The sequence below is a fragment of the Triticum aestivum genome, chromosome 7B, assembly GCF_018294505.1.
Source record: "Triticum aestivum cultivar Chinese Spring chromosome 7B, IWGSC CS RefSeq v2.1, whole genome shotgun sequence".
NCBI lineage: Eukaryota > Viridiplantae > Streptophyta > Magnoliopsida > Poales > Poaceae > Triticum > Triticum aestivum.
In genome coordinates, this window is record NC_057813.1 from 17252779 (window position 1) to 17324867 (window position 72089).

Sequence of the window (72089 nt, forward strand, 5' to 3'; positions counted from 1 at the left end):
TCTCACATCAACTAGGCGTATCAACGGGCTATGGAGATGCCCATTAATAGATATAAATGTGAGTGAGTAGGGATTGCCATGCAACGGATGCACTAGAGCTATAAATGTATGAAAGCTCAACAAAAGAAACTAAGTGGGTGTGCATCCAACTCGCTTGCTCACGAAGACCTAGGGCATTTTGAGGAAGCCCATCATTGGAATATACAAGCCAAGTTCTATAATGAAAAATTCCCACTAGTATATGAAAGTGAAAATCATAGGAGACTCTCTATCATGAAGATCATGGTGCTATTTTGAAGCATAAGTGTGGTAAAAGGATAGTAGCATTGTCCCTTCTCTCTTTTTCTCTCATCATTTTTTTCTTTTCTTTTTCTCTTTTTTTCTTTGGCCTTTTTTTGGCCTTTCTCCCTTTTTTTTCTTTTTTTTTCTTTTTTGTAAAGTCCGAAGTCTCATCCCGACTTGTGGGGGAATCATAGTCTCCATCATTCTTTCCTCACTGGGACAATGCTCTAATAATGAAGATCATCACACTTTTATTTAATTATAACTCAAGAATTACAACTCAAAACTTAGAACAAGATATGACTCTATATGAATGCCTCCGGTGGTGTACCGGGATATGCAATGAATCAAGAGCGACATGTATGAAAATTATGAAGGTGGCCTTGCCACAAATACGATGTCAACTACATGATCATGCAAAGAGCAATATGACAATGATGATGCGTGTCATATAAACGGAAGATGGAAAGTTACATGGCAATATATCTTGGAATGGATATGGAAATGCCATAATAGGTAGGTATGGTGGCTGTTTTGAGGAAGGTATATGGTGGGTGTATGGTACCGGCGAAAGTTGTGCGGTACAAGAGAGGCTAACAATGGTGGAAGGGTGAGAGTGCGTATAATCCATGCACTCAACATTAGTCAAAAGAACTCATATACTTATTGCAAAAATCTACAAGTCATCAAAAACAAAGTATTACGCGCATGCTCCTAGGGGGATAGATTGGTAGGAAAAGACCATCGCTTGTCCCCGACCTCCACTCATAAGGAAGACAATCAATAAATAAAATTGTGCTCCAACTTCATCACAAAGCGGTTCACCAAATGTGCATGCTACGGGAATCACAAACTTCAACACAAGCATTCTTTAAATTCATAATCACCCAACTAGCATGACTTTAATATCACTACCTCCATATCTCAAAACAATTATCAAGTATCAAATTGATCATAGCATCCAATTCACTTCCTATGATAGTTTTTATTATACCAAACTTGGATGCCTACCATTCTAGGACCAATTTTATAACCATAGCAAATACCATGCTGTTCTAAGAGACTCCCAAAATAATATAAGTGAAGCATGAGAGACTAGAAATTTCTACAAAATTAAGCCACCGCCGTGCTCTAAAAGATATAAGTGAAGCACTAGAGCAAAAACTATCAAGCTCAAAAGATATAAGTGAAGCACATAGCATATTTTAATAAATTCTAATCAAGTAGGCTTCTCCCAAAAGGTGTGTACAGCAAGGATTATTGTGATAAACTAAAAATCAAAGACTAATATCATACACGACGCTCCAAGCAAAACACATATCATGTGGTGAATAAAAATATAGCTCCAAGTAAAGTTACCAATGAACGAAGATGAAAGAGGGGATGCCTTCCCGGGGCATCCCCAAGCTTAGGCTTTTGGATATTCTTGAATATCTTGGGGTGCCTTGGTAATCCCCAAGCTTAGGCTTTTGCCACTCCTTATTCCATAGTCCATCAAATCTTTACCAAAAACTTGAAAACTTCACAACACAAAACTCAACAGGAAATCTTATAAGCTAGTGAAAGAAAGCAAAACCACCACATAAGGTACTGTAATTAACTCATTCTTTATTTATATTGGTGTTAAACCTACTGTATTCCAACTTCTCTATGGTTTATAAACTATTTTACTAGCCATAGATGCATCAAAATAAGCAAACAACACACGAAAAACAGAATCTGTCAAAAACAGAACAGTCTCTAGAAATCTTTAACTGACGCAAACTTATGTAACTCTAAAAATCCTACCAAAATAGGAAGTCCTGGAATTTTTTTCTATTGATCATCAGAAAAAAGAATCAACGCAAAATCACGTTTCTGTGATTTAACAAAACTAATTTAGTGCACCCAAAGTTTTTGTTTTTCAGCAGAATCAAATTAACTATCACCATAGGTTATCCTATAGGTTCTACTTGGCACAAACACTAATTAAAACATAAAAACACATGGTAGAAGAAAAAAAAACAAAAAACACAAATGAAATTGGGTTGCCTCCCAACTAGCACTATCGTTTAACGCCCCTAGCTAGGCATCAAAGCGAAGATAGATCTAAGTAGTGCCATCTTTGTCACTAAATTCATAAGTAGCCCACATGATAGATTCATAAGGTTATTTGACTTTATTTCTTGGAAAGTGCTCCATGCCTTTCCTTAATGGAAATTGGAATCTAATATTCCCTTCCTTCATATCAATAATCGCGCCAATCGTTCTATGGAAAGGTCTACCAAGAATGATAGGGCAAGAAAGATTGCAATCTATATCAAGAATGATAAAATCTACGGGCACCAAATTTCTATTTGCAACAATGAGAACATCATTGATCCTTCCCATTGGCTTTTTAATGGTGGAATTCGCAAGGTGCAAATTTAAAGAGCAATCATCAAGATCATGGAAACCTAGAATATCACATAAAGTTTTCGGAATCGTGGAAACACTAGCACCCAAATCACACAAAGCAAAACACGCATGATCTTTAATTTTAATCTTTATAGTAGGTTCCCACCCATCATTAAGTTTTCTAGGTATAGAAACTTCCAAATTAAGTTTTTCATCATAAGATTGAATCAAGGCATCAACGATATGTTTGGTAAAAGCTTTATTTTGACTATAAGCATGAGGAGAATTCACAACGGATTGCAACAAGGAAATACAACCTTCTAAAGAACAATTATCATAATCAAATTCCTTGAAATCCGAGATAGTGGGTTCAATGCTATTTAAAGTCATGACCTCTCCAATCCCACTTTTACCAAATTTAGCATCAATAACTAAAAACTCCGAATTATTGGGACGCCTTCTAACTAAAGTTGACTCATCTTCAGTCCCATCATTATCAAGATTCATATTGCAAAACAAAGATCTAATAGGAGACACATCAATAACTTTAAGATCTTCATCATTATTTTCATGGAAACGAAAAGAACATGCCTTTACAAAGCAATCTTTTTTAGCACGCAATCTAGCGGTTCTTTCCTTGCACTCATCAATGGAAATTATCGTGGCTTTGAGAGACTCATTGATATCATGCTTAGGAGGAGTAGATCTAAGTCTAAGAGAATCAACATCAAGCGAAAGTCTATCAACGTTCCTAGCCAAATCATTAACTTTGAGCAATTTTTCTTCAAGCAAGGCATTAAAATTCTTTTGAGAGATCATAAATTCTTTCACACTATTCTCAAAATCAGAGGGCATCTTATTAAAATTACCATAAGAATTATTGTAGGGATTTCCATAATTATTAGAGGAATTACTAGGGAACGATCTAGAATTAAAGTTTCCTCTATAAGCATTGTTTCCAAAACTATTCCTACCAACAAAATTCACATCCATAGATTCATTATTATTCTCAATCAAAGTAGACAAAGGCATATCATTGGAATCAAGAGGAGTATTTTTAGTAGCAAACAACTTCATAAGTTCATCCATCTTTCCACTCAAAACATTGATTTCTTCTATAGCATGCACTTTTTTACTAGAAGATATTTCGGTGTGCCATTGAGAATAATTAGCCATAATATTATCAAGAAGTTTTGTAGCCTCTCCTAACGTGATTTCCATAAACATGCCTCCCGCGGCCAAATCTAAAAGATTTCTAGAAGCAAAGTTCAAACCGGCATAAATTTTTTGTATGATCATCCATAAATTCAAACCATGAGTAGGACAATTGTGAATCATCAATTTCATTCTTTCCAAAGATTGGGCAACATGCTCATGATCTAGTTGTTTAAAATTCATAATATCGTTCCTAAGAGTGATGATCTTAGCGGGAGGAAAATACTTAGAGATAAAAGCATATTTGCACTTGTTCCAAGAATCAATACTATTTTTAGGCAAAGACGAAAACCAAATTTTAGCACGGTCTCTAAGTGAAAACGGAAATAACTTCAATTTGACAATATCATTATCGGCATCTTTCTTCTTTTGCATATCACACAAATCAACAAAGTTGTTTAGATGGGTAGCGGCATCTTCACTAGGAAGGCCGGCGAATTGATCTTTCGTAACAAGATTGAGCAAAGCAGTATTGATTTCATAAGACTCAACATCATTAAGAGGAGCAATCGGAGTACTAAGGAAATCATTATTATTGGTACTGGAGAAATCACACAATTTGGTATTATCTTGCGCCATGGCAACAAGTAATCCGACACACAAGCAAACAGAAAAAGGCAAGCGAAAGAGAGAGGAGAAGATTGGGAATGAGAGGGCAAATAAAACGGCAAGGGTGAAGTGGGGGAGAGGAAAACGACAGGCAAATGGCAAACAATGTAAGTGGGAGGGAGATGAGTTTGTGATGGGTACTTGGTATGTCTTGGCTTGAGTGAAGACCTCCCCGGCAACAGCGCCAAAAATCCTTCTTGCTACGTCTTGAGCTTGCGTTGGTTTTCCTTGAAGAGGAAAGGGTGATGCAGCAATAGTAGTGTAAGTATTTCCCTCAGTTTTTAAGAACCAAGGTATCAATCGAGTAGGAGGCTCCTCAAAGGTCCAACGCACCTACACAAACAAACAAAGAACTCGCAACCAACGCAATAAAGGGGTTGTCAATCCCTTCACGACCACTTGCGAAAGTGAGATCTGATAGAGATAGTATGATAAGATAAATATATTTTTGGTATTTTATAATATAGATGCAAAAAGTAAAGATGCAAATAAAAGTAGATTGAAAGTTTATATGATAAAAGATAGACCCGGGGGCCATAGGTTTCACTAGTGGCTTCTCTCAAGATAGCATAAGTATTACCGTGGATGAACAAATTACTGTCGAGTAATTGATAGAAAAGCGAATTATTATGAGATTATCTAGGCATGATCATGTATATAGGCATCACGTCCGCGACAAGTAGACCGACTCCTGCCTGCATCTACTACTATTACTCCACAAATCGACCGCTATCCAGCATGCATCTAGAGTATTAAGTTCATAAGAACAGAGTAACGCATTAAGAAAGATGACATGATGTAGAGGGATAAACTCAAGCAATATGATATAAACCCCATCTTTTTATCCGCGATGGCAACAATACAATACGTGCCTTGCAACCCTTTCTGTCACTGGGTAAGGACACCGCAAGATTGAACCCAAAGCTAAGCACTTCTCCCATGGAAAGAAATATCAATCTAGTAGGCCAAACCAAACTGATAATTCGAAGAGACTTGCAAAGATAACTCAATCATACATAAAAGAATTCAGAGGAGATTCAAATATTTCTCATAGATAAACTTGATCATAAACCCACAATTCGTCGGATCTCGACAAACACACCGCAAAAAGAGTTTACATCGAATAGATCTCCACAAGAGAGGGGGAGAACATGGTATTGAGATCCAAAAAGAGAAAAGAAGCCATCTAGCTAATAACTATGGACCCGAAGGTCTATGGTAAACTACTCACAACTCATCGGAGGGGCCATGGTGTTGATGTAGAAGCCCCCCATGGTCGATTCCCCCTCCGGCGGAGCGCCGGCAAAGGCTCCAAGATGGGATCTCGCGGATACAGAAGGTTATAGTGGTGGAAATTGTTTTTCGTTGGCTCCCTGGATGTTTTCGGGGTACGTGGGTATATATAGGAGGAAGAAGTACGTCGGTGTCCGCTCGAGGGGCCCAGGAGACAGGGACGCGCCCAGGAGGGGTGGGCGCGCCCTCCTATCTCCTGGCTGCCTCGATTGCTTCTTGAATTGCACTTCAAGTCCTCTGGATCACGTTCGTTCCAAAAATCACGCTCCCGAAGGTTTCATTCCGTTTGGACTCCGTTTGATATTCCTTTTCTTCGAAATACTGAAATAGGCAAAAAAAACAGCAATACGGGCTGGGCCTCCGGTTAGTAGGTTTGTCCCAAAAATGATATAAATGTGTAAAATAGAGCCCATAAACATCCAAAAGGGGTAATATAATAGCATGGAACAATCAAAAATTATAGATACGTTGGAGATGTATCATGTCTCAGCACGAAGAACTTTCGCAATGGTGCATACTCGTGGAGAACACTTATACCTTGAAATTTAGTGAGAGATCATCTTATAATGCTACAGTCATACTATCAAAATAAGATGCATAAAAGATAAACATCACATGCAATCAAAAAAGTGACATGATATGGCCATCATCATCTTGTGCTCATGATCTCCATCACCGAAGCAACGTCATGATCTCCATCGTCATCGACTTGACACCTTGATCTCCATCGTAGCTTTGTGGTCGTCTCGCCAACCATTGCTTCTACGACTATCGCTACCGCTTAGTGATAAAGTAAAGCAATTACATAGCGCTTGTACTTCATACAATAAAGCGACAACCATATGGCTCCTGCCAGTTGCCGACAACTTTTACAAAACATGATCATCTCATACAACAATCTTTATATCACATCATGTCTTAACCATATCACATCACAACATGCCCTGCAAAAACAAGTTAGACGTCCTCTACTTTGTTTGTTCCAAGTTTTATGTGGCTGCTACGGGCTGCTAGCATGAACCGTGCAAACCTACGACACAAAAACCACAACGGTGATTTATCAAGTTTGCTGTTTTAACCTTCACAAGGACCGGCTGCAGTCAAATTTGATTCAACTAAAGTTGGAGAAACAGACACCTGCCAGTCACCTTTATGGAAAACTAATTGCATGTCTGTCGGTGGAACCGGTCTCATGAACGTAGTCATGTAAGGTTGGTCCGGGCCGCTTCATCCAACAATACCGCCAAATCAAAATAAGACATTGGTGGTAAGCAGTATGACGATCGCCACCCACAACTCTTTGTGTTCTACTCGTGAATATCATCTACGCATAAACCTGGCTCGGATGCCACTCTTGGGAAACGTAGCATGCAATTTCAAAAAAGTTCCTACGCTCACGCAAGATCTATCTAGGAGATGCATAGCAACGAGAGGGGAGAGTGTGTCCACGTACCCTCATAGACCGAAAGTGGAAGCGTTAAGTTAACGCGGTTGATGTAGTCGAACGTCTTCTCGAATCAACCGATCAAGTACCGAACGTACGGCACCTCCGAGTTCTGCACACGTTCAGCTCGATGACGTCCCTCGAAATCTTGATCCAGTAGAGGTATCAAGGAGTCGATGAGTTCCGTCAGCACGACGGCGTGATGACGGTGTTGGTGAAGTGATCCGCGCAGGGCTCCGCCTAAGCACTACAACGATATGACTGGAGGGGGGCACCGCACGTGGCTAAACTGAAGGAAATATGCCCTAGAGGCAATAATAAAGTTATTATTTATTTCCTTATATCATGATAAATGTTTATTATTCATGCTAGAATTGTATTAACCGGAAACATAATACATGTGTGAATACATAGACAAACAAGAGTGTCACGAGTATGCCTCTACTTGAATAGCTCATTAATCGAAGATGGTTATGTTTCCTAACCATAGACATGAGTTGTCATTTGATTAACGGATCACATCATTAGGAGAATGATGTGATTGACTTGACCCATTCCGTTAGCTTAGCACTTGATCGTTTAGTATATTGCTATTGCTTTCTTCATGACTTATACATGTTCCTGTAACTATGAGATTATGCAACTCCCGTTTACCGGAGGAACACTTTGGGTGCTACCAAACGTCACAACGTAACTGGGTGATTATAAAGGAGTACTACAGGTGTCTCCAAAGGTACATGTTGGGTTGGCGTATTTCAAGATTAGGTTTTGTCACTCCGATTGTCGGAGAGGTATCTCTGGGCCCTCTCGGTAATGCACATCACTATAAGCCTTGCAAGCAATGTAGCTAATGAGTTAGTTACGGAATGATGCATTACGTAACGAGTAAAGAGACTTGCCGGTAATGAGATTGAACTAGGTATTGGATACCGACGATCAAATCTCGGGCAAGTAACATACTGATGACAAAGGGAACAACGTATGTTGTTATGCGGTTTGACCGGTAAAGATCTTCGTAGAATATGTGGGAGCCAATATGGGCATCCAGGTCCCGCTATTGGTTATTGACCGGAAACAAGTTCTAGGTCATGTCTACATAGTTCTCGAACCCGTAGGGTCCGCACGCTTAACGTTTCGTTGACGATATAGTATTATATGAGTTATGTATGTTGGTAACCGAATGTTGTTCGGAGTCCCGGATGAGATCATGGACATGACGAGGAACTCCGGAATGGTCCGGAGATAAAGTTTGATATATGGGATAATAGTGTTTGATCTCCGGAAGAGTTCCGGAATTCACTAGAAGGGGTTCTGGATGTTTCCCGAAATGTTTGGGTACGTGAACACGTTATTCGGGCCAAAGGGGAAAGCCCACAAGGTTTTTGGAAAGCGCAAAAGGAAATTTTGCGGAGTCCAGGGGCCAGACGCTAGGGTCCCTAGCGTCTGGGTCCAGACGCCGGGAACCCTGGCGTCTGGCCCTGGAGTCCGAGAAGGACTCTTGCCTTTCGGGTGAAACCGACTTTGTGGAGGCTTTTACTCCAAGTTTCGACCCCAAGGCTCAACATATAAATAGAGGGGCAGGGCTAGCACCAAAGACACATCAAGAAACACCAAGCCGTGTGCCGGCAACCCCGTCCCCTCTAGTTTATCCTTCGTCATAGTTTCCGTGGTGCTTAGGCAAAGCCCTGCAGAGATTGTTCTTCACCAACACCGTCACCACGCTGTCGTGCTGCCGGAACTCATCTACTACTTCGCCCGTCTTGCTGGATCGAGAAGGCGAGGACGTCATCGAGCTGAACGTGTGCAGAACTCGGAGGTGCCGTGTGTTCGGTACTTGGATCGGTCGGATCGTGAAGACGTACGACTACATCAACCGCGTTGATAAACGCTTCCACTTAGCGATCTTCAAGGGTATGAAGATACACTCCCCCTCTCGTTGCTATGCATCACCATGATCTTGTGTGTGCGTAGGAAGTTTTTTGAAATTACTACGTTCCCCAACAGTGGCATCCGAGCCAGGTTTTTTGTGTAGATGTTATATGCACGAGTAGAACACAAGTGAGTTGTGGGCGATACAAGTTATACTGCTTACCAGCATGTCATACTTTGGTTCGGCGGTATTGGTGGATGAAGCGGCCCGGACCGACATTACACGTACACTTACGCGAGACTGGTTTTACCGCCGTGCTTTGCACACAGGTGACTAGCGGGTGTCAGTTTCTCCAATTTTAGTTGAACCGAGTGTGGCTACGCCCGGTCCTTGCGAAGGTTAAAACAACACTAACTTGACGAACTATCATTGTGGTTTTGATGCGTAGGTAAGAACGGTTCTTGCTAAGCCCGTAGCAGCCACGTAAAATTTGCAAAAACAAAGTAGAGGACGTCTAACTTGTTTTTGCAGGGCATGTTGTGATGAGATATGGTCAAGACGTGATACTATATTTTATTGTATGAGATGATCATGTTTTATAACCGAAGTTATCGGCAACTGGCAGGAGCCATATGGTTGTCGCTTTATTGTATGAAATGCAAATGCCCTGTAATTGCTTTACTTTATCACTAAGCGGTAGCGATAGTCGTAGAAGCAATAGAGGGCGTAACGACAACGATGCTACAATGGAGATCAAGGTGTCGCGCTGATGACGATGGTGATCACGACGGTGCTTCGAAGATGGAGATCACAAGCACAAGATGATGATTTTGCCATATCATATCACTTATATTGATTGCATGTGATGTTTATCCTTTATGAATCTTATCTTGCTTTGAGTGACGGTAGCATTTTAAGATGATCTCTCACTAAATTATCAAGAAGTGTTCTCCCTGAGTATGCACCGTTGCGAAAGTTCTTCGTGCTGAGACACCACGTGATGATCGGGTGTGATAGGCTCTACGTTCAAATACAATGGGTGCAAAACAGTTGCACACGCGGAATACTCAGGTTAAACTTGATGAGCCTAGCATATAACAGATATGGCCTCGGAACACGGAGACCGAAAGGTCGAGCGTGAATCATATAGTAGATATGACCAACATATTGATGTTCACCGTTGAAACTACTCCATCTCATGTGACGATCGGACATGGTGTAGTTGATATGGATCACGTAATCACTTAGAGGATTAGAGGGATGTCTTTCTAAGTGGGAGTTCTTAAGTAATATGATTAATTGAACTTTAATTTATCATGAACTTAGTCCTGGTAGTATTTTGCAAATTATGTTGTAGATCAACAGCTTGAGTTGTTGCTTTCATATGTTTATTTTGATATGTTCCTAGAGAAAATTGTGTTGAAAGATGTTAGTAGCAATGATGCGGATTGGATCCGTGATCTGAGGTTTATCCTCATTGCTGCACAGAAGAATTATGTCCTTGATGCACCGCTATGTGATAGACCTATTGCAGGAGCAGATGCAGACATTATGAACGTTTGGCTAGCTCAATATGATGACTACTTGATAGTTTTGTGCACCATGCTTTATGGCTTAGAATCGGGACTTCAAAGACGTTTTGAACGTCATGGACCATATGAGATGTTCCAGGAGTTGAAGTTAATATTTCAAGCAAATACCCGAGTTGAGAGATATGAAGTCTCCAACAAGTTCTATAGCTAAAAGATGGAGGAGAATCGCTCAACTAGTGAGCATGTGCTCAGATTGTCTGGGTGCTACAATCACTTGAATCAAGTGGGAGTTAATCTTCCAGATAAGATAGTGATTGACAGAATTCTCTAGTCACCACCACCAAGTTAGTAGAACTTCGTGATGAACTATAATGCAAGGGATGACGAAAACGATTCCCGAGCTCTTCGTGATGCTGAAATCGACGAAGGTAGAAATCAAGAAAGAGCATCAAGTGTTGATGATTGACAAGACCACTAGTTTCAAGAAAAGGGCAAAGGGAAAGAAAGGGAACTTCAAGCAGAATGACAAGCAAGTTGTCACTCCCACGAAGAAGCCCAAAGCTGGACCAAAGCCTGAAACTGAGTGATTATACTGCAAAAGAAATGGTCACTAGAAGCGGAAATGCCTTGAATATTTGGTGGATAAGAAGGATGGCAAAGTGAACAAGGGTATATTTGATATACATGTTATTGATGTGTACTTTACTAGTGTTTATAGTAGCCCCTGAGTATTTGATACTTGTTCAGTTGCTAAAAATTAGTAACTCGAAATAGGAGTTACAGAATAAACAGAGACTAGTTGAGGGTGAAGTGACGATGTGTGTTGGAAGTAGTTCCAAGATTGATATGATCATCATCACACTATCCCTACACTTTCGAGATTAGTGTTGAACCTAAATAAATTTGGCGTTTGCGTTGAGCATGAATATGATTTGATCAATTTTATTGCAATACGGTTATTCATTTAAAGTCAGAGAATAATTGTTATTCTGTCTACATGAATAAAGCCTTCGATGGACATACACCTAATGAAAATAGTTTGTTGGATCTCGATCGTAGTGATACGCATATTCATAATATTGATGCCAAAAGATGCAAAGTTGATAATGATAGTGCAACTTATTTGTGGCACTGTCGTTTGGGTCATATCGGTGTAAAGCGCGTGAAGAAACTCCATAAAGATGGATTTTTGGAATCTCTTGGTTATGAATCATTTGATGCTTGCGAACCGTGCCTTTTGGGCAAGATGACTAAAACTCCGTTCTCCGGAACAATGGAACGAGCTAGTGACTTATTGGAAATAATACATACTGATGAATGTGGTCCAATGAGTGTTGATGCTCGTGGCGGGTATCGTTATTTTCTGACCTTCACAAGATGAATTGAGCAGATATGAGTATATCTACTTAATGAAGCACAAGTCTGAAACATTTGAAAAGTTCAAAGAATTTCAGAGTGAAGTGGAGAATCATCGTAACAAGAAAATAAAGTTTCTACAATTTGATCGCGGAGACAAATATTTGAGTTACGAGTTTGGTTTTCAATTAAAACAATGTGGAGTAGTTTCACAAACTCATGCCACCTGGAACACCACAATGTAATGGTGTGTCCGAACGTCGTAATTGTACTTTACTAGATATGGTGCGATCTATGATGTCTCTTATCGGTTTACCACTATCGTTTTGGGGTTATGCATTAGAGACAGCTGCATTCACATTTAATAGGGCACCATCTAAATCCGTTGAGATGACACCGTATGAACTATGGTTTAGCAGTAAACCTAAGCTGTCGTTTCTTAAAGTTTGGAGTTGCGATGTTTATATGAAAAAGGTTTTCAACCTGATAAGCTCGAACCCAAATCGGAGAAGTGCGTCTTCATAGAATACCCAAAGGAAACTGTTGGGTACACCTTCTATCATAGATCCAAAGGCAAAACATTCGTTGCTAAGATGGATCCTTTCTAGAGAAGGAGTTTCTCTCGAAAGAAGTGAATGGGAGGAAAGTAGAACTTGATGAGGTAGTTGTACCTTCTCCCTTATTGGAAAGTAGTTCATCACAGAAATCAGTTCCAGTGATTCCTACACCAATTAGTGAGGAAGCTAATGATGATGATCATGAAACTTCAGATTAAGTTACTACAAAACCTCGTAGGTCTTCCAGAGTACGGTTCGCACCAGAGTGGTACGGTAATCCTATTCTGGAAGTCATGTTACTAGACCATGATGAACCTACGAACTATGAGGAAGCGATGATGAGCCCAGATTCCGCAAAAATGGCTTGAGGCCATGAAATCTGAGATGGGATCCATATATGAGAACAAAGTGTGGACTTTGGTGGAGTTGCCCGATGATCGGCAAGCCATATTATATAAATGGATCTTCAAGAGGAAGACAGACACTGATAGTAGTGTTACTATCTACAAAGCTCGACTTGTCGCAAAAAGGTTTTTGACAAGTTCAAGGTGTTGACTACAATGAGATTTTCTCAACTGTAGCGATGCTTAAGTCTGTCCGAATCATGTTAGAAATTGCCACATTTTATGAAATCTGGCAAATGGATGTCAAAACTGCATTCCTTAATGGTTTTCTTAAAGAAGAGTTGTATATGATGCAACCAGAAGGTTTTTTCAATCCTAAAGGTGCTAACAAAATGTGCAAGCTCCAGCAATCCATCTATGGACTGGTGCAAGCATCTCGGAGTTGGAATATACGCTTTGAAAAGTTGATCAAAGCATATAGTTTTATGCAGACTTGCGGTGAAGCCTGTATTGACAAAGAGGTGAGTGGGAGCATTACAACATTTCTGATAAGTATATGTGAATGACATATTGTTGATCAGAAATAATGTAGAATTATTCTGCAAAGCATAAAGGAGTGTTTGAAAGGAGTTTTTTTTAAAGAAAGACCTCGGCAAAGCTACTTACATATTGAGCATCAAGATCTATTGAGATAGATCAAGACGCTTGATAAGATTTTCAATGAGTACATACCTTGACAAGATTTTGAAGTAGTTCAAAATGAAACAGTCAAAGAAAGAGTTCTTGCCTGTGTTGCAAAGGTGTGAAACTGAGTAAGACTCAAATCTCGACCACGGCAGAAAATAGAAAAGAGAATGAAAGTCATTCCCCATGCCTCAGTCATAGGTTCTATAAAGTATGCTATGCAATGTACCAGACCTATTGTATACCTTGCTCTGAATTTGGGAAGGGAGTACAATAGTGATCTAGGAGTAGATCACTGGACATTGGTCAAGAATATCCTTAGTGAGGACTAAGGAAATATTTCTCGATTATGGAGGTGATAAAAGAGCCCGTCGTAAAATGTTACATCGGTGCAAGCTTTTACACCGATCCAGATGACTCTAAGTCTCAATCTGGATGCATATTGAAAGTGGGAGCAATTAGCTAGAGTAGCTCCGTGCAGAGCATTGTAGACATAGAATATTTGCAAAACACATACGGCTCTGAATGTGACAGACCCGTTGACTAAGCTTCTCTCACGAGCAAAACATGATCACACCTTAGTACTCTTTTGGGTGTTAATCACATAGCGATGTGAACTAGATTATTGACTCTAGTAAACCCTTTGGGTGTTGATCACATGACGATGTGAACTATGGGTGTTAATCATATACAGATATGAATATTGGTGTTAAATCACATGGTGATGTGAACTAGATTATTAACTCTAGTGCAAGTGGGAGACTGAAGGAAATATGCCCTAGAGGCAATAATAAAGTTATTATTTATTTTCTTATATCATGATAAATGTTTATTATTCATGCTAGAATTGTATTAACCGGAAACATAATACATGTGTGAATACATAGACAAACAAGAGTGTCACTAGTATGCCTCTACTTGACTAGCTCATTAATCGAAGATGGTTATGTTTCCTAACCATAGACATGAGTTGTCATTTGATTAACGGGATCACATCATTAGGAGAATGATGTGATTGACTTGACCCATTCCGTTAGCTTAGCACTTGATCGTTTAGTATATTGCTATTGCTTTCTTCATGACTTATACATGTTCCTATAACTATGAGATTATGCAACTCCCGTTTACCGGAGGAACACTTTGGGTGCTACCAAACGTCACAATGTAACTGGGTGATTATAAAGGAGTACTACAGGTGTCTCCAAAGGTACATGTTGGGTTGGCATATTTCGAGATTAGGTTTTGTCACTCCGATTGTCGGAGAGGTATCTCTGGGCCCTCTCGGTAATGCACATCACTATAAGCCTTGCAAGCAATGTAGCTAATGAGTTAGTTACGGAATGATGCATTACGTAACGAGTAAAGAGACTTGCCGGTAACGAGATTGAACTAGGTATTGGATACCGATGATCAAATCTCGGGCAAGTAACATACCGATGACAAAGGGAACAACGTATGTTGTTATGCGGTTTGACCGATAAAGATCTTCGTAGAATATGTGGGAGCCAATATGGGCATCCAGGTCCCGCTATTGGTTATTGACCGGAAACAAGTTCTAGGTCATGTCTACATAGTTCTCGAACCCGTAGGGTCCGCACGCTTAATGTTTCGTTGACGATATAGTATTATATGAGTTATGTATGTTGGTAACCGAATGTTGTTCGGAGTCCCAGATGAGATCATGGACATGACGAGGAACTCTGGAATGGTCCGGAGATAAAGTTTGATATATGGGATAATAGTGTTTGATTTCCGGAAGAGTTCCAGAATTCACCGGAAGGGGTTCCGGATGTTTCCCGAAATGTTTGGGTACAAGAACACGTTATTCGGGCCAAAGGGGAAAGCCCACAAGGTTTTTGGAAAGCGCAAAAGGAAGTTTTGCGGAGTCCAGGGGCCAGACGCCAGGGTCCCTGGCATCTGGGTCCAGACGCCGGGAACCCTGGCGTCTGGCCCTGGAGTCTGAGAAGGACTCTTGCCTTTCGGGTGAAACCGACTTTGTGGAGGCTTTTACTCCAAGTTTCGACCCCAATGCTCAACATATAAATAGAGGGGCAGGGCTAGCACCAAAGACACATCAAGAAACACCAAGCCGTGTGCCGGCAACCCCGTCCCCTCTAGTTTATCCTCCGTCATAGTTTCCGTAGTGCTTAGGCGAAGCCCTGCGGAGATTGTTCTTCACCAACACCGTCACCACGTCGTCATGCTGCCGGAACTCATCTACTACTTCGCCCGTCTTGCTGGATCGAGAAGGCGAGGACGTCATCGAGCTGAACGTGTGCAGAACTCAGAGGTGCCGTGCGTTCGGTACTTGGATCGGTCGGATCGTGAAGACGTACGACTACATCAACCGCGTTGATAAACGCTTCCGCTTAGCGATCTTCAAGGGTATGAAGATACACTCCCCCCCTCGTTGCTATGCATCACCATGATCTTGTGTGTGCGTAGGAAATTTTTGGAAATTACTACGTTCCCCAACATAAACAATTGGTGTGCCTTTGGGGTGCCCCCTTGCCCCCGTATATAAAGGAGGAGGGGGAGGAGGCTGGCCACCTGGGGCGCGCCATGGAGGGGGGGAGTCCTACTAGGACTCCACTCCTAGTAGGATTCGGCCCCCGCTCTATTTGTTCCTTTTACGGAGAAGGGGAAAGGGGAAAGAGGTGAGGAGGGAGAAGGAAAGGGGGGGCGCCCCCCACCCCTTGTCTGTCCAATTCAGATTGGCTTGGGAGGCGCGCGCCACCTCCCATGGCCTGCCCTCTCCTCTCCATTATGGCCCATGAAGCCCATTAACTTTCCCGGGGGGTTCCGATAACCTCCCGGTACTCCGAAAAATCCCCGAACCTGTTCAGAACCATTCCGGTGTCCGTATATAACCTTCCAATATATCAATCTTTACCTCTCGACCATTTCGAGGCTCCTCATCATGTCCGTGATCTCATCCGGGAATCCGAACAACCTTCGGTCACCAAAACGCATAACTCATATAATACCAATCGTCATCGAACGTTAAGCGTGCGGACCCTACGGGTTCGAGAACTATGTAGACATGACCGAGACACATATCCGGTCAATAACCAATAGCGGAACCTGGATGCTCATATTGGTTCCCACATATTCTACGAAGATCTTTATCGGTCGAACCGCAATGTCAATATAGTTATTCCCTTTGCCATTGGTATGTTACTTGGCCGAGATTCGATCGTCGGTATCATCATACCTAGTTCAATCTCGTTACCGGCAAGTCTCTTTACTCGTTCCGTAGTGCATCATCCCGCAACTAACTCATTAGTCACATTGCTTGCAAGGCTTCATATGATGTGCATTACCGAGAGGGCCTAGAGATACCTCTCCGATACTCGGAGTGACAAATCCTAATCTCGATCTATGCCAACCCGACAAACACCTTCGGTGATACTTGTAGAGCATCTTTATAATCACCCAGTTACGTTGTGACGTTTGATAGCATGCAAGGCATTCCTCCGGTGTCTAGGAGTTGCATAATCTCATAGTCGGAGGAATATATATTTGACACGAAGAAAGCAGTAGCAATAAAACTGAACGATCATTATATGAAGCAAACGGATGTGTCTTGTCCATCACATCATTCCACTAATGATGTGATCCCGTTATCAAATGACAACTCATGTCCATGGTTAGGAAACCTAACCATCTTTGATCAACGAGCTAGTATAATAGAGGCATACTAGGGACACGTTGTTTTGTCTATGTATTCATACATGTATCAAGTTTCTGGTTAATACAATTCTAGCATGAATAATAAACATTTATCATGAATAAGGAAATATAAAATAACAACTTTATTATTGCCTCTAAGGCATATTTCCTTCAGTGCACCATATACACGGACGGGAACTTGGGACTCCATTTTTTTAGAAAACCCCACCCATATATTAATTAAATTAGAATGGTCATACAATCATTCACTACAGCATCCGCCACACACACCGGAACACTATTAATAAGAACACCGTCAGACCTATTATTAAAACTAAACTTAGCTATCTCGTGTGCCACCATATTAGCTTCCCTGCTAATCTTGGAAATCTTTACATTCGCTAGCATCTTCGAAATACTCAATGCTTCCTTCTTAAGGTCAACAAGGGGAGATATGTCAAAACTGTTTTTTTTTCTAAAACACCAACCACAAAAGAACAATCAGTTTTTAAAATAATGGGTTTGTAAAGGGTTATACCGATATATAATCCGGAGATTGCCGCTCTAAATTCCGCTTCTTCAATGCTATAGCTGGCTCCAATATAATTTCAAGAGGAAATTACTACTTCTCCAACATGGTTTCTGACCACCACCCCCAGACTCGCGGCGTTGATTGCCTCCACAAAACTTGCATCGACGTTAATCTTGAACAACTCCGCGTTGCGAGGTCGCCAACTAGCAGGCTTCCTCTCCACATTATTCGAAACCTGAATGCCCTCCTCCAATTCCTTGCCTTTTTTACTTATCCTTCCCTGCGCTTTTATGTGACAAGACGAAAAAGAAGCCCAGTAATTTTGTACAAAATTCACAGAGGCTGGGACTCCATTTTTCGACCACTAGATACAGAAATGCCCGACTCATAGTCTTTGTCACTCGCTCCAGGGTCCGGCAACCGGCTCCTTTCATATTCTGCTTTGTGAATTCAGTTATTCATTCATTGTGCACGTACGTGTTTGCCAAGTAATTTAGTTTCCATGCATGTGTTGAGCTGCCGTGAGTTGCCTTCCCTTGCAAGTAATCAATCAGGCATAATCAAAACAAAGTAAACGGAAATCTGATACCCACATGTTAAAAGATTTGAAGTAAATCCTTCATAACGTGAAAAATATGAAACAAAAATTCAAATATGAATGCCTTTTCTTTTCTGGGAATTAAAAGATAAACATTGAGAATTTATGAAAAGCAGCATAGTGCCCGTGTGTATGTGTTTGCAATTTTTTTTGTATTTCGGCCCACACACTATTAGTCTCGAGAACATATTGGACCCAATTGTGGTAATCTCATTGCAATAGTAACTAATGAAAATATCTCTAGGGAGTTTAGTGCACACAGGTGCGCTTTAATTCATTCTTGCATCACTTCTTCGTATAAAATAAGCATTGTTTGACCCTAACGTGCAGCACCTCAAAGTTAAAGATGATCGGAGGCATATCCACATTCCGGTTCATGCGAATATGAATCAAACAAAGCCAGATGAGAGAATACGAAAATATAAATGTCTTTTTAGGGGTTTCAAATAGGTGAATGTTGAATGGGAATTCATGAAAACAAGTTATCAGCCTGTGCGCCTGCATAGATTAATAGTTATTACAAAAGATAAACAATAAGTTTTTTGTGCATCTTCAACTAATATGATGAATGAGATGTTGTGACATTCACCTACGTATTTTATTTTTTTGAACATAGTACAATCGCAGATACTCACATACACAAATGAACATCGTCTAAAAGTCCGAAATAAATCAAAGAAAATGCAAACACCAATAGCAAATCGCCTAGGACTTGAACCCTGGTGGACTAGTTCCACCCCAAGTAACCTAACAATCCGTTACGCTCAGTTCGCATGCACATATTACATACTGACACACAACCGAGAAATAAGAGAACAAAAATTATAAAACATGTAGTTTTAGGTAATCCGACTTTAAAGAAAATTAAAGCACTCTTTAAACATTTTAAAAGGGAGTTGTCTTAGTTTGTTAAGTCTTACAAATGAAATTAAAGATAAAAGAGGTATTACAAAGTCCATTGCTACATCGCCAGTTCAACACCCATGTTGACACATAAATATCCTGATAATAACTCAAACTTATTGATAACCATTTGTTGTAACATTGAACAAGTCCGCAGCGAATTGATCAAATTATAGATTATCAATTCGAAGTTTTTAAAAGAAGTGTCCAGTTGATCAATTTCTAAAGTTCTGTATACTCAACTTTTATTTCGCTCATTTCAACTTGGTGGATTTTTAGACGAAGGCTGAAGGAGCTTCTGATGGTGTCAGTTGCCATGTTTCTATCACCACATCTTAGTTTATATTAGGCGATCGACGGTAAACCTATGGAATTGGAGCCCCCAAATAAGGTACATGCACAACCTCCGTCGGCCAGTTCCAGAGCTATAAAGTCAGAAGAGCCACCGAACCAGCCCCCCAACTCGTGCTTAGAATAGTGTGAGAAGAGCAAGGACGTTGACAAGTTCATAGGCAAGTCAACTCCCAGCCTAACAACCATACAGTGACTATGAGAAGCAGGCCCAGTGGACGGAGACATGGAATCAAACATATACTATCTACTCCTACACATGTACACGAACTGCAAGCTATCGAACATATATATTGTGCTACATTGCCGGCTTGCTTGTGCAATGGAGCGATCAACGCCGCGAACAATGGGACCAACACCGTGGCTGCTGCTTTTCTGCCTCACCGTCGCCGCGGCGGGCGGCGTCCTCCAAACTGCTCGCGCCCAGCCTGACAGCAACGGTGTGTTCTAATATTGATCCCATGTTCACAACACAATTTTCGTTCTCTCTTTTTTTTTCTGTGGAAATTTTTCACTCTCTTTTGCCACGCATTGATCATAGGCATATGCTGTTGTATCTGCGCGTGGTCGATGGACTGATCGCATGTTTTTTACACTGAAGGGTTCATAAGCATAGACTGCGGTCTTCCAGGGAAGACGAGCTACGCGGAAGACACCACTAAACTCCCCTATGCTCCGGATGCCGGCTTCACCGACACCGGCACCAACCACAACATCTCAACTGAGTATGTAACCTCGTCAACCGGCAGGAGCTGGCACAACTTGCGCAGCTTCGCCGCTGGGGTGCGCAACTGCTACACACTCCTCTCCCTCACGTCCGGGCTCAAGTACCTCGTCCGAGCCAAGTTCATGTATGGAAACTACGACGGCCTTGACAGTCCGCCCGTGTTTGACCTCTATGTTGGCGTCAACCTGTGGACGACGGTAAACATCACGGGGCCGGAAGGGAAGGTGTCCACAGAGGTTATTGTTGTGGTGCCGGACGACTTTTTGCAGGTCTGCCTGGTGAACACCGGCGCCGGGACGCCCTTCATCTCTGGCCTGGAGCTGAGGCTGCTGCACAGGACGCTCTACCCGCAGGCAACCACGACGCAGGGCCTCGTCCTCTCGTCCAGGCTCAACTTCGGCCCAACCAGCGAAAACAATGTCATCAGGTGAACCAGATACCAAGCAAAGTTTTTCTCTCACCTCAAAAAAAAAAAAAAAAGTTTTTCTCCGGTTTTTGCCTCCCAAGCACATGTTTCCGGGTGAACAACAAATTTGAGAAAACAGTAACAGAAATCAAAACAATATAAAATTTGTGGGAAATAAACATGTTTTGTTACTGCATACAAATTGTAATGAAGAAAAGACGTATTTTGTGATTTGGAGAAAAAGGAAAAGAAATCATTTTTTTGCCTAGATCAAAATATAAAAGGGAGTGCCTAGGACTCATCTAGATGAGACACAATTTGGTCTCATTCAACTGAAAAACAAAAACAAATACAAAGTAGTACTACAACCCATGTCAGCACACACGCATCTTATAGTATCACATCTAATGGCTATAAAGGTGAATGAGACATAACAAAAGCTCAGCTAGATGAGTTCTACCAAAGCCGATCAAAATATGCCATTTCTTCCAAAAATTTCGCATGCAGCTAAGGCAAAACATGTTTGCTGTAACAAAATAGAAAATTATTGTTTTTTCTTTCTTTCGAATTTCCTGTCCACCCAGGGCATGTGAGTTAGCTTGGCCTCCATTTTGAACATCCATTGTTTTCCTCTAAGTTTTCATTTCTTCCATGGCACTAACCCTACGTGACACAATTGATCAGGTACCCGGACGACCCACACGACAGAATATGGGTCCCTCGGGTCAACTCGGCAACCTGGACCGAGATAACAACGACGAACACGGTGCAGCACGAAGAAGGTGACTTGTTCGAAGTGCCAACTGCGGTGATGCAGACAGTAATCATGCCGCGGCGGAACGCGTCCAACGGCATAGAGTTCTCCTGGGATCCCGTGGCGCAGTCCAGCGACCCATCGCCGGGGTACATCGCAATCATGCATTTCTCCGAGCTGCAGCTCCTCACAAGCAACAACGTGCGTGAATTTTTCGTGAGCATCAACGGCGAGCCATGGCACCCAAACGGCTTCACACCCAAGTACCTCTATGGCAGCGCCACTTACAATAGCTTGCCCTCTCGGAAGAGCCAGTATAACGTCTCCATCATCGCCGCACCCAACTCAACACTACCACCTGTAATCAACGCTCTCGAGGTGTTCTCCGTCATCCCTACGACCATCATCGGCACAGACTCCAGAGATGGTATGTGCATTCTGTACAGACACGTATAAAATATGTACATGACCACAATAGTGCACGCCTAAAAAGGAAAATCAAATCACAATTTTTCTAAATTATTGTCAAACCGGATCAGTATCATCTCAAAGTTTTTTGATCGACATCTAACAGCCTCCTCTCAAGTCACTCCATATATAACATTATACTAGTACTGACTTAAAATTGCAGTTACAATAAAGTAGAGTACAATTTTTAGGCTTAGTAGTATGTAAGTTTTCATATGTTTTAAGGCAACGGAGATACACGTTCAGTCCTGTACAAAGTGAACTTGATCTGGAGTTGCTTCTGCGATACACGTTCTCGTACAAAGTGATAGTCAACTTCAATGTGTTTCGTTCGGGCATGAAATACTGGATTTGCAGAAAGGTATGTAGCACCGATGTTATCACACCAAAGAATAGGAGGCTGTGGTTGAGACAAACCCAACTCCTGAAGCAAAGACTGCACCCAAATAATCTCTGCAGTAGCATTAGCCACAGCCTTGTACTCAGCTTCAGTACTGCTACGTGACACAGTAGCCTGTTTCCGAGCACTCCAGGCGATCAAATTAGAGCCAAAGAATACTGCATAACCCCCCGTGGATCGCCTGTCATCTGGGCTACCAGCCCAATCTGCATCAGAGAAGGCCGAAAGGACCCGAGAGGAAGTCGGCCGAATATGCATACCAAATGTCAGGGTGAACTGAACATAACGAAGAATGCGTTTAACAGCAGCCCAATGAGTATCTCTGGGAGCCTGAAGATACTGACAAACCCTGTTAACAGCATAAGAGATATCTGGTCTCGTGATTGTCAAGTACTGAAGTCCACCAACAATGCTCCTGTACTCTGTGGCATCCGCAGGAGACAAAAGCTCACCATCAACAGCTGTTATCTTGTCGGTAGACGACATGGGTGTGGTGGTCGGTTTGCACTTCAGCATGCCAGCTCTTTGTAACAACTCCAAGGAGTACTTCTTCTGCGTAAGGACAAGACCAGTAGCACGAGAAGTGACCTCAACTCCAAGAAAGTAGTGAAGCTTCTCAAGATCTTTGACCGCAAAATCAGCACCAAGAGAGCAGACAAGAGCATTAGCAGCATACTGAGAAGAGCTGACAAGGATAATATCATCGACATATACCAAAAGATACATAGTGACTTCTGGCTTCTGTAGAAGAAATAATGAAGTGTCAGCAGTGGACGGCACAAACCCATGAGCACGAAGGGCAGAGGCAAGGCGGGCATGCCAGGCACGAGGAGCTTGCTTCAAACCATATAGTGCTTTGGAAAGACGACAGATATAGTCAGGACGATCAGGATCAGAGAAACCAGGCGGCTGTTTCATATAAACCTCTTCCTCCAAAAATCCATGTAGAAAAGCATTCTGCACATCAAGTTGACGAAGTGACCAACCACGAGAAACAGCAATGGAGAGAAGAAGCCGAATAGTGGTAGGCTTGACGACAGGACTGAAGGTGTCCTCATAGTCAAGACCATGACGCTGCCGAAAACCGCGAGCAACAAGTCGCGCTTTGTAACGCTCAATAGATCCATCCGAATGCTTCTTCACTTTGAATACCCATTTTGAGTCAATAACATTTACCCGTGGTGGTGGAGGAACGAGAGTCCATGTCTTGTTACGAAGAAGAGCATGAAACTCCTGCTCCATAGCCTCTCGCCAATGTGGAATGCGCAGGGCAGCCTGATATGAGTGAGGCTCAGAAGATGGATCCGCAACAGCAGCAGCCAAACAAGCAGCCAACCAAGCAACCGTACCATCCTTACGTTCCTTAGGTTTGAAAATGCCACTGCGACTGCGTGTATGTGGTCGGGACACAGGAACCACCGAGGTCGACGGAGCAGCCTGCAACGGGCTGGAGGACGGCGACGTTGACGAGTCAGCCGGTGACGAGGAGCCAGTCACGGTAGCCTCGGACTCGGTCGACGAAGAAGGCCGGCCCATCGGCGAAACCGGCAGAGCAGACGAAGCAGCTGGCGACTCCGGCATCACAGACCGGGCCGTTGGCGAGCTCGGCATAGTGGGCCGTGGCGCGGCCGGTGTCGCGGGCCGATCCGCGGATGAAGGCGACGTGAGGACCCGAGCCGCGGGCGAAGACGGCGTGACAGGCCGAGCCGCAGGCGAAGACGGCGTGACGGGCCGAGCCGCGGGCGACTCGGCGGCCGCTGGCGAAAAAGGCCGAGCCGCTGGAAACTCGGTGATCGCTAGCGTAGCGGACCGAGCAGTGGAGATGCTCGGCGCGACGGGCTCGTCGGGTGACCATGCATGGGCACGCGAATCGACGCCATGCAACATAGGGCGATCGACGTGCCCACCAGAAGACGACGATGATGATGGTGAATCCTCCAACAGCTCCAAACGAGCTCCACGTCCGGTTCCTGCACCATGGTTAGGTAACAGCAAAGGAGAGTATGCAACATCATCAAATTGGTCAGAAGCAACAGAGGATGAATGCAGGGATGGTGGTTCGACAGTAGACACAGGAAGGTTGGCAAAGGGAAAAACATGCTCATCAAACACGACGTCCCGAGATATATAGACACGATTAGTGGGAACATGAAGACATTTGTAACCTTTATGAAGAGAGCTATAGCCAAGAAAAACACACTTCTTAGAATGAAACTCAAGCTTGCGCTTGTTATATGAACGAAGATGCGGCCAGCAAGCACACCCAAATACCTTGAGAAAGGTATAATCAGGTTGTTCATTAAGGAGAACCTCAATGGGAGTCTTCATGTTTAAAACACGAGTAGGCGTACGGTTGATGAGAAAGCATGCAGTGGTGAAAGCATCACTCCAAAACCGAAACGGAACAGATGCATGGGCCAAAAGAGTAAGACCAGCTTCAACAATATGACGATGCTTACGTTCGACTGAACCATTCTGCTGATGTGTATGTGGACATGCTAAACGATGAGCTATCCCAAGCGACTGAAAGAAAGAGTTGAGGTGTGATGCCCGGATAATTAGGCTACAGTAATTCCATGCTATTGATGCCACATCACCTCGGTTACTGTTACTAATCTCGCGATGGTTCAAAAACGGTTCGAATTCAAATTTAAAATCAAGTCAAACAATTAAAGTTTTCAAAAGTCAAATCTAAAATGTTCTTAATGTGGCAAATAAATCGTGGATATTATTGGTGGAGTAACAACATCTTTATAAAATATTTAAATACCCTAAAGTGATTAAAACAACATCAAAACAATTAGTTATACTCCTAATATATTTTACCAAATTCTAAACTATTTTTATTCTGAGGTAAAAACTTCTTAGAACAGTGGATTAATTTGCCACACTATTTTTGGAGCTATTTTCATATTTTACTAAACCAAAAATATAGTGCAACTAAAATAAAACAGAAAGAAAATGAGAAAACAACAACAAAAGAAAAATAAAAGCCCCACCCCTCGCCGGGCCTCGGCCCAGCTGGCCACGGGGCTAGCCAGGCCGCCCAGCCGGCCCACTTGGCCCGGCCCCCCCCCACACACTCTGTTAACCCCCCACCCGACCGAAACCCTAGCCGTCGCCCCACTTCCCCCCCACTCCCCACGACCGCAGCCACTCCCCCCCCCCCCCCACCACACTCTAGATCGGGGAGGGGCCCGATCCCGTCGCCCCCGACCCAGCCGCCACGACGCCGCCGGATCGCTTCCTCGGCCTCAACTGCCCCGACCCCATCGTCCCTGGTGCCCGCGCCTCGCCCTGCGCCCCGCCGCCGCCCTGGCTCCGCAGGGCGCCGTGCTCGAGCCCCGCACCGCCCGGCGACCCTGTTGCGGTGCACGAGCCGCTCGCCGGTGACGGCCCCCTCCCTCACGCCCGTGCCACGGCCCCCCTTCTCACTGGACCTCGCCGTCGCCCTCCACCTCGCTTCCTCGTCTCCCTCCTGCGCCTCCCCATCTTCCCCGATCTGGATGCGCCATCACCCGAGTACCTCGCCGGAGGCCACGACGTCGGGACCACCTCGCCGGACTGCTTCCTCTCCGCCGATCGTCCCCGTCTTCCTCCTCCACGAACGGAGCTGCTCCGCCTCGTCGCGCCGACCCCGACACCTCCCCGAGCACACTGCCTTCCCCCTGCAGCTCCCCTGTGAGGAACCCCCCCTCATCTCCTCCTTTCCCTCCTCCCGTGCGGCCACCGTTCGCTACTCCCTCGCGCGCACGTGCACACCGCCGTACCCGCTCCCCGCGCTCGCCGTCACGCCTCCGGCCGGCCCAGTGCTTGCGCTCACCGTGCCTGGACCGGCGCCCTGCTCGCCCCTACCGTCCCGACCAACCACCGCGCTCACCGCGGTCCCCGCGCAGGCCACGCCCACCTCTTGCAGCCATCGCCGCCGACTGCAATCGCCGGCGCCTCCATTTGCCTGGGCGGGCGCCCAAACGGGCTAGCGCCCACACGCCCGTAACCCGTTCGCCCGTGGCTGTTTGGCCCCCGGGCCACAGACAAGTGGGGCCCAGCCCCTAGAACATTTAAAAAAATAATAATATAAAAATATAAAAATATATTAAATAAATAAATGAATAATAACTAAAATAATTAAAATATTAATTAATTAATCAAGTAATTAATTAAGTTAATTAATCCTGATTAGATTAACCTAATCACAAATTAAACTAAACAGTTAATTAAGCTAACTAATTAACCTAAACCCTAATTAACCTAAATAGAGAATGACAGGTGGGTCCCACTGGACCCACACGTCAGATTGACCTAGTCAACCCTGTTGACTGCTGATGTCAGCATGACGTCATGCTGACGTCATAAATCCATTTTCCGAATTAATTAAATAATTAAATAAATTCTAGAAATTAATAAAATCTTTAGAAAATCATATCTTTTAATCCGTAACTCGGATTAAAATATTTTCAACATGAAAGTTGCTCAGAACGACGAGACGGTTCCGGATACGCAACCCGTTCGTCCGCCACACACTCCTAACATATCAAACTCGCAACTTTCCCCCTCCGGCTCCTCTGCCCGAAAACACGGAACATCGGGAATACTTTCCCGGATGATTTCCCCCTTCGCCAGCATCACCTCATACTGCGTTAGGACACACTTAGCACCGCTCTTTGTCATGTCTTGCGTCGTCTTGCTTATGTTTGCACTGCATTTATTGTTTCTTCCCCCTCTTCTCTTCGGTAGACTACGAGACCGACGCTGCTGCTGCCCAGTTCGACTACGGAGTTGACGGCCCCTCCTTCTTGTCTGAGCAACCAGGCAAGCCCCCCCTTTGATCACCAGATATCGCCTACTCTTCTCTATACTGCTTGCATTAGAGTAGTGTAGCATGTTACTGCTTTCCGTTGATCCTATTCTGATGCATAGCCTGACATTGTCGCTACATCTGTTGATACCTTACCTGCAATCCTAAATGCTTAGTATAGGGTGCTAGTTTATCATCATTGGCCCTACATTCTTGTCAGTCTGCCTTGCTATACTATCGGGCCGTGATCACTTGGGAGGTGATCACGGGTATATACTATACATACATACATACTATACATATGGTGACTAAAGTCGGGTCAGCTCATTGAGTACCCGCAAGTGATTCTGACGAGGGGGCTGAAAGGACAGGTGGCTCCATCCCGGTAGAGGTGGGCCTGGGTTCCCGACGGCCCTCGACTGTTACTTTGTGGCGGAGCGACAGGGCAGGTTGAGACCACCTAGGAGACAGGTGGGCCTGGCCCTGTTCGGCGTTCGCGGATACTTAACACGCTTAACGAGATCTTGGTATTTGATCTGAGTCGGCTACGAGCCTATACGCACTAACCATCTACGTGGGAGTAGTTATGGGTATCCCGACGTCGTGGTATCAGCCGAAGCACTTCAGACGTCAGCGACGGAGCGGCGCGCGCCGGATTGGAACGTAAGCCTGCTCTTGTATTAAGGGGGCTAGTTCCGCTTTCGGCCGCGTACGCAACGTGCAGGTGTGCTATGGGCGATGGGCCCAGACCCCTGTGCGCTTAGGTTTAGACCGGCGTGCTGGCCTCTCTGTTTTGCCTAGGTGGGGCTGCGACGTGTTGATCTTCCGCGGCCGGGCATGACCCAGGAAAGTGTGTCCGGCCAAATGGGATCGAGCGTGTTGGGGAATGTGGTGCACCCCTGCAGGGAAGTTAATCTATTCGAATAGCCGTGATCTTCGGTAACAGGACGACTTGGAGTTGTACCTTGACCTTATGACAACTAGAACCGGATACTTAATAAAACACACCCTTCCAAGTGCCAGATACAACCGGTGGTCGCTCTCTCTCAGGGATACGAGGAGGGGATCGCCGGGTAGGATTATGCTACTGGAGATGTTACTTGGAGATGCTACTTGGAGATGCTACTTGGAGGACTTCAATCTACTCTCTTTTACTTGATGCAAGACGGAGGCTGCCAGAAGCGTAGTCTTCGACAGGATTAGCTATCCCCCTCTTATTCTGGCATTCTGCAGTTCAGTCCACTGATATGGCCTCCTTACACATATACCCATGCATATGTAGTGTAGTTCCTTGCTTGCGAGTACTTTGGATGAGTACTCACGGTTGCTTTCTCCCCCCTTTTTCCCCTTTTCCTTTCTTTCTGGTTGTCGCAACCAGATGCTGGAGCCCTGGAGCCAGACGCCACCGTCGACGACGACCCCTACTACACCGGAGGTGCCCCTACTACGTGCAGCCCGCTGACGACGACCTGGAGTAGTTTAGGAAGATCCCAGGCAGGAGGCCTGCGCCTCTTTCGATCTGTATCCCAGTTTGTGCTAGCCTTCTTAAGGCAAACTTGTTTAACTTATGTCTGTACTCAGATATTGATGCTTCCGCTGACTCGTCTATGATCGAGCACTTGTATTCGAGCCCTCGAGGCCCCTGGCTTGTATTATGATGCTTGTATGACTTATTTTATTTGTAGAGTTGTGTTGTGATATCTTCCCGTGAGTCCCTGATCTTGATCGTACACATTTGCGTGCATGATTAGTGTACGATTAAATCGGGGGCGTCACAAGTTGGTATCAGAGCCGACTGCCTGTAGGAATCCCCCTTCCACACTCCTTGGCCGAAGTCGAGTCTAGACATTGCAAAACTTTTACTAACTTGGCTGTGTGCCTTACGGGCCCACGTCGCCATCGGGTGGTACTAGGATCTTTTACTCCTCGACCTTTACTCTGGGACTCTGATCTCTCTTCTATTCGGGTTAAAGGAATTTTGCTAAATCTAACATTAGGATCTCGTTATCACTTTCACCCGGAGAGCCCCTTATTACTGATGATCGTCTGCTGCACGTGAAGACCCTGAAGATACTTTCCGCTGTTAAGCAGAGAACTTGTGTTCATCGCGTTTGCAATTCCCCTTCCACCGTCAACCCTTATGGGTAACTACTTACAGTTGTTATTCTTATATCATCCCCAGTTGGTCTTGTTATTACAAGATACCCTGAAAAACTCGTCGTGGTTTCGATAATCCCTTGAGCTTACTGCCTTGCTGTTCTTGTCACTTGAATACCCCTACGGTTAATTCTCGCATTTATAGAATATCCGCTCATCCCCCAGTTGTTTATGTGTTACACAAAAGTCTTCGAAATACCACCCGATATTCCAAAAATCCTCAGCAACCTATTGCTCTGGAATTTCTTGTTTACTTTCATTATGATTAATCCCATAAGTATAGAAATCTTATTGACATTCCTTGTCATTATCATTTTGAGTCTGTTGACTCAATATGTTGCGAATGCACGTAATCATCAGTTGATCCTTTTAAATTATCTCTCCGGCTCAGACGTCTTTCAAACGTGAGCTGGTTCTCGACCAAACTATCTGTCGTCGATTGTGCCTCTGGTATATTCAATTGATCCATCCTTGATCAGAACGTCTGCTTCTGATCCTTTGTTTTGGAAATCATAATTCCTTTTTATTTAAGCTTTGAATTATTCAGATGATTCCATAACCTGTTGCATTTGCATTCCTTCCTCTTCTGGTTGAGTACCGATACTCATATCAGATCCTTTGTGGACTATCAAGTCCTTTGTTGGATTGTTATCCGGCAGTGTCCTTCACATTTGAACACCTTGTGAGTTCTTCCCCTTATACATGATGCCCTTGTTAAGTTGTATCCTCTGCTTGGCCAACCATGCTCTGCTTTCGGGCTTGTGTTATTTACTTCTGAACTTTGTAGTGTATGTTCCTAAGATAACCGATGGGTTGGACCAAGGCCTTCCCTAGACTGTGCAAACCCGAGAGTTTTCACGAGTTATATTCTTCGGGTGATTACCAGATAAAATTTCAACACTACGACTTCGTCGAAAATGAGAAGTGAATGAAAAGGTATGCATTGGAGAAGTGGGAGTCGACCTTGAACCTTGCGTTCATGCCCATGGACTCGGTGTAGATCTTATCATTAAAGCTTCTCTTAAATTAATTATTCCTTTGGTATAAGTTCATCTTATATCTGGGATCTGGCCTTTTGCAATCGTGGTTCCGACCATGTTCTCCTTTAAATTACGTTTCTCGTGCAGGTTTAAGCACTTGTCTTCTGTAGAGCAATACCCCAGTCCAACCTTTACTTTGATCTTGTGTTGAGTATTACCCCCCTGGTATCTCGAGATTATCATGGTACTGCTTAACTTCTTATGAGTTCTTCATCAAGTGCTACCTTACCACTGATTCCAATTTTTCACGGGCTCTGAGTTATTAAACACTCAAAGACACCGATAACTGAACCGAGTCCGCTCTACGGTTCAACAACTCTTCAGTAAGCTTCTATTAGTACGAGTTTGTACCCGATCACGCCATTCCTAGCCTGTTTGGCTACATCATTGTCGTGATGATTCTAACTGTGCTACCTGGTCCTTATTCTCGGAGCACCAATTTGCGACGATAGCTAAGCTTACGTCGATCCTCATCGTCATATCATTTCGCCTTGAACAACAAGCTTGGTTTCGAGTTTGTGTCGTAACCGTGGTTCCAATAACCTCTAGCTTCATCATTCTTTTGACTTGATGTGATCGCGGATCGATTACATCTTCGTGGAATCTCTCGACAAATGTGTCATGATCACCATCTACATTCTGATGCTCTTCCAGGATATCAATTGAATTAATGATGAGAAATACCATCCTTGCCCTTGATGATTTGTGTTGTCATCGACCTCTTTGTTGCGTTCCCTCCAACAAAAACTTGTTTGTGTTCTGTGTTATACCTCGAGTTCCTTGCTACCTAGCATTTGTTCTTCTTTACCATGGAGTATTACCATCTTTTATGTCAAGAAGGTCGTGAGGATTACTCCACCTCTTAAGAATTCTTGGTATGGTGATACTTCTCACCCTCACCATTCTTTCTTGGTACCCGTGTTGTTTCTAACCGGAATACCGACAATTGAACCATGAGGTGTGAATTCAAAACTTCTAGCAACCCTATTGCTTTGAAGTAATGGTCGAGTTTCATTCAAATTCTTTTGCTCGTCAAGTCACCACTCTAACATTGATCGTGCGACCCAACCCATATTCGGGTGCACTTTTCAACCAATGTTTAATTGAGTATGTTTCCGCGAGCATACATCATTATACCATTTGATCTGACAAATGTTATCTCCTTGTTCACATAATTGTGGAAATCCATCTTGTCGGAAATCTCGATGGATTATCGCCGAGCCCATCAGCCACCTCCTCCTCTCCTTGGTTTAATGATGAACTATTGTTTCAGGAACCCACTCCCATAGTTCATCTCCTGAGAATCCTGAAATGTCATTTCGTCTATTTGTGTTGCACCTTTTATTCTCGGACATCCTGAGTCTGAGGTATCATTACACCAATCGGATCTGAATCTCGGTCAGGTATGATGGTTGGGACAACTTTCCAAGAGTTATGTTGTTGGCCCTTTGATGACCTGGTAACGGGATGTCATGCCTAGTCCCCCCCCCGGCTGGAGGACCTATCATTATAGATTCCTTTTCAGCAAGGTTATCCATTCATCCATGAGGAAATTGTAAGACTTATTCTACAAGATATTCCTGATGGATCCTTCATGTTTCCAAAGTCTGATCTTCACACGAAGACCATGTCAAGGCTATCTCGAAGCATGTCAATGGTACTCCGATTTTCAACAGGAACATTTGAAGCACGATGCTAAATTTTATTTATCATTTATCCTAACACCGTTTTATGGGTAATGTCATGATATTTCTCTCCCCTTTCCTGAAGGGTTTTCTACGTTATATCCTATCATGGATATCATGCCCCGCTTGTCCTAGGGAAGGATATACCCCTGTAATATGTGTGTATACACATTTCCCCCCCCCCCCATTGTTTTGATTAAACCTGGAAATCACCTTTCCTTTCCATTGGTTTATTTAAACCCTTTCTATGATCTATATGATATAAACAATAATAATTCCCTACTTGTGCAAACACCTTGGTGTACAAATCGGTCAATAAGACCCTGTTACTTTTGTTGATGACATTTCGGTAACCACCGATGGACGAGAACTTTGCCTATTGGTCCGCCTCGTTCAACGAGCAGGAAAACGGTTCTCTTCGTCCCTCGCCCCTGGTATCGACGTTGTTGCCAACATAATCGACAGGCTATCCTCTGACATGCCTTTCTTGCATGATCACGCAAGACGTCTCCGCCCTTCCTACTTTTAACCCACATGGTGGGCCCATAACCCACAGATCCATAGGATCGAAACCTGACTCTCCTGTACACCCTGTTGTCAAAGTTATCCCTCGTGCTTGACTTTCTATGTAATTCACGGGCCACCCGCTTGTTGATCTATTCTGTATCGGACACAATACTTATTCCTGTTGCTCTAAACCCCATTCACACTCTGTTTCAGGCAATGAACGATTGCCTATCCGCTTGAAACTTCTTATTGCACCGTCTTACTTTGCTCTCGATGTGTTTCGTTTGTTCAGCTCGAGAGATACTCATATGATCATACTTGGGAAACCCCCAAAAGATTTTCCCTTATAAAATCCTATCGTTGTAGAAGCTACCCCTTACCTATTCATAAGTATGATGGAGGTCCCGAAGAAAGGATGACTATTGATCATGGTGACTAGAAGCAGTGAAATGAAGACATCAACGAAGTGGATCAACCTCTTAGAAAGGGCAGCCAAGACCGAGAAGACTCGTTAGGTTTTTCGCTACCAACACCTTCGCCCCTTACTCCACCGCTTAAATCTCGGGACGAGATTTCTTGTAGTGGAGGAGAATTGTGATGCCCGGATAATTAGGCTACAGTAATTCCACGCTATTGATGCCACATCACCTCGGTTACTGTTACTAATCTCGCGATGGTTCAAAAACGGTTCGAATTCAAATTTAAAATCAAGTCAAACAATTAAAGTTTTCAAAAGTCAAATCTAAAATGTTCTTAATGTGGCAAATAAATCATGGATATTATTGGTGGAGTAACAACATCTTTATAAAATATTTAAATACCCTAAAGTGATTAAAACAACATCAAAACAATTAGTTATACTCCTAATATATTTTACCAAATTCTAAACTATTTTTATTCTGAGGTAAAAACTTCTTAGAACAGTGGATTAATTTGCCACACTATTTTTGGAGCTATTTTCATATTTTACTAAACCAAAAATATAGTGCAACTAAAATAAAACAGAAAGAAAATGAGAAAACAACAACAAAAGAAAAATAAAAGCCCCACCCCTCGCCGGGCCTCGGCCCAGCTGGCCACGGGGCTAGCCAGGCCGCCCAGCCGGCCCACTTGGCCCGCCCCCCCCCCCCCCACACACACACACTCTGTTAACCCCCCACCCGACCGAAACCCTAGCCGTCGCCCCACTTCCCCCCCCCACTCCCCACGACCGCAGCCACTCCCCCCCCCCACACTCTAGATCGGGGAGGGGCCCGATCCCGTCGCCCCCGACCCAGCCGCCACGACGCCGCCGGATCGCTTCCTCGGCCTCAACTGCCCCGACCCCATCGTCCCTGGTGCCCGCGCCTCGCCCTGCGCCCCGCCGCCGCCCTGGCTCCGCAGGGCGCCGTGCTCGAGCCCCGCACCGCCCGGCGACCCTGTTGCGGTGCACGAGCCGCTCGCCGGTGACGGCCCCCTCCCTCACGCCCGTGCCACGGCCCCCTTCTCACTGGACCTCGCCGTCGCCCTCCACCTCGCTTCCTCGTCTCCCTCCTGCGCCTCCCCATCTTCCCCGATCTGGATGCGCCATCACCCGAGTACCTCGCCGGAGGCCACGACGTCGGGACCACCTCGCCGGACTGCTTCCTCTCCGCCGATCGTCCCCGTCTTCCTCCTCCACGAACGGAGCTGCTCCGCCTCGTCGCGCCGACCCCGACACCTCCCCGAGCACACTGCCTTCCCCCTGCAGCTCCCCTGTGAGGAACCCCCCTCATCTCCTCCTTTCCCTCCTCCCGTGCGGCCACCGTTCGCTACTCCCTCGCGCGCACGTGCACACCGCCGTACCCGTTCCCCGCGCTCGCCGTCACGCCTCCGGCCGGCCCAGTGCTTGCGCTCACCGTGCCTGGACCGGCGCCCTGCTCGCCCCTACCGTCCCGACCAACCACCGCGCTCACCGCGGTCCCCGCGCAGGCCACGCCCACCTCTTGCAGCCATCGCCGCCGACTGCAATCGCCGGCGCCTCCATTTGCCTGGGCGGGCGCCCAAACGGGCTGGCGCCCACACGCCCGTAACCCGTTCGCCCGTGGCTGTTTGGCCCCCGGGCCACAGACAAGTGGGGCCCAGCCCCTAGAACATTTAAAAAAAAATAATATAAAAATATAAAAATATATTAAATAAATAAATGAATAATAACTAAAATAATTAAAATATTAATTAATTAATCAAGTAATTAATTAAGTTAATTAATCCTGATTAGATTAACCTAATCACAAATTAAACTAAACAGTTAATTAAGCTAACTAATTAACCTAAACCCTAATTAACCTAAATAGAGAATGACAGGTGGGTCCCACTGGACCCACACATCAGATTGACCTAGTCAACCCTGTTGACTGCTGATGTCAGCATGGCATCATGCTGACGTCATAAATCCATTTTCTGAATTAATTAAATAATTAAGTAAATTCCAGAAATTAATAAAATCTTTAGAAAATCATATCTTTTAATCCGTAACTCGGATTAAAATATTTTCAACATGAAAGTTGCTCAGAACGACGAGACGGTTCCGGATACGCAACCCGTTCGTCCGCCACACACCCCTAACATATCAAACTCGCAACTTTCCCCCTCCGGCTCCTCTGCCCGAAAACACGGAACATCGGGAATACTTTCCCGGATGATTTCCCCCTTCGCCAGCATCACCTCATACTGCGTTAGGACACACTTAGCACCGCTCTTTGTCATGTCTTGCGTCGTCTTGCTTATGTTTGCACTGCATTTATTGTTTCTTCCCCCTCTTCTCTTCGGTAGACTCCGTGACCGACGCTGCTGCTGCCCCAGTTCGACTACGGAGTTGACGACCCCTCCTTCTTGCCAGAGCAACCAGGCAAGCCCCCCCCTTGATCACCAGATATCGCCTACTCTTCTCTATACTGCTTGCATTAGAGTAGTGTAGCATGTTACTGCTTTCCGTTGATCCTATTCTGATGCATAGCCTGACATTGTCGCTACATCTGTTGATACCTTACCTGCAATCCTAAATGCTTAGTATAGGGTGCTAGTTTATCATCATTGGCCCTACATTCTTGTCAGTCTGCCTTGCTATACTATCGGGCCGTGATCACTTGGGAGGTGATCACGGGTATATACTATACATACATACATACTATACATATGGTGACTAAAGTCGGGTCAGCTCATTGACTACCCGCAAGTGATTCTGACGAGGGGGCTGAAAGGACAGGTGGCTCCATCCCGGTAGTGGTGGGCCTGGGTTCCCGACGGCCCTCGACTGTTACTTTGTGGCGGAGCGACAGGGCAGGTTGAGACCACCTAGGAGACAGGTGGGCCTGGCCCTATTCGGCGTTCGCGGATACTTAACACGCTTAACGAGATCTTGGTATTTGATCTGAGTCGGCTACGAGCCTATACGCACTAACCATCTACGTGGGAGTAGTTATGGGTATCCCGACGTCGTGGTATCAGCCGAAGCACTTCAGACGTCAGCGACGGAGCGGCGCGCGCCGGATTGGAACGTAAGCCTGCTCTTGTATTAAGGGGGCTAGTTCCGCTTTCGGCCGCGTACGCAACATGCAGGTGTGCTATGGGCGATGGGCCCAGACCCCTGTGCGCTTAGGTTTAGACCGGCGTGCTGGCCTCTCTGTTTTGCCTAGGTGGGGCTGCGACGTGTTGATCTTCCGCGGCCGGGCATGACCCAGGAAAGTGTGTCCGGCCAAATGGGATCGAGCGTGTTGGGGAATGTGGTGCACCCCTGCAGGGAAGTTAATCTATTCGAATAGCCGTGATCTTCGGTAACAGGACGACTTGGAGTTGTACCTTGACCTTATGACAACTAGAACCGGATACTTAATAAAACACACCCTTCCAAGTGCCAGATACAACCGGTGGTCGCTCTCTCTCAGGGATACGAGGAGGGGATCGCCGGGTAGGATTATGCTACTGGAGATGTTACTTGTAGATGCTACTTGGAGATGCTACTTGGAGGACTTCAATCTACTCTCTTTTACTTGATGCAAGACGGAGGCTGCCAGAAGCGTAGTCTTCGACAGGATTAGCTATCCCCCTCTTATTCTGGCATTCTGCAGTTCAGTCCACTGATATGGCCTCCTTACACATATACCCATGCATATGTAGTGTAGTTCCTTGCTTGCGAGTACTTTGGATGAGTACTCACGGTTGCTTTCTCCCCCCTTTTCCCCTTTTCCTTTCTTTCTGGTTGTCGCAACCAGATGCTGGAGCCCTGGAGCCAGACGCCACCGTCGACGACGACCCCTACTACACCGGAGGTGCCCCTACTACGTGCAGCCCGCTGACGACGACCTGGAGTAGTTTAGGAAGATCCCAGGCAGGAGGCCTGCGCCTCTTTCGATCTGTATCCCAGTTTGTGCTAGCCTTCTTAAGGCAAACTTGTTTAACTTATGTCTGTACTCAGATATTGATGCTTCCGCTGACTCGTCTATGATCGAGCACTTGTATTCGAGCCCTCGAGGCCCCTGGCTTGTATTATGATGCTTGTATGACTTATTTTATTTGTAGAGTTGTGTTGTGATATCTTCCCGTGAGTCCCTGATCTTGATCGTACACATTTGCGTGCATGATTAGTGTATGATTAAATCAGGGGCGTCACATGAGGTTGCGATACTCGCCCCCCCAATCCGACTGGACATGAACAATTTTGTGCTTGAGAAGACGTTCAACATGGTTTTGAAACTGAACAAAAATATCAAACACATCAGATTTGCGTTTAATAAGGTAAAGCCAGGTAAAGCGACTATAAGCATCAACGAAACTGATATAGTAATTATGACCACTGACAGAAGTCTGAGCAGGACCCCATACATCTGAAAACACAAGTTCTAAAGGATGTTTCACCTCATGACTGGACTCCGAAAAAGGAAGTTGATGACTCTTCCCCTGCTGACAAGCATCACACACTGCTACATCTTTATTACTAGACAAACTAGGAAGCTCATGATGACGCAAAATATGACGGACAATAGGTGTGGCCGGATGACCAAGACGAGCATGCCACTGTGACGGAGAGACCCGAACTCCACTGAAAACGCGAGCGACGCCAGGATGCTCCAGACGGTAGAGGCCCTGGCACAACGCCCACTAAGAAGAATGTCCCTCGTGCCCCGATCCTTAATAAAAAGATCAAAAGGGTGAAATTCACAAAGCACATTATTATCACGTGTGAGTTTAGGAACTGAAAGAAGATTACGGGTCACAGATGGAACTCGAAGAACATTGCGAAGCTGAAGATTCCTATTGGCATGTCTAGTGAGAAGAGATGCTTGACCAATATGAGAGATGTGCATACCTGCTCCATTGGCGGTGTGGATCTTGTCGGAGCCATGATAGAGTTCACGAGTGTGAAGCTTCCCCATCTCGCTGGTCAGATGCTCTGTCGCCCCAGAGTCCATGTACCAGTGTGGATCGATGGAGTAGGACTGAGTGTGTCCCTGTTGCTTCTGCGGCGCGGGACGATCAGCCATGGCGACCTGACGGGCATTGTTGCGTGTATCTTTGCCGTCATTGCCAAGACCAAGGAAGCTTCGCTGGAAGCGCTTATGACACTTGGAGGCCCAGTGCCCATTGCGGCCACAAAGCTGACACACACGTGGACCGCCAGCCCCCGGTAAGGTCGCAGTAGGTGGGGGGGCCGAGGCGGGCGACGGTGGCAGCCCCAAGGGAGACCGGGGTGATGAAGAAGAGCGGCCACCCTTGGTGGCGGCGTTGGCCGAGAGGGAGCCAGTGCCCCTGGTGCGGCGAGTCTCGACCCGTTGCTCAGTGAGAAGGAGCCGAGAGAAAACCTAGTGTGCCAGCATGGGTGTTGAGTTGCCCCGCTCGTTGATGATCTCGACTAAGGCATCATACTCCTCATCAAGACCATTGACAATAAACGAGTTGAACTCGGAGTCGGTGAGGGGCTGTCCAATGGAGGCCAATGTGTCGACGAGGCCCTTGACCTTGTTGTAGAACTCAGTGGCAGTGGAGTCAAGCTTCTGACACTCTCCAAGCTGACGACGGAGTGCAGAGACACGAGCCTGGGACTGCGCTGCAAAGGTGCGCTCAAGGATGGTCCAGGCCTCATGAGACGTCTTCGCGAAGACAACAAGGCCGGCAACTGCCGGCGAGAGCGACCTCTGGATGGAGGAGAGGTTCGCCTGGTCCTGCCCCGTCCAGACGCGATGGGCCGGATTGTAGACCGGACCGTGCACGCTGTCTACCAGCGCGGGTGGGCAGGGAAGCGATCCGTCGACGTAACCTAGCAGGTAGTGACTCCCCAAGAGCGGGAGAACCTGCGCACGCCAAAAGATGTAGTTGTCGGCGGAGAGCTTGATGGTGATGAGATGACCGAAGTGAAACGGCGGCGGCGAAGACGATCCCATCGAGGAGGCTGCCTGGGGTGCAAACACCATGGAGGCAGCCAGAGGCACCGAAGCCGATGCGGGAGGAGGCGGGACCGCAGCCAGGGCGGGCGCCGCAAAGCTCGCGGCCGGTTCGGACGCCGCAAGGCCCGCGGCCGGGGCGGACGCCGCCAACCCCGCCAGCGGGGCGGTGTGATCCGCTTGCGGCAGGAGCGGCGGGACGACGCCTGCGGAGTCCGCAGCGGACGGCGGCGCCGCGGTGTGGACTACGAGGTCACGTCCAAGCGAGGGCGCCGGCGGCGTGGAGAAGACGGAGCTGATGCTCCTTGTCCCGATCGGAGCCGGAACGGAGACGGCATCGAGCGGGAGGTTGAGCAGAGCCGCAAGAGAGGTCGGGAGGAAGCCCGCAGCAGTGGAACCGGTGGTGGCGGCGCTCGACATGGCGGCGGCGCGATCGGTGGCGCGGCGGCTGCGGTGAAGGCGGCGGCGGCTGCGGCGGCGGTGCGGGTATTAGGGTTTAGAAGCGGAAGCGATCGTAACCTAGCGTGATACCATGTAAGACAATAAGTTTTGGGGAACCAGCACAACCCTCTAGGGGTGGCTTATCTCATTATATATAATGGTTGTGTTACAATACGTACATAAGTACAGAAGCTATACATAGTCTAACAATTAGCAAATGTGAACAAAACAATTGGTGCTACTAACTGCAGTGTCTGCCATGGCTGCAATCAAGACAAAGTATAAGGTGCTGAAGAACTGGATGGGTGACCCATGCGTTCCCAATAATATGGTATGGGATACATTGACTTGTGACTATGCCAATGCAAGCCCTCCAAGGGTCAGAAGCATGTAAGTAGTTCATATCTGCATGGAATATATATTTATGCTAGGGACAATTATAATTAGAAATGTCAAAATAACAAGATGGTTTCATTGCTACCGTGGAGTAAAGTTGATCACTTAATGTTTTCTCTATGTAGAAACATGTCCTCCAATCGTCTCGGTGGTGATATATCGTCTTCTTTTGCAAGCCTCGAGAACATCCAATACTTGTACGTCTAGAGTACTTCTGGATCTATTTTGGCCTCTTTTATAGTTGATGGCTTGGTGAAAAAAATGCTAAGGACCATGTTTCATATCTTGCAGGAATCTGTCAAATAATAATTTGATAGGCTCAATCCCAGATGCTCTTTCACAGTTAAAATCACTGACAGTTTTTTAAGTCAGACAACTTTTATCAAAATTCACCCATTCCTGTGACTGCTTTGAGCAATGTAAATAGCCTTTTTTTTCTATAGAGATTTGTCAGGTAACCAACTCAGTGGATCAATACCCTCTGGACTTCTCAAAAGAGTTCAAGATGGCTCCCTGAATCTAAGGTATTTTTTATTCATTTTAATTCCCATATCTAACATGATACTTGATCAATTTATGTATGCTTCTTCCTTTCATGTATTCCTAGATATGGCAACAATCCAGACCTCTGCGCCAATGGTGATTCATGCCAGCCAGCTAAAATAAAGAGCAAGTTGATCATCAAAATTGTTGTCCCTGTAATTGTGGTTGTGGTGGTAGCAATGGCACTAATCTTTTACTTTCTGAGGCGAAAAAAACAAGGTGAGGTTTTGGCATTAGAACACCAATTGTCTACTTTTCTTCACAAAAAATAGATGCCTAAGTTTTATCTTAGGTTAAACTTTTTTATGTTTGACCAAATTAACTGAAAATGTCAATATTGTACCAAATAAATATGTTCTTATTACATATTTCAGGATCAATCTTTCGATATTGACTTACTAATTCAGATGTTGACACATTTTCATGAAAGCTTAGTCAAACTTAAGAGATGCTGACTTCAAACAAAACTTAGGGGGGTCTATTTTGTTATTCTGTTTTGGGGTGAGAGGGGGGGGGGCTTCCAGAGGAGTAATATTTTCCCAATGGATCCGTGGACACTACTAATGTTAGTTGTGCTATTCAACACATATATAAGGTTTGATGAACAACTCCGTGAAGCCACAAAATGATCCGATGGCGAGCTATGCGTCAGGAAGCGATGTCTACAGGGACGGCTCGTTGCGACTTGAGAGCCGTCGGTTCACATATGAAGAGCTCAAGATGATAACGAACAACTTCCAGCGAGTACTCGGTCGAGGAGGGTTCGGGTACGTCTACGATGGTTTCCTAGAAGATGGCACTCAGGTGGCAGTGAAGCTGCGCTCTCAGTCTTCCAATCAAGGCGTTAAGGAGTTCCTCGCGGAGGTAAGAACTTCTTTCTTGGGCCACACTTGATGTTTACAAGTAGAAATGTTTTGTCAAAAAAAATTAGGAGAGGAAGATGATAACTTAGAAACATTTATCCAGGCTCATATTTTGACCCGGATTCACCACAAGAATCTTGTCTCCATGATTGGTTACTGCAATGACGGGGAGTACATGGCACTTGTCTATGAGTACATGTCAGAAGGGTCCCTGCAAGACCATATTGAAGGTATAGAGGTTCTCAGTCATTTTTTTCGATTTCAGTGTCTCTTAAGTAGTTTAAAACTGAGAAAATTGCAATCTGATTGTAGGAAGAAAAAACATCGAGGGATGTTTACCCTGGAGACAGAGACTCTGAATTGCACTTGAATCTGCGCAAGGTGCACCCTTCAATATTTTGAGTTCGTTGTTCCTGAACCTTTTATGTTTGAAACTTGGGCACTAGCTGGTATGTTGATGTGCAGGATTAGAGTATCTACATAAGGGGTGCAACCCGCCCTTAATTCATAGGGATGTGAAGGCCAGAAACATCCTCTTAAACACGAAGCTGGAGGCTAGGATCGCCGACTTTGGACTGTCCAAGGCCTTCAATAGTGAGAGTGACACCTATGTGTCCACAAACACACTTGTGGGCACGCCGGGATATGTTGATCCTGAGTACCAAGCAACGATGCAGCCAACAGCCAAGAGCGATGTGTACAGCTTTGGTGTTGTCCTTTTGGAGTTGATTACAGGGAAGCCAGCCATAGTGCGGGAGGCAGGGCCAACTAGCATCATCCAGTGGGCAAGAAAACGGATGGCACTAGGCAACATTGAAAGTGTGGTTGATGTGAGCATGCGTGGAATTTACGATGTCAACAGTGTGTGGAAGGTGGCAGATATCGCACTAAAGTGCACCTCGTATGCGTCGATGCAATGGCCCACAATGACAGATGTTGTGGCACAGCTACAGGAGTGCATCGAGCTTGAGGAGGGCCATGCCGGTGGAGACGTGAATGTTGACTTCCACGCCACTGGTACCAGGGACAACCCGAACCTGAGTTATGGCTCTTATGGAGGCGATCAATCCACTGATATGAGCCAGAGCAGCACCGCATTTGACATGGAGCAAAATGATAAGAGGGTACTTGCAATGTCCATGGGTCTTGTTGCACGTTAAAGACCGTTATGTTCTGAACCGTTTATGAATTTGTCATTATATCTATGTTTTAGATCCGATCTTGCAAGTTATAGTCACCTACTACGGTTATGATCTGACAACCCCGGAGTGACAACAACCGGGCCCACTCTCGGTGATGACCGTAGTTTGAGGAGTTCATGTATTCACTATGTGTTAATGCTTTGTTCCGGTTCTCTATTAAAAGGAGGCCTTAATATCCCTTAGTTTCCAATATGGACCCCGCTGCCACGGGAGGATAGGACAAAAGATGTCATGCAAGTTCTTTTAATAAAGCATGTATGACTATTTACAGAATACATGCCTACATTATATCGATGAACTGGAGCTAGTGCCGTATCGCCCTAGGTTATAACTGTCACGTGATGAATATCATCCAACAAGTCACCGATCCAATGCCTACGAATTTATCATATATTGTTCTTGCTAAGTTACTATTATTGCTACTGCTATCGTTACTGATACAATATCACCGCTACCACTGTTACTGTTATCGTTACTACTGTTGCTATCATCAAAACTGTCATACTACTGTGCTACTAATCACTTTGCTGCAGATAATTAATCTTCAGGTGTGGTTGAATTGACAACTCAGCTGCTAATACCTTCAAATATTTTTTGGCTCCCTTGTGTCGAATCTATAAATTTGGGTTAAATACTTACCCTCGAAAACTGTTGCGATCCCCTATACTTGTGGGTTATCACCCATGCACACCACGGCACGCTCAAGGTCCTCCTATATAGAAGGACGGAGGTCTCAGGCTATCGGCAACATCTAGTGTGCTACCACGGTACGGCTGAGGCCCCAAAGTACAACGGAGGTACCACTGCTCCCTGCTAGCCTCATAGTGTTTATGCTAAGATACGCAATGAAATCCATTTTAGTGAATTCTATCGCACATATGGACATCAAATTAGTTGATGGTACATTTAGGAAACCTTATGCTATTATTCCTCATGTTTATGTTGTTCTTGGAACCCGTAGTTACCCATTGATTTTGTTGTTAGGAAAATTCCTGAGAATTCAATACATGGATTACCCCATACTTTCAGGGGTTGCCTGCCTATTTCCTAGGAAGGTTCCTTCTCCATGCCCCTTTAGGGGTTTGGGGGGGGGGGAGCTTCTCTATGAAGGGGCCTAAACTATTTCTTCTTCGTTTGCTCACCGAAAAAGGATTTTGCCCCGCTTTATATATAAAGCAACGATCAACAGCGCCCGGTACAAAAGCACGCCCCCACAATTCACGCACACACACACACACCCAAGGTAGGATACATAGGCGATGAGCGCAATAACATTGTCTCTAGCACTACGCGAAGAGGTGAAGCCGCATATGACAAATCGTGGGCTCCAAGGCGGTGCCTTTAGGAAGGGGACGACACTGGAGCGCCGCCACTGTCCGATACGAGGATCGGAGTTTGCCCTGGAGCAACACGACGTGCAATGAGAGCCGCGATGACGCATTCAAGAAGGGAACGAGCTTCGCAGCCGTCGGTCCGTCCGAAGATAGAGCGGGTTTTCACCCTGGCCACCACTCACCACCACCAAGTGCCACACCCCGGCTACCACGCCGCTGACATGGCCATAGCAACCGGGCAGCACCAAGCCACGGGCTCTGCCCATGAGCACCACGGGCCCATCACCAGGGCCGCCGCCTCGGCATCCAAGACCTTCCGCTACCCCAACCAAATACACGAGAGGAAAGGACCTGCCTTTCGCACCCCTGGGCTACCCCTAGTGCCGAGACCCAATAGGCTGGCCAAAACTGGCCTCCATCGCCCTGTCCTGTAGCACCGGGAGCGAGACGAGCTCGGTCCTGTTGCCAGGTGCGAGACAAGGTCAGTCCGGCTGCCGAGCACGAGACGAGCTCGGTCCTACCGCCAGGTGCAAGACGAGTGATGGACCGCACCTGATGGAGGGCCAACCATCGACGAAGATAGCGGACGGACGATCGAGGAGAAGAATCGAAGGTCGACACAGGCCGCTCACCAACGGTCCGACGCCTTAGCTCACAGGGTTACACATGATTTCCACTATAGACCCAGCCTCACTCGCGGGGAGCCTGGGCCTGGGAGCATCTCCAGCCGCGCCCCCAACACGGCCCCGCCAAGGCGATTTTTTCGCGCCGGCGCCCAAAAACGGCCTAGTCGCGCCCCCAAGAGCCCGACTTGCTGGGATTTTTGCCTCTCGCCGGTGCCACCGCAGGTCTGCCTCCTCTCCGGTGGCCCTAGGGCCATGGGGCGGCGGTGGATCTCGGCAAGGGCCGGTGGGAGGGATCCGCTTTTAGTCGTTTCTTTCAGTTTTGCTAGGGTTTGTGTCTTGCTCAGGAAGACGAGACAGTGACGGCTCACTGAAGATGAAATAAAGGTCTCCTACCTTGCTCCACTCGGGGCGCCACATATTCATCTTCATGTCGTAGGAGTAGGTGCCGTGATTCTTCGCAGAGATCCAGACCTTGGACTCACCGACGACCGTGTATGACCATATGAAGGCGTCGGGAGGGGATGCCAAACCATGTCTCCCAGTGACTCCGGCGACCAGTACAATGGGTCGGCAAGCGCCTCCGCGGATGGCCGGTGGTCATCGGCAGTGGGTGGGTTGGTCATGACAAACAGATCATTGCCGACGGCGAGCGACACAGGCTGAAACGTGAAACTATTATGTGAGCACACAAGCACACAATCCTGGCTCAAGATCGACATGAAACTGCATGTTCGGATTCCGGATTGATGAGTGCAAGGCCATGCTACCTCTCTCGATCGATCGTGTCTTCCTTTTACTCTCTTTTTTCTCCCTTTGATTTGATTTGATTTGATTTGATTTGATTGAAGAAAGATGGGTCTGTCTTGTCGACTCGTTGAAACCCAACCAACTGGAGCGTGCGTGCAAACGAGTACAACATATATAAACGGCTTAAGCGGAGCACGCCGGCCGGCCTGATCTGAGCAACTTCTTTCTCCTCACCGTACGGCCCTCCTTCCTTGGTCTCTTCGTTCTTTCATCTTGTTCGTCAACCCAAACTCACACACGCCGTCGCCGTCGCCGTTCAACCACCGGTTCCCTGCTCACAAACCCCACATCCTTTTCGCCGACCACCCGCCGCGTTCGGAGGCCGCCGGCGTCCGAGCGCGCAGAAATCGGTTGTTGGGTCTGCACCTCGTCAGCATCGTCACTGCCAAGCTCCACCGCCAACGAAGACGACCATCCTCCTCTCCTCTCCCTCTCCTCCCCTCTCCGTCGCCAAAGTACTTGAATGGATGAATATACTACTCATATCCGAGCCGGCCGTCTGAGTTTTTAAATACATTGTGCTCGGTTCAATGCAATAACTAGCCGACATCTTTGCCGCATTTTCCTCGTCACAAAAAATGAGGGATGCGATCCATGGGGAAGGAATTTCTTGTGGCAAATCATGAAAGCAACTACTTCCCAAAAATCATGAAAAAGACGACTACTACTCTGGTAAACGTATCAAGTTTGAAGACACATGGTAAACATTAATTAAGCAGTAGCTTCTCATGCATAAATCATGAAAAAGAAATTGGAATTTGAAAACCCTTGTGGCCCGAGGATTCTAGTCTTCTGCTTTTGCAAGGGGCTCCTGTGCATCATAAGCCGATTTCATTAGCATACTAGATGGGTTCAGATTTCAAGCAGAATGGGAATTTTAGTTTTCGGACACGGAAAATAACAAATTTTTTGGCCAAATAAAGATACCCAAATGACTTTACCTCAAACAAAAACAGCATTCATTCAACTAACAGCCAGCCAATCTATTTGCTATACCAGAAATACTTCTCTAGCTTGACATCGACCAACACCAGGATTCACAAAGTTTACAACAATGCTGCTACCAGTACATTTGTGGCTCTGGAAATTACCACGACATCCCTATTACTACAGGGGCAACTGGAGCAAGATCAAATTTTATTTACCAAACACCAGGATGGTTGGAAGATGATGATCCATCAGTTCATCATACATTGGATATTCTGGTTCCGAGTCAAAAAACAAACATCACCTTGTTTTGATATCTGTTGGATACAACATGAGCACACCGCAAAACACCGGAACAGCGTGTCCCATTCACATGTGAAAATCAAAGTATAAAGCAAACCACCAGACTTCCCCATAGAGCTCCGAGCTCCATTGGCCCGTCTTCTCGCCCCGCTTCGCCCTCCGGGAGAATCACCCAATGGTTGTGAGTGCATCATCTCCAGCAAATATAACTTCTTTCTCGCCGTCCTCACCATCCTGGGCAAAGAGCAAGAGAGAACAAGATCAATTCATGGCCAAGGAACAAGGGGGTACCCACAAAGGACGAACCGAAGCATATCAGCAAAACACATTGGAATAGGTCAACTATGCCACAAGTTCATACAAGCAGACGAGGTTACTCAAAGATAAACCGCACTTCATACAACCAGACCAAGGTTAACAAAAAAAAATACTTCAAATGGCATCTATACAGGATTACAGGGTAACCAGCAAAGCATGCAGACAGAGTTTTTGAACTGATTGGTTGACACAAAAAGCTAAGATGGTACTCCCTCCGTAAAGAAATGTAAAAGTGTTTAGATCACTAAAGTAGTGATCTAAACGCTCTTATATTTCTTTACACAGGGAGTACTGTACAGCATGGCATCAACTCACACAGGAAATATTTCGCACTGTATTTCTCAGCTCAGATGTAGACAACAAAACGGAGTGTTCAAGGACGAGCATTTGGAAATGATTTGATTTGCAGCAGTAGGGCACCAAACCAAACCATTCAACATTGCATCTTACACGTAGTAAACAACAATCAAGTTGCCATTTCCAAAAGTAGTGGCGGTATCGCATAGCATTCCTCAGTGGTAGACTAACAAAACAGAAGAGTTCACTGATCAAATTACCTCCAGAACGTCCCTTTTTCACCAAAGAAAAGCATCCATATCTCGATGAAGCGGGCTGATACTACAATAGACCAGGGCAGCATGTGTCAGATGCCTTCGCCAACTGAAGCTTTGCATGGCCACGCTTCTGCTTCCTACAAGTTTTTGGCGAACCGTTAATCTCACAATTACTGTTACTTCCATCCAGGTAAGAAAAGATGCCACACTCAGGTTGCAGCAAGCTACTGATATACAACAACACAAAAGCAAAAGATAACAGCACAAACAAGTTGCTGCTTATCACATGGAGTTCTCATCATCCACAAGATTGATAGATACATGAGAAAGAAAGAACACTCAATTCAATGCAAATACTTGGACTAAGAAATATGCTGAATCTGCATTGGTATTTCTGTTATCTATGAGAGAGAGGGTTCCACCTGTAAGAAGACCAGACAACAAGAGCTAATAATACTTGCCCCTTTTGCCGACATATAAACAAAACAAGCATTGCTCTATCAATCAAGTGCATGCAGATAAGCATTGATGCATCAATAGCAGTTTTGAGGGACAGTTTCACATTACAACCAAGCCAGATACAGAACAAATCAAAAGCTCAAAGTCATAACAGAGAGGGAACCAGTGGCTTACCAAGCATCTACATTCAGCTCAGCTCTAAAGACAGAGACAAATCATCCATGCAAGAAACCTCCTCACCAGCTTCTCGCTGCTCTTCTTCCTCAACGACATATGTCTCATGTAAGCCTCCAACAGAACGACCATGGCTATGCTCCAGAACGGCATAAACACAAATGTTGCAGCCACGACGAGCATCGCCACCGCAACTTTGTTTGTGCTCTGGCAACATGTAACAATTGTCAGATAGGCTAAGTTACATAAGATCTGATGCAGAGTTGGCACAATCATAGTAGAGACTTGGGATAGAGATTAACCTGAGGAAAAGCTGCGAGCACGAGGAACCGAAGCTTGAGGAGAAAAATGTTCCCAGCTTGGCCGTGTGCCTCAAGCTGCAAGATGGCTTCCTGCTGAGCAAGGGGATGCTCGACGGTTCGCCACCAAGGAGGGGTTGTGACTTCAAATGCTCCAATGAGCTGCTTGTTGCCATGGTGCTTGTTCCACAGCATGAAGGTGGAGCCGACCAAAAAGCCGGGGAAAATGTACCATATCAAGCCTCTGCAGATTGCATACAAATAAAAAGGATCACAACAGTTATCTTTAAAGAGATAGGGAGAAAACTTGTGTTGATAATAAGAAAGAAAAATCTTCAGTTTTATGATTAGGTATGGCAGTCCTGGACCATGAATTGTACCTGTAAAAATATGTAGAGGAAGCAGAGCAAAAAACGTTAAGACTTGAGTCGCACTCGGCCAAAAAGACAAGCCTTTTGCCTATTTCAAACAAAGGAAACAACAGTTCCTGCCTGTTAAGATGGAACCAATAAAACATCGGTAATCCTGAACTCAAATATATTACACAAGAATGTGATATGCTCAAAGATGATGACGATTACCTTCAGGACAGCAACATTGGTGTCTATATCCTCCACCTTGACCTGATCAAGCGTCATGCGTGCAGCCACCACTCTACTAGAATACCCCACAGATCTCCAGAGCCATCTGCACCGAGCTGGTCCCTCCAATCCCTCACTTTCCTGCCAGACCAATCATCAACATTCAACCATCTCTAAAGACAGGGTAAAACATCCATGCAAGAGCAGAGAGAGAGAGAGCAACCTTGTGCGGATCGTCGTCCTCACTGTCCATGTTGGGGCGGACTCGATGATGTCCTCGTCGAGCTCAACAGCTCAGGCGTGCGGTACCACATGTTCCTCGTCAATGTCGTCCATGGAGGACGCCTGCTGCTCCAAATCGAACAAAGAAATAGATTAGGTGATCTAACTCCAAGCAAACACTCTTTTCAGTGGAATTGGATGCATATATTCCTGTAGCTCACACCTCAAAGGGAAGCACTTGCAGGCAATTCCCAGAAATGGTACTTAAGCTCTAAGATTACAGGGAGAAACAGTAAGTCATGCGAATCTCCCTGTGTTGTGATATCAAGTAAATAGCTGCGAGCTACTAGCCACTCTACCATGCTCCCTGCAACGCGTGCATCAGGTAGACAGACACCACAATTCCCCAACATCAGCGGCTGGATGATTTTTATCCTTATACAAGTTAGACAGAAACACAACACAATGTGCAACCATTTTGTTATATTTGATAGCCAATAACAAGTCCAAACCTCAGCATACCCAACCAAACTAAAACTGGACAATTTCATCTACAAGAAAGATGAGCACGATCATTAAAACATTGGCTCGATGGCCGAACCATATTAGAGAGAGAGAGAGAGAGAGAGAGAGAGACCAAGGACTCACCTAAACCCAGTCCACTTTGTTTTTGATGAGCAACTTTATAAAATCCTGGTTCGTTGAAAACAAGTCGATTTCCTTCGCCCATATATCAGAAAGGTTTTTGACGTCTCTCGAGGAGTTGACGCCGTAGACTGAAAATCACGATGTAAACAGTGAGAACATCTACATGTCTAGTGGCTTGTGTGGAACAGGCCACGAATGGGAAACCTTCAGAATATAATTCTTTCATGGTTCATCAGTGCACTTACAAGCTGGGGATTTCACCAGAGAAGTGGTCGCTTGCCAAGGCTGCTGGGGTTCGCCCATTGATGTTGTTGTTCTGCTGTAGACTGTACCAAGAGGAGAGAGAAGAAAAGGTAAGATCTCTTCCTCCTACACAAAAAAAACATGCTTTCTTAACATATATATAAAACTAGTAAACAACACGACACCATCTTGTTTCCTATCAAAGTCAGTTGAAGTGTTTTTGTTCCCTATCGCTTGACCTTTAAATGGTACTTGACCAATAGCATAAGGGAATGAACACCAAAAGGACAGAAATACATGATATACGGCTAATTTTGCTTGGTTGCAACAAAGTCAGGGGCTGGTGAGAGACTTGACATAAGCGAATGGTTTGAGTCATCGCGTTAAGAGCACTCTCACTCACTTGATGTGCTTGATCTTTGATATACCAGTCACCATAAAGACAGATTGGAGAAGACGAACGAGTTGGTATGCGATCCTCCCGGGACCCTACCACATTATTAAGTATTATTAACACATCTCCTTATCAGTTCTAAGCAACCTAATGCTAACAAGCAAGATCAAAGCCCTTTTGGTTTGTTGCACCCTGATAGGACAACCCACATTATACCAGAAGCAAAAAAAGCACAAACAATAGCATCCCACGCACAGCCCATCGAGCCCAAAATCCTAGAACTTGCCATGGTGCGATGACCAGCAGACAATTCACTATGGCTCGGTGGCCGTCGGCACACAAGCACACGCACGAGAGTGCACATAGGAGACGAACCGAGGGGCTTTACCTAGGCCGGAGTGGAAGGCGTAGGGGAAGCCAAGCCTGACGACAGAGGAGGGAGCTCTGGCGAAAGCAGCGGGGGTGCAGGAGCCACGCTGGCGACCCACTGAAGCTAGGGTTCAGATAAGAGCCACCTGCGACCCGGCGACCTCGCAGAGCACTTCCTCAATAAGAGTCTCGACACACACGAGGTCGTCGATGATCAGTGTGTAAAATTTATCGAACTGGAGCTTCTTGATGCCGTAACCCACAGGCATAAGCTTAGCTGCAAGAACAAGAGCAGTGTGTAAAATTTACCAAACTGTTACATCAATGAGTTACAATAGAGATACTGCGAAAATAAATGAGTTCCTTACATGCACCCCAGGTGAGACCCTCCATTTGAACACTGCAGACAGCCTCCTCCAACTTCTTCATGTCAGTCTGATCGTTCCATGGCCTGATGTCCATGAGGACAGAGGACTTGCCACCTAATAAGCTTCTTGTTAGCACAAACTGGACAATGACAATATAAGACAGACTAGGTGAATTTAAGCACACAACACTAGCAGAGCTTACTTTCTTTCTTCTTTGCAGGCTTGGCAGCTGCACGCTCAGCTGCTACTTTATTGTCCTCCTTTGTCTCATCGCCGAACAGATCCATGTCATGATCATCGTCTCATCCTGTAAGAAGGCCAAATGCATAATACGAAACAATCATTAAATTTCAGTCCAGAAATAGGTCTATGTCGATTGACATAAATGTAACCAACGCAGTACTGTGGCAAAATTCATTTGTTAATGTAAAGCATCCAGTAATAAAAAATGTTGGCATTACAATTTGGAGTTTTAGCGCATGCTGCAGCCACTATAGAATCTACTATGATGACAATAAAGCCTTCAAGAATCAACTAAAGGGCAGCCCGGTGCATGTAGCTCCCGCTTGCGCAGGGTCCGGGGAAGGGTCCGACCACTTTGGGTCTATAGTACGCAGCCTTTCCCTACATTTCTGTAAGAGGCTGTTTCCAGGACTTGAACCCGTGACCTCTTGGTCACAAGGCAGCAGCTATGATGACAAAAACAAGCCACACCTGATTCAACGCACCGAGATTCAGGATACAGAAAACAAGCACAAAAAAACATCTCTACAAGTAATAAGTGCCATAGTGTTACAATTTCAACTTAAACTAACAGCACAAAGAATCCAACCCTTGCGGTTGGATGCAAGTGTCACGGGCATGACCATAGCCCTAGGTCAAGCAACCATGTCACTGGTGGGTGTAAAAAGGTGACACAAACCATTATATGAGAAGCACAAAAAAAGCACAAACGCTGGTATCCCACGCACAGCCCATGGAGAGCCCAAAATCCTAGAACTTGCCATTGTGCAATGGCCAGCATACGATTCACCACGGCTCGATGGTCGTGGGCACACAAGCACACACATGATAGAGTGCACAGCGGAAAGGAACAGAGGGAGTGGAAGGCATAGGGGAACCAAGACAGACGACGGAGGAAGCTTGGGCGAAAGGAGCGTGGGTGCAGGGGCCACGCTGGCGACCCGTGAGACTAGGGTTCGGAAAAATGCATGCACGCAACTATGGATTTCCTTCCACTGAGAGCACTAATGGCATCCCTGCTTTAAGACTCGAATTCGGCACTGCGTATCACCCCCCCCCCCCCCCCCCTTTGAACCGGGCGTTAACCCCTTTCAATTAATTTCTTGACGGAAATACAAAGTTCCGAACCGATAATAAAGATGACAGGAAAGGAGCTAAGCAAGTTGAGCACTAGCAGGAAACCATGTGCAATCAGAACGCAAAAACTGCTAGGACTCAGATAGAGACTATCCTACTTGCCACAATCTCCACACTAGACAACGGTGAACAGACCACAACTTGTAAAACGGGGATACAACCCACTGAATTGTGGGATACAAAGTTCCTTTTTCGAACTTGCCCTAGGATAGGAGGAACATAATGGAAGGAGGGGTCAGGGTTTGGTGAATTAGTCACCTGCCTTCTTCTTCCTGGTGATGAAGCTGGCGCTGGAGGAGAGCCCCTTGATGCGGTTGGCCGGCAGAGGTAGGTACTGTGGCTCAGTCCCTAGCACCGTGACACCAGCGACAGGTGGGGAACTTTCTTCTGCATTAGCCATAAGAAAAGAACCTAGTTATGGAAAGGCAATATGTGTAGCAGCAAATACAGAACACCAGAGATACAAACTGTTTTTTTTTAATTATTTCTTCAACGTTCAGTCACATGTCAAAACTGAAGTTGTTGAAGATTATTACAAGAAAAAAACAAGGATTAATCATTTCTACAGCAAAGAAGAAACATGAATGAAAGAAAATACTAAGATCGGCAAGCTACAAAAGCACTAGTTGCCCATGGTAAAATATGATGCCGTGCAGGACAAGCCTTGGATGGGTTCGAATATCATGATCCTAAATTTCTGCATAACCTACAGAGCTGCCGTTCATTTGAATTACATTGAACACCAGATGTCGAAACCATTACAGCTAGGTTGGGACCTTTTAGGATGATCTGACATCCCACAAAAAAAGTTCACCCTCAAGGTTATGTTAATTGCACTAAGCAATAAGATTAACTGCACTCAGTATTTGCATGCCATCACCATCCTCCATTTCCCAGACTTGAGCAATATCAACCCCATTGTTCATCTTCATTAAACAGTACACCATCACACCATATTCTTGGACTAGGAAAAACAAGGTTGCACACTATGGGCAGTATCAGCGCCAATCAATCACAGGATTGCTGGTACTAACCAACCAAACCATGGTACAGATCACAAGCATATACAGTGCGTATGTCTCAATAAACAGAGTACAACCCACTGAACCGTGGGGAAAAAATTCGTCTTTGGATCTTACCCTAGGATGGATCGGAGGACGAGAATGGAAGGAGGGGTTGGGGTTTGGGGGTTAGTCACCTGCCTTCTTCTTCTTCCTGGTGATGGAGCTGGCGCTGGAGGCCAGCCCTTTGATGCGGTCGGCCGACGGAGTTGCGGGAGCCACGCCGGTGACCCGATGCGGCTAGGGTTCAGATCCGCTTGCTTCGTGATGATGCCTTCGTCGTGGATCCGCCGCCGTGGGGAGCTCGAGCAGGGACCACTGGCAGCACCGCCATGGCCGCCCTGCTCGATCTAAGGGGGAGAAGGTGAGTGGGGGGCGGCGGGAGCGGTGGAGGAGAGGGGCACGGACGAGGTCAGCGGTGGGGAAGAGAAGAGGGGGAGGAGGACGCTGGCTGGGGAGAGGGAGGTCGCCGGCTGGGGAGAGCGAGGCGGCGGCGGCGGCGGCGGCGGACTCTGTTTGGTTTGGTTTGGTTTGGGAGAGGAACGGAAGGCAAGAAGAGAAGAGGGCACGGGTTGGGTTGGGTTGGGCTGGGCTGGGCTTGCGAGGTAGCCCAAAACTTGCCCTTTCTTTTCATTTCCTTCATCAAAGTTCAAACTCATCCCTCGAACAAAACAAAAATCGGAGGCTCCGTTGTTTGGACGTGTGAGTTTATGCTACTATAATAATTTAATCACTCGATGATGAGAATGATACTATAATAATGTTTAACAAGGAAAATGCATATGTAATCAAATATATTTGGCATTTCCAAGCATAATATATTAACTATTATTGTAACACATATAAAAATGGTATGCAAATTTTATCACTGGGATCAAATAAACACCATATCGTTTCAAGTGATCTACAGCCTCCCACGTAACAATATTGCGACCCACTGCGGCTAGGATCCACCTATGTCTCTATCAGGCCATGCACGCTGCCTTAGCCGAATATATGTGGTGCTCATGCCAGATTGGTGATAGAAGCTACAGATCCATCACCGTCATTGATGGGAGGTTAAGGAGTTGTGCAGGCACTATTAGGTCACCACGGAGTAGAACATGGAGGATATAAGCAGGGGAGGAAGGGTGTGGCTGGAAAGGTCGGAGGAGGAGGAAGGAAGTGGATATATAGGTGTTCAAGTCAAATGGGTTGGGGTGGAGCACGAGATGGACATCTGGCTAGGGCATTAAAGGAGCGCGGACAGGAAGGCATGCATGTCTCTCCTAAAAAAGAAACCAAAAGTTGTGTGGTTCCTCATTAAGAGGGAGTGCTTTATTTGCAAACTTTTGCAACGACATGTGATCCTTACTTTCTCCTTGATAACAAGTCGGGCCAGGGAGTTGATTTTGAGCGATTGATTTACTTATGGTGCAAAGTATTGTATTGTTCCACTTGCATGCCCAATAGAAGAGCACAGTGAAGACTGCATGCACTCATATATTTAAACAGGTGGTGCAAGTAACTTTGAGGAGTACTTGAAGGCACATGCATGAATACATCTAAATTCGTGGCATCTAACACTAGTAGAAAGCAGGGCTTTCGTCCAAACTCAATATACACATTAGTCCTTGTTGCATCACAAACCGGGACTAATGTGAGCATTAGTCCCAGTTTGAGCGGTTAAGGCGTCGGGAAGGCATTAGTCCCGGTTCAAATGGGACCTTTAGTCCCGGTTTGAGACACGAACCGGGACTAAAGGGTGCGATGATCTTTAGTCCCGGTTCGTGTCTCAAACCGGGACTAAAGGTTCAAACTCTACCCCCCCCCGGGTGTATATCGCCTTTTCAATTTTGTAAAAAAAATGATAAAAACTTCAAAAATTAGAATCCTTCAAGATGTAGTTATGTTACTACATCTACTAGTTAGTAAAATTTAAAAAATTTAAATTTGGACATGTTTTGCAAAAAAGTGTTATGAAAAAGTAAAACGATCATATCTTTTGCATACGATGTCGAAAAAACGCATACTGTATCAAAAAAATCAGCATGAAAATCCGCATCCGAATTTGACGGCCGTAGGCCTGTTTGCAAAGTTTTAGAATCTTCAAATTTTGAAAGGAAAAATAGATATGCTCAAATTTCAGTTTTTTTGACTTTTCATTAAATCTGGTCAAACTGTGCTCAAACTATAGTCAAACCACTAGTGCAGAACCGGGCAATAGCACCGGTTCGTAAGGCCCTGTAGTGCCGGTTACATAACCGGCACTAAATTGTGGTCACTAAAGCCCCCCCCCCCCCTTAGTATCGGTTCAGCACGAACCGGTGCTAAAGGGCAACCATGTGGCACGAGCCAGCTCCGGGGGCCTGGAGCCCTTTAGTATCGGTTGAAAAGACCAACCGGTACTATAAGGTTTGGGGGGTTTTTAGTTTTATGATTTCTTTTTCATTTAATTTTGTGTTTCCATTTTAATTCTTTTTCGTTTGCTGGTATTTTACGATACTACACATTGTACACGTTATGCATATATATATATATAATTTCTAGTAGAACCAATCATGCATATATATATCATCAATGTCTCACAAACCACCATATTAATTAATTCATACATACACACATGTATAGCTATATACAATTTCTCCTACATATGCATGTTGCCTTCGGAGCCAGTGGCATTAGCCTAATTGGTGCCTTCGAAGCACGATGACAATTGGAAGTGGTTTTCATGGGGGCGGGAGCGGGTAATAGAATTCTTCCTTCGGATTTATGACCTGGTCGAGCAAAAATCCCGCTATTTCCTCTTGAAGTGCTTCTACATGCTCCGTTTCTATGAGCTTCTCCCGCACCTCTTTGAACTGTTAAGAAGGAGATCAATATGCATGTGTATTAGTTGTGTGACTAGATATCGATAATGGTGGAAAAATTGTGAATAGTGTTCTGACAAGCGTACACATTCCTGTCTTTGAGATCTGTTCCTTTCGGACGCCATCATGCGAATATTCTCGCAAACGCAGAATGCACACAGATCAGTCCCCTGCGCCTGCTTCAGGGCCTTTACGAGAATGGAATTTGATTAGATAAAAATTAATCAAGCATGATAATTAAAGAGATGGCAGCTAGCTAGCTAGCTAGTACTACTTAATTGCTTACCTTGGGTCGAAACCATTGAAGCTTTTGTTTTCATTCGCCAGGCGTGACGGCGATGAACCTTGCCCAAGCTCTGCCCGCCGAAAAAGAAAATGAATAAAGGGGTTATTAAATAGTTCATATCATGAAATGACGAAGTAAATAGGCCGAGATATATAGTTAATAATGATTGAAATTACCTGTTGACTATCCCATACAAGATGTTATAGTCAGTTTTTTCTGAGATTAGTGAGTCCAGTACTTCAACTGTTCCGGCGTCAACTTTAATGATACACAAGACCCAATGAAATCTGCATGCACACACGTTTGCATGTCTTAATTAAGCGGCATATGTAAGCAAAAACATGTAGCTAGCTAGTAGGCAAAAACAGAGAATTTGTAGTACAAGACAGTGTGACTCACTGGAAGTTGTAAGGAAGTAGTATATCTTCATTGTATTTGAGGCGCTTCAAGAACTCTAGCATGTTGTCCTCTACGTTTTTTTGCTGACGTTGATTTATCTTCCATGTGTATTCATTAACGGTGTTTGGGTCAATGAACCCAATGCCAAAGCGTCCACCTTTTCTCATTTCATATATCTTCATCCTGCATAATACCACAGAAAAGAATATAGTGAGGATAATTACAGGTAATGATTGATCAAAAGGATCACTACAGCTAGCTTGAGACTTAAATTATAGAAAGAAATCACTTACAGACAATAGCAACTGATGATAGATTTGTCGAGTGCGTCTTGATTGTATAACTGAAAAAGTTCTAAATACTCAACGGACACAGCTTTCTCATGGAAGTAATGGTCCTGCTTGACATTCACCATGAGGGACAATCGATCTGAAATCTTGGTAATGTTCATGTACCATTGATGCAATTCATACATTCTCGTTGGGAGGTTCTTGACCTTGTCTGGCGCGACCAAAGGTTGGCCCCGGACATATTTCCGTTTTATTTCATCCTCTCTAAGCAAAGGCATGGGCTCGATCTCGAGGAGTTGTCCAACAATGATGTTGAGAACTTCAGCCTGCATTATATGCTCCTCCGTTATTACCACATTGCCCACCTCGGGAACGTGCACTGTTTGCCCACAATAATATTGGGCGCGCGTACTGTCACCTATTGTTGGCACAACAAGCGAGGGGATCGATTGCGCCGCCTGTTCTCCCAGCTGGGGAATGGTTTTCCCGCATTTTTTGGCAGCTGCTTCTTGTTTGCTCGATCCCGATGTAGACGTGCTCGCCTCCCTTTGTAGACGTGCTCGATTTAACTTCCTGATGTGGCGCTCATAGTCTGTGTCAACAGGCTTGGGAGCTGGTGGTTGAGCCATACGAATGAAGTGGTCAATCGTTTCCTCAGGCACTTTCTCCCTTGGCGGCGGTGGCGGTTTCGGTGCAAAATGGGCTTCCACCTCGGCCTTCGATATGGCTGTGATTTCCTCCTCGGACCTGTCATAAGACCTCTGCGGAAGAGGCTTGAGGCTTGGACCATATTTATATCGCTTGCCTCCGCCTGTACTTCCTGTACTACCTCGACTCGTACCGCTACGCACCATAGCTGCGGGGTGTCTCTTCTGCGATTGCTGAGGCGGCGGAGATGGCTGACGGGGCTGAGTTGGACGAGGAGGAGTGGCCTGAGGTTGTGCCGGACTTGGAGGTGGAGTGGACGTCTGACGCTATGGCCGACTTGGAGGAGGAGGATTGTCCTGACACTTTGCCGGACTTGGAGGAGGAGGAGTGGCCTGACACTTTGCCGGACTTGGTGGACTTGCAGGAGCGGGAGTCTGCTGACTCGGTGGTGGACTTCGACGAGGACTCGGCTGACGCGGTGTCGGTGGCCTTTGAAAGATGATGCAATCCTTTTTCCATAGGATGATACGATGTTTGGCCTCTCCGAGAAAGCGCTCGCCGTCACCTCCAGCAATGTCAAGCTGTAGCTCCGAATATGGTGGGTCCACCACCTCATCAACCAAGACACGAGCATAACCCGCTGGAATCGGGTTGCAATGGAAGGTTGCCTCGGGGGGATTTGTAAAAGCAAAGTCGTCCGCCACCTTCATGGATATGTTCTTCATTTTGACGTGTAGCTCGCAGTTAGTGTTCTCTGTGATGTCATCCACGGGGTATCTACCCAGCATTGCGTCGTCCGGGACGGAACCCACGCTGCTTCTCGGCATGGATGGGCCGGTGCTATCTAATGCTGGATCATCCGCTAGCTGCTGCAGCTGCTGAGACCCCCTTTGATGGGTAAGTGAGTCGATCTGCTCCTGCTGCCGCTGGAATTTGATTGCCAATTCCGCTTGACTTGCTTCTAGACCTTGAAGGCGTTCATAGTCCCGCTTCCTCTGCTCCTCCTCCATCTTCCTCTTCTTCTCCTCCGCAATCTTCTTTCTCGCACGGGATCTGTAGTCGGTGTTCCATTCTGAAAACCCCTCATACCACGGAATAGCGCCCTTGCCTCGTGTTCTTCCCGGGTGTTCAGGATTTCCCAGGGCACGCGTAAGCTCGTCGTTCTCTCTGTTGGGCTGGAACACCCCCGATCGTGCCTCTTCTATTGCAACAAGTATCACATCGTCGGCTCCGTTCAGACTTGCCCTCGTCGAAACATTGTCTGTCTCCGGGTCCAACTCCCCCCCATGCGCATAGAACCAAGTCCTGACCCTGGGGGGCCAGCTCTTAGTAGCCGGAGTGACACCTGCATCCTCCATCTCTTTCTCAGACTTATCCCACTTAGGCATTGCCACCGCATAGCCACCTGGCCCCAGCTTATGGAACTTATCCTTTTTTCGGCATTCTTCTTGTTTATTCTCGACCGTTCCTTAGCTAATTCCGAATCCTTGAATTTCACGAAATCTTCCCAATGATCACGTTGGTTCTCTAGTGTTCCCTTAAGTACTGGAGTCTTCCTTCCTCCCTTGACGTACTTCTTCCATTCACGATTCTTGTGGTTCTTGAATGCAATCGCCATCATCCTAAGAGCAGCCTCCTTGACTTTCTGCATATCTGCTTCTGTGAAATGATCTGGTAGGGTGAAATGTTCCATGAGAGTATCCCAAAGCAGATCTTTTTGATTCTTGTCGACAAAAGTAACATCTGGACGTGGAGCAGTGTCCTCTTTGCCTTTTTGTCTTTTGTCTTTTGCTGGCTCTCTCCATTCTTGAAGGGAGATCGGGAGTTGGTCCTTCACAAGAACTCCGCACTGACGAACGAACTTGTCCGCAATCTTCTTAGGCGCTAATGGTTTGCCAGTAGGGCTGCATGCCTCAATATTGTACTTTACGCCCGGCTTCAACTTTTTGTCCGGGCCTCGTTTCGTCATTTTTCCTGAAGATTTGCTCGATCCGGATGGCTGAAAGAACAAAGATCAATTCGTTAATATATCTTCAAGTCATTTAAAACATGTGATGATCATCAGATGCCTTCTTATATAAATATATATACCTCGCCGGTCTTTGTTGTTTCAGGATCAACATGTTCTTCGTCATCGTCATAATCGTAGTTCATGACTTCATCAATTTGGTCGTCGCGATCGAATATCATATCACCCTCTCCGGTGTTGTTTAGAAATTCGGAGCTGTCATAATCTTCTTCATTCTTATTATCATCTGGCCCGCGTATCATATCGAACATGGTCTGTTCTCCCTCTTTGTCGGTATTGTCTGCCATAGCTTTTGTTTAACTAATCCAAAAGAAATATAAAACAATTTAGTATTCAAATTACATCGTCTCGAATAATAGATATAATCTCGAATATGTCTTCTCAAATAATATATAATATTGAATAGTACATCACTGGCTATTAGCTAATAAAGATCGAATACTACAGAAGAATCTAGGACACTCGCGGTTCCTCCGGCGCGGGCGGTGGACACCCAAAGAGAAGCAACCCTCACAGGATCATAGCTGAAGTGAGATCCCCGAAGAAACTGCCACGTATTGGAGAACCTGCCGCCCTCTAATGTAACCATGTAGCGATGGACGTGCTCGTCCTCCTCCCTGACACGGCGACGTACCACCTCTGGCGGGGCCGGGTCCCTCCGCATCGAAACTGACCCACGCGAACGCCACCAAACGAGATCAGGGTCGACGACGGGACCTGGGGCCGGGTTCCTCATCAGGCGGCGCGCCCCTCCAGGCAGCACCTCCCAGTGCCAGCCCAGCGGAGCCCAGTCCCGTACATGGGTCAGCTGGACGTCGTCACGGACGGGTCGACGACGAGGATGCGGGCCGGGCATCGTCGAGAACAAATACTAGCTATATGCCCGCAAAATGTAACATTTTTTTAATGATTGGATTTTGATAACTAAAATTTCTAACATTTCTATATAACACTAATTATGCTAATCTAAATAATCTAAATAACACTAAAATTTCTAACATTTCTAACATTTCTATATAACACTAATTTCTAACATTTCTATATAACACTAATTTCTAACTGATTAAACACTAATTATATCCATCTAACATGCATTCATACATATATAATAGTGAAAAAATAATAATCTAAATAATCTAAACTAATTAAACATACAAAATACGTGTGTGTGTGCTAATTAAACACTAATTATCTAAACTAATTAAACATACAAAATAATAATCTAAATAATCTAAACTAATTAAAGACTAATTATCTAAACTAATTAAACATGCTTGTGTGTGTGTACGTGCTCGGGGAGGGCTCACAGCGGGCGACGGCGACGGCGAGGCGACGGCCGGGGCGGCGACGGCGGGGACGGGCCCGGGGCGGCGACGGAGACGAGGGCGGCGACGGGGACGGGGGCGGCGACGGGGATGGGGGCGGCGACAAAGACAAGCGGCGACGGAGACGATCGAGGGCGGCGGCGACGGCGACGGAGACAGAAACAGAGGGACGGACAGAGAGGGAAAATGAAATTTTTGCACTCTAGATATATAGAGGGCACCTTTAGAACCGGTTGGAGCCACCAACCGGTACTAAAGGCCTGTTTTGGCCAGGCCAAGCGGCGGGAAGCGACCCCCTTTAGTACCGGGTGGTGGCACAAACCGGTACTAAAGACCCCCCCCCCTTTAGTACCGGTTTGTGCCACGACCCGGTACTAAAGGGGGTGTGGTGGCGCAGGTGCGGTGCGGCAAGTTTAGTCCCACCTTGCTAGTCGAGGGGCTACCGCACTGGTTTATAAGCCCCAGTGCGGTAGCTCTCTCGAGCTCCTCTCCTAACCAGGCCTACTTGGCCTACCTGTCCTCTTCGCCTAGTGGGCCTACTGGGCCTTCGCGGACCTGCACCCTGGCCCAACGAAAGGTTGTGTCGCTAGTCGTATGCAGGCCGCTTTGGCCCAGTAGGCGGGCTTTTTTTTCTTATTTTTTTTAAATTTTTTTTGCTTTATTTTTTTGTTTTATTTATTTTTGAGTTGTTTTTTGCTGTATTTAGAGTTTCTTTGTGAATATTTTTGCTTTAGGTACAAAAAATTACAAACTTTCTGTTAGTGCCGGTAGATGTCAAATTTGAATAGTTTAAATTTTGAATTATTTGAAATTTGTGTGAATCACTAGTTTGTGAATAACTTAACTTTGAAAAAAGTTTTTTCAGTGATTCTTTTTTCTTATGTTTAATATTAGTGTGTTTTATCATTATATTCAATTTAGTAATGCTTAGGTTATTCAAAAAATGAAATGCCTTTGTAACAGTTCAGTTTTCGTCGGAAACCTTGATACTTCGAAAGAGATTGTTCATTTTGTACACGAAGTGCATCCAGTTTTTGCCGTAACCCTCTCTACTTTTTTGCACATGCTATTTGTATGAAATTATGATACCATGCCAACTTTCAACCTTTTCTGAGTTCATTTGAATTGCTTTTCAATTTCAGGGTCATTTAGCTGGAAAAAAAATCAGTAAATGCATGAATAGAATTTGTTTGCACATAAAATTTCTTCGCATTTCAAATGCCAAAACACATAACTACCCTAACTATTACAGACATTCCCTCCTGGGTGTGAAACACAGAAGAAAGTGATGATAGTGAAGCCGATCACATCCCAGATCTTTGGGTGTGAAACTTTTTCTTCGCGTGTGTCCCTTTGTGCCGTAACCATGGAAAATCTTCATCATTTAACGGGATACTCGGGTCAATATTCACTGTGAATGGAGCAATTTCATCAAACTTTTCATAATCTTCTGACTTGTCTGTCTTGTCATCCACTCCCACGATGTTTCTCTTCCCAGAAAGAACTATGTGCCGCTTTGGCTCATCGTACGATGCATTCGCTTCCTTATCTTTTCTTTTTCTTGGCTTGGTAGACATGTCCTTCACATAGAAAACCTGTGCCACATCATTGGCTAGGACGAATGGTTCGTCTGCATACGCAAGATTGTTGAGATCCACTGTTGTCATTCCGTACTGCGGGTCTTCCGTTACCCCGCCTCGTGTCATATTGACCCATTTGCACCGAAACAAAGGGACCTTTAAACCACGTCGATAGTCAAGTTCCCATATGTCCTCTATATAACCATAATATGTTTCCTTTCCCGTCTTGGTTTCTGCATCAAAGCGGACACCACTATTTTGGTTGGTGCTCTTCTTATCTTGGGCGATCGTGTAAAATGTATTACCATTTATCTCGTACCCTTTGAAAGTCATTATATTCAAAGATGGTAACTAGGACAGCAAGTACAGGTCATCTTCAATAGAGGTGTCATGCATGGTACGTGTCTGCAACTAGTTGGCGAAACTCCTGGTTTGTTCACGTGTAATCCAGTCATCAGACCGCTCCGGGTGTTTGGAGCGTAGCAAATTCTTGTGTTCATCCATATACGGAGCCACCAAGGTGGAATTCTGTAGAACTGTGTAGTGTGCTTCAGTGAGAGAATGTCCGTCCATACATATTATTTGTTCCCCTCCTAGCGTGCCTTTTCCATCCAGTCTGCCCTTATGCCGCGATTCAGGAACACCAATCGGCTTAAGGTCAGGAATAAAGTCAATATAAAACTCAATGACCTCCTCATTTTGATGGCCCTTGGAGATGCTTCCTTCTGGCCTAGCACGGTTATGAACATATTTCTTTAAGACTCCCATGAACCTCTCACAGGGGAACATATTGTGTAGAAATATAGGACCCAAAACGTTAATCTCTTCGCATAGGTGAACTAGGACATGCGTCATGATGTTGAAGAAGGATGGTGGGAACACCAACTCGAAACTGACAAGACATTGCACCAAATCATTCTGTAACCTTGGCATGATTTCTGGGTCGATTACCTTCTGAGAGATTGCATTGAGAAATGCACATAGCTTCACAATGGCTAATCGAACGTTTTCCGGTAGAAGCCCCCTCAATGCAACCGGAAGCAGTTGCGTCATAATCACGTGGCAGTCATAAGACTTTAGGTTCTGGAACTTTTTCTCTGCCATGTTTATTATTCCCTTTATATTCGACGAGAAGCCAGACGGTACCTTAATACTGAGCAGGCATTCAAAGAAGATTTCCTTCTCTTCTTTGGTAAGAGCGTAGCTTGCATGACCCTGATGTATGCCGTCTTCTCCGTGCATACGTTGTTGGTCCTCCTGTGCCTCAGGTGTATCTTTTGTCTTCCCATACACGCCCAAGAAGCCAAGCAGGGTCACGCAAAGATTAATCTTCGTCACGTGCATCACGTCGATTGCGGAGCGGACCTCTAGGTCTTTCCAATATGGCAGGTCCCAAAATATAGATTTCTTCTTCCACATGGGTGCGCGTCCGTCCGCGTCCTTCGGAACAGGTTGTCCGCCAGGATTCTTTCCAAATATCATCTTCAAATCCTTGACCATATCATGTACATCAGCACCAGTACGGTGGCGAGGCTTCGTCCGGTGATCCGCCTCACCTTTGAAATGCTTGCCTTTCTTTCTTACGGGATGCCTGCTCGGAAGAAATCGACGGTGTCCCAGGTACACATTCTTCTTACAACTATTCAAATATATACTGTCGGTATCATCCAAACAGTGCGTGCATCCGCGGTATCCCTTGTTTGTCTATCCTGAAAGGTTACTGAGAGCAGGCCAATCATTGATGGTCACGAACAGCAACGCCTTTAGGTCAAATTCTTCCCCCATGTGCTCATCCCACGCACGTACACCTGTTCCATTCCATAGTTGTAAGAGTTCTTCAACTAATGGCCTTAGGTACACATCAATGTCGTTGCCGGGTTGCTTAGGGCCTTGGATGAGCACTGGCATCATAATGAACTTCCGCTTCATGCACAACCAAGGAGGAAGGTTATACAAACATAGAGTCACATGCCAGGTGCTATGGTTGCTGCTCTGCTCCCTAAAAGGATTAATGCCATCTACGCTTAGACCAAACCATACGCTCCATGCGTCATCTGCAAACTCCTTCCCGTACTTTCTTTCGATTTTTCTCCACTGCGACCCGTCAGCGGGTACTCTCAACTTTCCGTCTTTCTTACGGTCTTCTCTGTGCCATCGCATTGCCTTGGCATGTTCTTTGTTTTGGAACAAACGTTTCAACCGTGGTATTATAGGAGAATACCACATCACCTTGGCAGGAATCTTCTTCCTGGGGCGCTCGCCCTCGACATCACCAGGCTCATCATGGCTGATCTTATAGCGCAATGCACCACATACCGGGCAAGCGTTCAAATCCTCATACTCACCGCGGTAGAGGATGCAATCATTAGGGCATGCATGTATCTTCTGCACCTCTAACCCTAGAGGGCAGACAACCTTCTTTGCTTCGTACGTACTCTCGGGCAATTCGTTGTCCTTTGGAAGCATATCCTTTATCATTACCAGCAACTTTCCAAATCCCTTGTCAGATACACCATTCTCTGCCTTCCATTGCAGCAATTCCAGTGTGGTGCCCAGCTTTTTCTTGTCACCTACGCAATTCGGGTACAACAATTTTTTGTGATCCTCTAACATGCGCTGCAACTTCTTCTTCTCCAAATCACTTGCGCAGTTTCTCTTTGCATCGGCAATGGCCCGACCTAGATCATCAACGGGCTCATCTGATGCCTCTTCTTCAGCTTCTTCCCGCATTTTCGGCTCAGCTTCTTCCCGGATCATCAGCGAGCTGGACGAAGGGTTTATATGCAGGAGGACCTATAGTACCGGTTCGTGGCACGAACCGGTACTAAAGGTGCTGGAGGGGGCCCAGACTGACAACATCCTGCCACCACCCTCATTAGTACCGGTTCGTGACACGAACTGGTGCTAAAGGTTAGCCACGAACCGGTACTAATGAGAGCGGCCCGGCTAGCCGTTGGAACCGGCACTAATGTATACATTTGTGCCGGCTCTAATACAAACCGGCACTAATGTGATTCACGTTTGACCCTTTTTCTACTAGTGAACTATGGTAAAACTACTCATTCAAGAAATATTAGTGTTAATAAATAATTATTTTTTGTTTTTTGTTGACTTTTGGTCAAACTGTGGTCAAGCTACTTATTCAAGAAATGTTAGTGTTACTAAATAATTATTGTTTTTTTAGAATAATAGTTTCAAATTCAAACGGTGCTTAATGCTCAAGTTCAACTCATAAGGGTTAATAAGATTGACAACTTAGTATTGTCAGGAAAACAACAAGAGCAGACTTGGAAACTAGGGGGAATAGAACTTGAAAGTTAAGCGTGCTCAGACTGGAGTAGTGAGAGGATGGGTGACTTGGAATGAGTGATTCATAATTGAGCAGTGATGAGGAGTGATTAGAGTGGGTGATGAGAGATTAAATTGTCAAATAATTCAGAAATTTGAAAATAGGTGCATAATTGGGGCTTCCTCATTTGTTCCTGGACGTGTACAAGTTTGCATAGGCCAACCCATGCCCCACACAAGCCCACTTTACACCCCCAATATCTCTCTCCCCCTCCTACTCCAAGCTACACAAAGGTATGGTTGACTTGAGAGGGGAGAGGGTTCTCTAGGATTTTCCCTATGATTTTAGGTTAAATTTCCGTTAGTTTTTTTCTACTTTTCATTATGCCAAGATCTGAAATCTTGACTTTGTTTAAGATAGTTGAATATAATTTGGTGTTAATACTGCATGTGGTGGTAAAAAAATGGGATTATATAGCTTTGGCAAAATTATGGGGACACTTGCAGTCATATACAAACGTACATGAGATAATTATATTTTTATGTCTATTGGTTTTGAAAAAGGGGTTATAATGTTTTAATTCTTTCAAAATAAAATTAATCTCCAGTTCAGCAGATGAACCAATAATATCTCTCTCCAGGGCTCCGCCTCCTCCTTTCCTCCAAGAAAGAAAGTTAGGGTTCGTGCCTCTCGCCGGCGCGGGCACAGGTCCACCTTGTCTCCGGTGGCCCTAGGACCATGGAGGCGCGGTGGATCCTGCCAAGGGCCGGCGGGAGGGCTCCGTTTTTAGTCGTTTTTTTCAATCTTGTTAGGGTTTGTGTCGTCAGGAAGGCGAGACGGCGGCGGCTCCCTGAAGATGGAATAAAGGTCTCCCCGCCTAGCCCCCGTTCCGGTGGTGCGTCTAGCATCGTTGGTGGGCGTGTGGAGGTGTGTCTCTGGCAGATCTATCTTTGGTGGATTTGCTCGGATCTCGTCGTTGTTCGTCTACGTTCGTGTGTCTTCGGTTTGGATCCTTCCGATCTACGTTATTTTTCATCGGCGGCGGTTGCTGTTCTGAGGTGCTGGTCCTATGGGGCCTTAGCACGACGACTTCCCGACTGTCTACTACAACAAGTTGTGCCCGGCTCCGGCGATGGAGGGGCGATGACGGCGGCGCGCCTTCGGCTCGCTTCGGTGCTTGTAGTCGTCGCTAGGTGGTCTACGAGTCTGGATGTAATTTTTATTTCTAGTATTCGTTGTACTGTCATGATTGAAGATGAATAGATCGGAAGTTTTTCCAAAAAAAATATATTGTGTTTTTAAGTTATAGAAGATATAACACAATATAGCACTCCGGTATGGTTTCAGTTAACAAATTATTTTGCAAAGTTTTACCATATCATGCAAAATATATACTTTAGGTTTTCTGTAGAACAAAATGCCTAAATAGGTTTCAGACAAAATGAAATGTAAGAATAATAATTTTAAGGTTAACCTGAAGAGACAAGACCAGGAAGACGATTTTGGTTTGGTTTGATGACATGTTCGTGTTTACTATTATTGTAGTGATCATTAAAGTAAGCATATTAAGATATGATTGTGTTAGCAGAGGAGCAAAATTGTCAACATTGTCAACGATGTGGGTGAGGCATGAGTGTGACGACGGAGATTATCACATTGTGGATATTTGATTAAGGCTAGAAATAATGATTCATTGTCACATGTGATACTTTCCATCCAACCCAAAGGAACATCCTCATGTCAATTGCGATAGTATATAGCCGAGTCACATATCTTGGCAAAAACAACGACTTCCGGGTATTGAAAAATTTCTTCTCTTTGTTGTGAAACATTCAAGGTTTAGAATAAAATAACTCTTGAATGTACACCTTTAAGGGAGTTCCATCCATCAAGCAATAATTCTAGCTAGCCGCAACATCTATCGCAACACTATGATCCTATTTCCCATAAAATAATAGAGCACAATATTGAAATGTTTTTAGTCATGACTTTTTACCATTTCAAGATTGAACAACGCATATCTCATGTAACATAATCCTACACTAATGGTGGTATACGTGTAGCTACCCGTAGGGATAAAATTCACTTCCACAAATAATGATGGAACAGACCATGCATGACCAGGGCAAACAAAGAAATCATGCATATGTTTTTGCATCAACCGGAAACAATGCTTGAAACTAATCTAATTAGACATGCATTTCTTGATGGAGGCGGTACATAAATCGTCAAACTTGTGATCACTCTGAATTAGGCAAACACGTCGTAAATCCGCCACTATTCTATTAAGGTTCAAACAGAGATAACCATTATCACATGTGTCTTTCTTATACCAAAAACTCATCCAGGTTATCAGAGGTTTTCAGGCGATGGCGCAGCGGCGAACGGCTTCGGCCGCCGACACCTCCAAGAGCCGGAGGCGCGCCTCCTCTACAAGGCCGAGTACCCGTCGCCCCCTGACATGCGCGTGTCGGGGGCATGGAGGCTGAGCGCCCGCATCCGCTCTTCCCTGACGGAGGAGCAGCGGAACGAGCCAAGGTACGCGCCCGACAGCGAAACATTATGGACGATGTACTTCGAGCGCCGCCGCGAGGAGCAGATCGCCTCTGTCAACGGCGTCATTCCCCGCGGCCGCCTCAACGCCGATGGACGGCGCGAGTGGTGGGGCGTCCCTGGCCGCACCCTCGAGGCCGTTCTCGACCACATCGAGACCGGCAACGTGCCGCCCCTCGAGTACCCGACGCGGCCGTGCATCTCTCGCCGCCGCGGCAGTTCTGGACGCCGTGGCGAATGGAGCCGACGTCCTCGTCGTCAGGCTCCGGCTCGCTCTCCTCCGGCACGCCGGCTCTCCGTCCCGTCAAGCCAGAGCCGGAAGAGACGCCGTAGCGGCGCCGCACCCGCAGTGGTGCCCTCATCATCAACGAGGGTGCCCGCCCCTCCCGGCGCTCCCTTCGCCTAGGCCTGAGAGGCTATCCTGCGGGCAGTCTCAACCGATGAGCTATTGTCTCCTTCCTCTTATCTTTTCTCTCCCTGGTCCGCTCCTCCCTCTATCCTCGTTCCCGTGTCACTCTTGCAAAGACATTGTCCAAGATGCATGCGAATATGTGAACTTTGGATCATAAATAGTTGTTGAAATGTGATTGAAAGGAATTAATATTACTATGATCTTCACTTATACTCAACCTTTCCGTGAAAAAATTTCAGCCCAGCAAGAGAAGCCGTGGAGAGAGAGATTTTACGTGGGAGCAGCCATGTGGTCAAAGTTCTACTATTTTAAATTGTTGGGATCGACGCATTCCTTGCATTGTTAGGCACAAAACAACAAGAAAGGATTTATTTCCCATTTTCCTATCGACATTCTCTATTCCCCTCTCGCGTTTTCTTGGAATATCCGTAAGGAAACGTTCTTTTTACCATTTTCAGGTCGTTCCTTGTATTTTGCCTGGCATGGAAAGCGAGGATTTCTAGTAGCGGGAGATCGATCCATAATTAAACATGTCCTTTAATCTTTTATTAAGCAGCTCCATACACGCAGAGTGCATCAGTTTTCATGGGTGATGCATGCATCCTAGTCCCGGCACATGATCTGATGGTCGTGGTAAACTTCCTGTGCAATGCTAACTAGGAGTAGCCTGCTGGAAATGCTAATGTGGCTGTGCGTCGAGCCAGCCATCGGGAGAGATGTAGGACAAGCTGACGAATGTAGCGATTTCTTTGCCACTCAGCTGCTTGGCCCACGGTACTCGCTCCGTCGTGTTGGACCCCGCCCCTATGCACTCCGATTCCACCATCGTTAGCAATCCCCTGCAAGTAAACCAAAGACCAAGAAAATCATATATATGTGCAACCGTTTAACTGCACGATCGACATGAAACTATTATGTGAGCACAGAAGCACACAATCCTGGCTCAAGAAAATATAGTATTTTCTTTTTTTAATAATAACAATCATGCATACACATACTAAGTATTACTTCCTCTGTAAACTAATAAGATATTGATCTGAAAGATCATATATTAGTTTACAGAGGGAGGATGTGTAGACATTAAGTTTGGTGAAGAAGAAAAAAAACTTGTTCTTTGTGTCGCTTGGAAGAAACTAACCTGAGTGTACAAAATGGAACTATTCTATCTTCCGCAAAAAAAGGGTACTATTCTATGGACCCCTTTCAGGGTTTTTAAGTATATAAAAATGCCATTTTTCTTAAGAAATTCCGGAAGTGCATAATATACTACCATATATACTATCAACTTTTTAAGAATGTAAAAATCATTTTAATATTTTGAAAGTAAATGTGCAAGCACACTCAGAAGCACAAAATCCATTCTAGATGATCCGCTTGTTTAAAACTCACTCTTTGCCCTTGGAGTTCCAGATGTCCCAACCTTGGCGGTCCACAACGGTAGACATGTTGGTCTGGTAGAAGATGACCCTAGCATAGTCTCGCCATGGACGTCCGAGGTATATCGGCATGAAGCCGCCCACCTTGCATTGTTTGAACACAAATGCGGTGTCATCTTTGTCACTGTCTCGCCCATGCGCCGTGATGGATCCCAGCGTCTTTGTTAACTTTCCTGTCCATAGATTACATCCCTACAACATGCATGCACAATTCCATCATCAACAACACACATGCTGGGTTTCATTGGTATGCAATGGAGCCAGGGCCGCAGAAGCCCTTTTTCTCTAGAAAACAAAAACACACATGTTGAGAGTTGATAGGCAGGCCTGATTTAATTTGCACCTGAAAGATGGACCTGGCGTTGCTAAAGATGAAGTCCACGGCGCCGCCGATGACACAATTCTCATAGTAGTGCCTCCCAGCCATATCGCACAACGTGTCCTGAACACTGAAGAAGCCACATCCATAGAATGACGACCGGTCCCCGTCAACTAGGGCAGCCACTGCTTGCGCCAGGCTGGCCCCGTCGTATGTGTTCTACAATGATAAATCAAGTCAAGGTTGAAATCTTCTGGCAATCATATGGGCGGTGAGAAAAACCATTGGGGTGACATACTAACCTTGAACGTGATGTCACGGGCCATGAAATCGTCGGCATGAGAGGCAAAAGTTGGGGTGTCGGCGGTGGTGGACGACCCGCCGGCATGGTCGGCCCACTCGATGGACGTCTGCAACCTCCCCTCGCCTTCCAGCAGGATGAAGCTTTTGTTAAATGGCACAGTCACCTTCTCACTTCATCGTGTATCCATTACGAGAATATGAAAAAACATAGTCAAAATCTGCTTCATTATTATAACAATCAACTACGTACGCACATGGTGTCTGTATGAAAGATTTTTTTCTTTTGAGACAACGTTTATACTATGTATGAAACAAATGAAAGATGCACATATCACGTGTAAGTGCGGGCGGCGACGTGGACACGGATCCATTGGTTGTTGCCGAAAGGGACGGAGTCGATGGCTGCTTGGATGGTCTTGAAGTCACCACGGCCCGTGTGGTCGACGAAGATGCTTTTAGCCACCGCCTGAGCAGCGTCGCAGCGGTGAGATGTCTCTGGTGTAAAGGCTATGAAGACTGCTCCAACACTAATGGCTACGGCCAGCAGTCGCCGTAGTGTGAGCTTTTTCATTTAGCTTCGTCACCTATTAGTCTAGTCTAAAGAGATGAAAAGGAAAGAGCTGATACTGATATATAATGAAGCTCGACAAATTTTCGAACCAACCGGGAAAGAAATAAGGCCCGTTTGGAAATGAGCAATCACTGATGGGTGCTCCAGGTTTGGTAAGTGACTGATTCCGAATCACATCTTTCCATGCGTGGTGAACGGTGATATCTTTCCATTTCATGTCTTGTACATGCGCTCGAACCATGCAGCGGGCATGTTGTAATGTTGGGCGGCTTCTCGGCTTCGCTATGTAGGGCTGCAAAAATGCTCGAGGCTGGTGAGCCACTTGAGAATGAC

The 72089-nt window shown here is 45.5% G+C and overlaps 1 protein-coding gene, 1 long non-coding RNA gene and 1 pseudogene across 12 annotated transcripts; 1 reads left to right on the top strand and 2 right to left on the bottom strand.

Moving 5' to 3' along the window:
• Positions 1 to 19940: 19940 nt before the first annotated feature.
• LOC123160624 (probable LRR receptor-like serine/threonine-protein kinase At1g05700) lies at positions 19941 to 42465 on the top strand (annotated as a pseudogene).
• Positions 42466 to 46129: 3664 nt separating this feature from the next.
• LOC123158094 (uncharacterized) lies at positions 46130 to 54020 on the bottom strand. Of its 11 annotated transcripts, XR_006479267.1 has the most exons (17): positions 53605 to 54019; positions 52665 to 52793; positions 51229 to 51333; positions 51027 to 51140; positions 50678 to 50935; positions 49898 to 49978; positions 49653 to 49811; positions 49517 to 49555; positions 49364 to 49423; positions 49228 to 49275; positions 49006 to 49130; positions 48783 to 48923; positions 48582 to 48692; positions 48205 to 48445; positions 47903 to 48109; positions 47273 to 47406; positions 46130 to 46631 (listed from the first exon to the last, which is right to left on the bottom strand). It is a non-coding gene; the product is annotated as an uncharacterized lncRNA (long non-coding RNA). The 11 variants fall into 11 exon arrangements; XR_006479266.1 differs by having other exon boundaries at positions 49364 to 49555; positions 53605 to 54020; XR_006479264.1 differs by having other exon boundaries at positions 49006 to 49127; positions 49228 to 49423.
• Positions 54021 to 69806: 15786 nt separating this feature from the next.
• LOC123157567 (probable pectinesterase 29) lies at positions 69807 to 71756 on the bottom strand. Its single transcript, XM_044575849.1, has 5 exons — positions 71521 to 71756; positions 71185 to 71356; positions 70907 to 71101; positions 70517 to 70755; positions 69807 to 69966 (listed from the first exon to the last, which is right to left on the bottom strand). Exons 1-5 carry the CDS (start codon positions 71754 to 71756, stop codon positions 69807 to 69809), a joined length of 1002 nt encoding a protein of 333 aa, XP_044431784.1.
• Between the last annotated feature and the right edge of the window lie 333 nt (positions 71757 to 72089).

Coding starts and splice junctions, on each gene's coding strand:
- LOC123157567 (XM_044575849.1), bottom strand. CDS start 71,756: ATGAAAAAGCTCACACTACGGCGACTGCTGGCCGTAGCCATTAGTGTT. Junction 71,357..71,520: donor GTCGCCGCCCGCACTTACAC/GTGATATGTGCA, acceptor TACACGATGAAG/TGAGAAGGTGACTGTGCCAT. Junction 71,102..71,184: donor CCCGTGACATCACGTTCAAG/GTTAGTATGTCA, acceptor TTATCATTGTAG/AACACATACGACGGGGCCAG.